The sequence below is a fragment of the Schistocerca nitens genome, chromosome 6 (genome assembly GCF_023898315.1).
Source record: "Schistocerca nitens isolate TAMUIC-IGC-003100 chromosome 6, iqSchNite1.1, whole genome shotgun sequence".
Taxonomy (NCBI): Eukaryota; Metazoa; Arthropoda; class Insecta; order Orthoptera; family Acrididae; genus Schistocerca; species Schistocerca nitens.
In genome coordinates this window covers 473,318,735-473,390,823 of record NC_064619.1, presented here as the reverse complement: position 1 = coordinate 473,390,823, position 72,089 = coordinate 473,318,735, and the positions used below count along the sequence as shown (strand labels likewise).

Here is a 72,089-nt window from a genome sequence, read left to right as displayed (position 1 = left end):
ATTGAGAATGCGTTAGGTGACGATCAGTTTGGCTTTAGGAAAAGTAAAGGGACGGGAGAGGCAATACTGACAAGGCTAAAGAAAATTCGACACTTTCATAGGATTTGTCGACCTAGAAAAAGCGTTCGATAATATAAAATGGTGCAAGCTATTCGAGGTTCTGAAAAAAGTAGGGGTAAGCTATAGGGAGAGACGGGTCATATACAATATGTACAACAACCAAGAGGGAATAATAAGAGTGGACGATCAAGAACGAAGTGCTCGTATTAAGAAGGGTGTAAGACAAGGCTGTAGCCTTTCGCCCCTACTCTTCAATCTCTACATCGAGGAAGCAATGATGGAAATAAAAGAAAGGTTCAGGAGTGGAATTAAAATACAAGGTGAAAGGGTATCAATGATACGATTCGCTGATGACATTGCTATCCTGAGTGAAAGTGAAGAAGAATCGAATGATCTGCTGAACGGAATGAACAGTCTAATGAGTACACAGTATGGTTTGAGAGTAAATCGGCGAAAGACGAAGGTAATGAGAAGTAGTAGAAATGAGAACAGCGAGAAAACATCAGGATTGATGGTCACGAAGTCAATGACGTTAAGGAATTCTGCTACCTAGGCAGTAAAATAACCAATGACGGACGGAGCAAGGAGGACATCAAAAGCAGACTCGCTATGGCAAAAAAGGCATTTCTGGCCAAGTGAAGTCTACTAATATCAAATACTGGCCTTAATTTGAGGAAGAAATTTCGGAGGATGTACGTCTGGAGTACAGCATTGTATAGTAGTGAAACTTGGACTGTGGGAAAACCGGAACAGAAGAGAATCGAAGCATTTGAGATGTGGTACTATAGGCAAATGTTGAAAATTAGGTGGACTGATAAAGTAAGGAATGAGGAGGTTCTACGCAGAATCGGAGAGGAAAGGAATATGTGGAAAACACTGATAAAGAGAAGGGATAGAATGATAGGACATCTGCTAAGACATGAGGGAATGACTTCCATGGTACTAGAGGGAGCTGTAGAGGGCAAAAACTGTAGAGGAAGACAGAGATTGGAATACGTCAAGCAAATAATTGAGGACGTAGGTTGCAAGTGCTACTCTGAGATGAAGAGGTTAGCACAGGAAAGGAATTCGTGGCGGGCCGCATCAAACCAGTCAGTAGACTGTTGCCAAAAAAAAAAAAAAAAAAAAAAAAAAAAAAAAATATATATATATATATATATATATATATATATATATATATATATATATATATGTGGCATGAAAGTCTTGCATTGTTGCAGAACGTGCTAGAGAGCTTTTTACAGGCATCAGTAACGATAAATTGGAAAAAAACATCGAATTTTACAGCTCTGAGTTAAAAGAAACTACTGAAGAGTTTTCTCGAATAAGCTTCATTTTATAGAAGATGTGTGCCAAATCAGTTGTTAAGTGCAGAACCAGTAGTTAACCTATTCAAGACAGATGTACCTTGGTATTGGCCTCTCGACTGCCAAACTGAGTTTGATAAGATCAAATTGGCAGTGATGGTTTCAAAATTGTTACAAAAAATGGCTCTGAGCACTATGGGACTTAACTTCTGAGGTCATCAGTCCCCTAGGACTTAGAACTACTTAAACCTAACTAACCTAAGGACATCACAAACATCCATGCCAGAGGCAGGATTCGAACCTGCGACCGCAGCGGTCGCACTGCTCCAGACTGTAGCGCCTAAAACCGCTCGGCCACTCCGGCCGGCTAAATTATTGCACCATCCAGCCATGTCACTTGAATTTGGATTATTAACAGATGCATCATAGATCAGATATCTATTCCAAGTAAACGATGTACCACCGTAGAACTGGAACCACTTTTAGTTATATGGTCTTTTTGAAAGTATCATTACTACCTAACATGAATGCATATGTAAGTCTCTTGTGACCATCAGGCACTAAATTTCCAGCAAAATTACGAACTACTACATGCGACATGTGCAAGATGGTCTTAAATTTTACTCGAATATGATTTTGCGACAGTTTACGCTTTGTCAGGGTCAAGAGAACGATGCTCATGGCAGAATCTACAGAGCAACAAATGTGAAATAAAAATCAGAAGGATTCTGTATTATATATAGCATACAAAGAATTGTTATTCCATCAATGGCATCCAAATTCAAGCAGTTGTTTGTCTGTATTCCAGCGAAATAAGAAAATTGATTGAAATGGTACACACACATCACGCCAGGGGGCACTGTGGAGTGATAAAATATGCACATAATGTTCGTGGTTATTGTCATGTTCCGAATCAAATGACGAAGGTACAGAAATTGTAAAGAACTTGTTGTTTTTGTCAGAAGATCAAACCCCCTAATCAGAGCGGTAAAGAGTTATTACACTCGATTTTACCTGAGAAACCACTACACATCGTATATCCAGAATTTTACGGTACACTCCCCCGAACTAGAGGGAGTGTGGAATACGTAGTAGCTTTGTTTGATCTTATCACTAAGTACATGAAGATGTAGCTCAAAAAAATTGCAATGAGGAAAGAGATAAACAAAAAGCTAGTTGAAGATTTCATTGCTTATATGCGTGAACTACCTGAATTGTTATCTAATAATCCCATCAACTTTACTAGATATCACGTGGGAAATTTTTTGAACTACATGGAACTAAGCTTATTCCGACTTATACGACCACCCAAAAGCAAATATTAGGAAATTGATGTTTTGTGAATTGCACCAGATTACACAGACGTATCATCAGAATGTTTCCCTATCTAGGGGTAATGTCTTTGCTAGTAATTAACACACCTCAGTCCCAGGTTTAAATCCTGTCACTGCTTGTATTAAACCAAAATTATCAGCAGTGGCTGATTCTGCTTACGGCCTTGTCAAAGAGGGCAGAGGGGCGGACTGAGATTTAGGGCACTCTCTTGCCCCTGCAGTGGGAAACTGCCCCAAAAAGGCAGAAGAATCAGTGATGCTCAACGGAATGAGGGTGCAAAAGGCAATGGGAGCAACTGCATTAAGACACATAATGTGCTCGATCGGACATGTACCCAATAACTGAAAAAGTGTCATGATGATCAAACCATTGGCAAAAGTTTCTGGAATAGTCCCCCGTTAGGATTTCCAGGAAGAGACAGCACAAGGGGAGGTGACCACGAGAACAAGAATGAATAACCTAAGAAAGGTTACCATTCTTCGAGTCGGGGCGTGGAATGTCAGAACACAGTACAGAAGCTAGAAAATCTGAAAAGGGAAATGTTAAGGCTCAATCTATATATAGTGATCAGTGAACTAAAATGGAAGAAAGACAAGGAGTTCTGATCAGATAGAACAGGGTAATGTCAACAATGCCAGAAAATAGTGTAACGTATGGTTCGTTATGAATATAAGGGTAGAGCAGAGAATGAGTTATTGCGAACATTTCAGTGATAGGTTTGTACTCATCACAAGCGGCAGCAAACCAATACCGACAACAGTTCAGATAAGCATGGTGATGGCACAAGCAGAAAACAAAGAGAGTGAAAAAGCATATGAGGATGCTGAACAGGTGACTCAGTAAGTAAAGGGACATGAAAATCTAATGTACTTGGGGGAACGGAATGTATTTGTAGGAAATTTGTGGTAAGATCCTATGGGACCAAGCTGCTGAGGTCATCGATCCCTAAGCTTACACACTACTTAATATAACTTACACTAACTTAGGCTAAGGACAACACACACACCCATGCCGGAGGGAGGACTCGTACAGTGATAAGGCGCCTAAGACCCCGTGGCTACCCCGTGCGGCCAGTTGTAGGAGAAGCAATAGAAGAAAGGGCTATGGGAGGACATAGGCGTGGTCGAAGGAATGAGAGAGTAGAAAGACTAATTGAGTTCTGCTGCCAATTTCAGCTAGATGTATTGAATACTCTGTTCAAGAAGCACAAGAGGGAGAGGTATACTTGGAAAATGGCGGGAGATACGATACACAATTGTCAGGCAGAGATTCCGAAAGCAGATATTGCTTTTTAAGGTGTATCCAGGAGCATAAATAGATTCAGATCATAGTTTAGTAATAATAAAGCGTAGGCTGAAGTTTAAGGGACTAGGCAGGGAGAATCAGTGCACAATAAAGTGTGATACGGAAATACTAACGAATGATAATTAAGAGTTCAATAGGCAGTTCAGCTGAAAATGAATGGCTGTCTCTATAAACAGGAATCACAGAAGTCGGAGAGGAAAACATAGGTACAAGCAAGGTAATTGCGAGGAACCGTGGGTAACAAAACATATACTTCAGCTTATCGGCGAGAAAAGGAAGTAGAAAAAAGTCCAGGGAAATCCAGGAATACAGAAATACAAATCACTTAGGAATGAAATAAATAGGCAATGCAAGGAATCTGAGTCGAAATGGCTGCAGGAAAAGTGTGAAGATATTACAAAAGGAATGTTTGTAGGAAGTACTGGCTCAGTATATGGAAAAGCCAAAACAGTCTTCGGTGAAATTAAAAGCAAAGGTAGTAACAATCATTGATCAATGGAAATTTACTGCTAAATACGGAGGATATAGTGCACAGGTAGAAAAAGTATACTGAGGGCCGCTATGAGGTGGGTAGTAACAAATAGAGAGCAACGGGAATTCCTCTGATAAATACATAGGAGAGAGTAAGTAGGTAGAAAGAATGTATTGAAGGCCTGTATGAAGAGCACGACCTGACTAATATTGTGACAGGAAAAGAAACAGGAGTCGATCAGATGGGATATGGAATCCAGTACTAAAATCAAAATTTAAAAGAGCCTTGTAAGATCTAAGATCAAATAATACAGAAGACATATATAACATTCTATCGAAATTTCTAAAATCATTCGGGGGAAAGTAACAACAAAAGGAACTTTCAGGTTGATGTCTAGAATATATCAGCCTGGCGTCATCAGAATTTCGGAAAAATATTGTCCACACAATTCTGAAGATTATAAGAACCGACAACTGCAAGAATTATCGCACAATCAACGTTACAGCTAATGTATCCCAGTTGTTGGCAAGATACAAAAGAAAGGAATCACGGATGTCACGTTAGATGACGATCAGCTTGGCGTTAGGAAAGGTAAAGGCATTAGAGAGTCAGTTACGTCGTGGTTGATAAACGAAGCAAGGCTACAAAAAAATCTAGATACGTCAACCTGGTAAAAGCGTTCGGCAACGTGAAATTGTACAAGATGATCGAACTTCTGAGAAAAATATGGGTAGACTGTGGGGTAAGACGGGTATTATGCAGTATGTACAAGAACCAGGAGGTGGTGTTGAACCTACAGTGAAGAAGCGTTGACTGAAGTAACAGAAATCAAGAATGGAATGAAAGTGCAACGTAAATGGATATCAACTATAAGATTCGCTGATGACGTTGCTATCCTCAGTGAAAGTGAAAAGTAAGTACAGGATGTGTTGAATAGAATGAACAGTCTAAAGAGTACAGATTATGGAATAAGAGTGAATGGAAGAAAGACGAAAGTAATGAGAAGTATTGGAAAGAGAAGAGCTAGAAACTTATTATCATCATAATTGGTGATCACGAAGAAAAGAAACTTAAGGAAGGCAAGGTAGGAAAATAGCCCACGACGAACAGAGAAAGGAGGACATTAAAAGCAGGCTAGCACTGGCAAAAAGGACTTTCCGGTCCAATAGAAGTCTGCTAATGTCAATCTTAGATCTTAATTTGAGAAGAAAATTCCTAACAATGTACGTTTGGAACACAGGATTGATTGGTAGTGAAACATGTACTATGGGGAAAACCGGGACAGAATCGAAGAATTCAAGATATGGTGCTACAGACTAGGACGCCCATAGTGTAATTTCCGGGGAGGGGGCCAAACTGAGGGGTGGGGGGTTTAGGGATGAATTATTTTTAGTATTTTGCATAAAGAAGTTTCATTTCCGACCCTGTTAAAACCGACTTTTAAATAATTTTCTTCAAAGGAAAACACCTGATTACGCTATATTCTTTACTTTCCCTGAGGGCTAGGAGGTGATGGAGGACCCGCCTTGGTCCCGGGAATGAGCGCTCTTTGTTACAGATGGAATGAGGTGGACTGATAAGGTAAGGGGTGTGGAAGCCCTCCGCAAAAACGGCGACGAAAGGAATACATCGAAAACACTAACCAGAAGATGGGAGGAGTTAATGGGACATCTCTTAAGATATCAGGGACTAATTTTCATGGTACTAGTGGCAGTTGCAGAGCATAAAAACTGTAGATTAAGAGAGAGATTGGATTACAACCAGCAAATAATTGAGGATGTAGGTTGCAAGTGTGCTACTCAGAGATGAAAAATTTGGCACAGGAGAGGAATTCGTCGCAGGCGGTTCGAACCGGCCAGATGGAAAATGACTAAAAAAAATCGCAACAGAGAAACTGGGCAGATAGATTACCTGCAGCCGTTTGAAAAATATGTAATGACTTTACCTAATCTTCAACGAATTGCACCCCTGCAGAGTTGATATTTAGGGGGAGACGGAGAGTAATCAGTGAGCAGACACGATTCCACAACCCCTAGGAAAGGTGACTCATGGGGAAAGAAATAACAGAAGTGTTAATCACCTGGCAACAAAAGTCCTGCCAACAGAAGAGGTGTTATGGTAACAAAACAAAGAAGATGCAAAAGTTTGAAATTGGAATCAAGTTGTTACTGAGGAACCATCCTCCATCTTCGCCGTTGAAGAAGATAAACAAGAAGTGGAAAGTGCTGTATGTAGATCTAAAATCTTAAGCATATCACATCCAGGAATTTGTTTATTAGCCTATCCTAACATTCATTCGATTAAGGGATTGCATCCCTAGAAGGGCCTCAAAAAATATTTTTCACAAGAAGTGGAAAGTGCTGTATGTAGATCTAAAATCTTAAGCATATCACATCCAGGAATTTGTTTATTAGCCTATCCTAACATTCATTCGATTAAGGGATTGCATCCCTAGAAGGGCCTCAAAAAATATTTTTCACAAGAAGTGGAAAGTGCTGTATGTAGATCTAAAATCTTAAGCATATTACATCCAGGAATTTGTTTATTAGCCTATCCTAACATTCATTCGATTAAGGGATTGCATCCCTAGAAGGGCATGAAAAAATATTTTTCCTAACAAGAGGTAATATAAATTAATTTTATATGTGTGTGAAGATGGAAGTAATTTCATAGTATGTAAGCAGCACGGTACCCTAAGTGTATACAGTTAATTCAGATGTATTGAAAGGTGGCTACACTGAATCACAGCGTCAGAGATTGCGCCAAAGAGTATGATTGCGCCGCCTCCAGTGGAGCAGTAGTTGTACAGAGGATGCCGTGGGCAGTGCTTGTTGAGAGGGTGTCGATAGCAGTACTAGTTGAGGGTATGTTGTGTGCAGTTGTTCTGTTGGGCGAGACAGCAGATGCTGTTCGATTGGGGATGTTGCAATGATCACACTGTATTTTTCGTCAATATATATGAAGGTAACAAAAAAATTTTTTATTTCAAATTTCCGAAATAACAATGCCTTTTGGTCACAGGTTCAGTCAACAAAGCATCTGGCTTTTGTTCATGTATTAGACTGTAATTATGGTTTCTATGTGCAATTATAGTATTTCTGGTTTTTTAATTACTTCATTGTAAATGGTGTTTAAAATATCTTGTCGTATTGAAGAAGAACTGTGCCAGATGTGTACGTTGAATCACACTTCCACACACAGAACAGTTACACTTGTGCTTTGTTGTTTCGTAGCTTTTATATTTGCTGGGGAATTAATTAATCAGTTGTGTTAACGGAAATTTCCTTTCATTCTTTATAGTTTTTCTATGCAGTCAGATTGCGTCCTAATACTACTCAGGGCCAACAGGTTACGAGACTTCGTAACCGGACACACAGCTACTAAAATTATTTTTGTTGTATTATAATTAAGCCCCCATGCGCATGGCGACCGCTGCTTCGGATCGTCCCTTGGAATTCTTTTGATAGTAAAAATAGCAGACAGGATTGTTGTAGTGATTTGTAGTTAAGTAATTGTAGTCTATATTGCACGTATAGATTTTGTAATTGAACATTTGTAGTTGTCTTGTCATTCTTCTGATGGTATTTTTCTGGAATTTAATTTTTTGATGAGTCGTATACGGGTTTGACAATTTTGTGCAATTGTGAAGGCTTTAATTGTTCGTTAGGCGTGTTTGTCGGGAAGCATTTCGTGTGAATGGTATTGTTGGTGATAAAGTATTATATTGTTTGTAATTTTTGTATAGTGACGAGTTTTGTATGTTTTGTAAATGATTACGCGATCGATGAAAAAGGGAAAAATAATCGATAGTCAGAATGACGAAATTGTTAACATGGCGAACTCGCCAACACAGGAGAACTGTATGATGAATAATGAAGTAGAAAATAATTTAATAAGCAGGGAAAATAGTCCGGAACCAGTTCAAAATTTTTCACAATCAAAAAAATTTTCAAAATACGAAATTTACGACTGAAGATTATGGAACAGTATCGAACACAGATAGCTTTACAGCTATGACAAAGGAAGTTCGTTTTAGGGGGAAATGTTAGGGGCGAAAAGAATTTTGAACCAGTTAATATGGAGCAGTTGATGGGTGCTATATTAAATTTGGGATCACAGATGGGATCTTTGGCAACACAGTTAGACTCGCAAATAGGAACAATTAAAACTGAGATGGGAACAATGGAAACACGGTTAGACTCACTGGGATCACAGTTAGGATCTGAATTAAAAACACAGATGGGAACTTTGGCAACACGGTTAGAAACTGATATGGGAACAATGGAAACACGGTTAGACTCACGAATAGGGACATGTTTTAAAAACGTGAAAGATGAATTAAGAAAGAAATTAGAGAAGAGGTACAACCGATTTTGAATGCTCACAATAATAGATTAATTTCAATAGAAATCAGACAAAAGGAACAGGATAGAGAACAAGAAGAAAGAGATCGCGTGATAGTATATAAATTTTCAGAGTTAAATTTACAACGTGCACACGATAAGGAAGAATCGAGGAATCCGTACCAAATGACAGAATAAATAACCTAACACAACAATATGAACAGTTAACTACTAAATGTGTCAATGCTGAAACCTGAGTCGCGACACTTACGGAATACGTAAATAAACAGAAAGAACAAATGTGTGACTTTTCGGAAAGAGTTGAGATTTCAGATAAATTGACAAATCTTAGTTTAAATGGGGACAGAGATTCAGATGATAGAACTCCATTGCCATTTGCACAAACCGAATAGTACGAGAACATAAATAAACATGTTGAAAATCCAGGAAAATTTAATGAACGCGTTAAAAGGGAATTTGTGGCGTTACGAAAGCAAGTTAAACAAATTGAAAGCGAAATCGTAGGAAAAGACAGTAGAAGAAATTTGGAATCACCAATAGCAGCGGGTTTTGAAGTAAATAATTTATTTCATTTACGAGATGCAATAAGAGAGAGCCAGGCGCGCAAACTTGACAATAATCGACATTCGGACTGGGGCAGACGCGGTAGGTCTTTGTCGCCACGAGGAGAAAACTTTAACTATAAACACTTTTTAACTGTTCGGGAATTTAAGAGTTTTCGCAATTCTAAGAATGACATATATCCATGTTCATGATTAGATCAATTTATGCACGCATTTCCACCAAATTGTCCACTAAGTCACAAACTGGAATTTATGTGTGGATATTTAGAAAACGAACCGGCGACGCCGATGCGCGCACTTATTAGACATTGTAATAATTTAAATGATTTTTATCATGCATTTCTATCGGCATATTGGTCCGAAAACATGCAAGACAGAGTCAAACATAGTCTTATTATGCAGCGTAATTTTAAACAGTCTGAGTTCCGCACGCCAGCAGAATACATTGAAGACATGATTCGAAAGAATCAGTTCCTTTCCAACCCTTACAGCACGACTGAATTAATTCGCATTTGTTTAACTAAGCTGCCACAATTGATAAGACAAATTGCTTTAGCCTGAAGATGTAAAGACGACATTGAGACTTTTAAGACATTGCTACAAGAACTTGAGTATAACAACGATGACGGGACTTCTTGTAATTTTTTCAGTAACGGTAGTCACAATAGATTTTCAGAGAAAAGGGATAATGATCGGAACGGACGTTATAGCGGTAATTTTGAGAAAGACAGACGAAACAGACAGGACAATAGATACGAGCCTTATGACAATAACAGACGTTCTAACTGAAATTACACAGACAATTATAATAACGGAAATTCCTACCGGAATGATCAATCATACGGAAACAATAATCGGTATTATCAAGACAGAAATTATTCATACAATAATAGAAATTCTTACTACAGAAACAACCAGGGTAGTAGATATAACTGTGGTGTCACCGCCAGACACCACACTTGCTAGGTGGTAGCTTAAGTCGGCCGCGGTCCATTAGTACATGTCGGACCCGCGTGTCGCCACTGTCAGGATCGCAGACCGAGCGCCACCACAAGGCAGGTCTCGAGAGACGTACTAGCACTCGCCCCAGTTGTACGACGACTTTGCTAGCGACTACACTGACGAAACCTTTCTCTCATTTGCCGAGAGACAGTTAGAATAGCCTTCAGCTAAGTTAATGGCTACGACCTAGCAAGGCGCCATTTGTACCATTGCATGTATCTCAAGATAGTCTCACTTGTATCGTCAAGAATGCTGTATACCAAAGGACGATATAAAAGTTAAGTGTTCTAGTAGCTACGTTCTTTTCTTTATCACATTGATCACGTATCCTATTCCAGACTTCGCGCCAGTCGGCGTGTGTGTACGTGTGCCCTTTCGGCTTCTTCACTGTGGACTGGTTGCCCTAACGGTCCACTACAATAACAATAATTTCAGAAGTGACATTCGAAATTACACAAGAAGTAGTCATGCAGATTGACAGGAAAATATAAATTTTAATAACAGACACAACCAAGAATTTACATGTAACAGACAGGAGGGACCCAATTGGCAATCCCCAACGTCACAGAAATTCAGAGAGACAAGTGCAAATCGTAGAAACTGATCCTGGAAATGACGCGAATAATCAAAGATGTGACGCAAACAATCGGCAATGGCTTGTAGCTTCGGCTTCTGGCAGCAATATAGACGGTTCAGAAAGTAATGACACTACGACTTTACACTACGTACGCCTGGAAGGCATGAGAGACATTTTGCTAGACGAAAAGGAAAATAATGTAGACGTATTTTTACATACTGTTATTGAAGTATTTGTGGGTAAGAATAAGTTCACTGCGGTTTCAGATTCTGGGAGCCCATTGAATGTTATTAGTGAATCAGTTTTTCGTATATGTGTAAGAACTATTGCTTGTCCTGTGTTACCTGTTCCTAAAACTACAATTCGAGGAGCTATTTCTGGAAAAAGTGTGGAAGTCAAACAACAGACCAACTTAAATTTCATTTGTCAAGGATATGAATTTTCTGCTAATTTTATTATTGTTCCATTACTCAGTACACAAATTATATTAGGTATGGAGTTTCTTAACACACATAAGGCAATTTTAAACTTTAAAGAAGGAAGTGTGAACTTGACTGTTGCCGGAATGCCGAGATGTTTGAAATTTTTTGAATGTGTAACGAAATCTGAATCAGACATTAAATGTTTAAGGTTTCTTACTTCTGATGTTTTCGCTGAGAATTATGACGACAATGTGTTCATTCATGACAACGACAATGGGTACAGAGACGGGATGGATGATATAATTAATAGCGAAGAATTAATTAATGAAAAGGTTAACAAAGCTGAAGTGCCAGATGACGTTGCAAGAGAAGAACTGCACCAAATTTTTACTTCACAAGCTACAGTATTTAGTCATCACACAGGAACTATACAAGGCTTACAATATTTATTTAAAGTAAAAGAACACACACCATTTCGAGGAAAAACGTACGCTATTCCTTTGGCTTATAGAGACAAGGTTAAGAGTGAACTTCAATGCATGTTAGATCAAGGCATTATTGAGCCAGCAGTCAGTCCTTATACCAGCCCATTACATGTCGTTCTTAAAAAGGATGGGTCAATTCGTTTGTTTCTGGATTCCAGACAGATAAATAATATCATCATTCCTGAAACTGACCGTCCACAAAATTTAGATGTACTTCTTCAACATTTCCATGGAATAAGTTTTATCCACAATTGATATGCGCGCAAGTTTTTGGCAAATAGAACTCCACCCTTATTGTGGAAAATACACTGCCTTTTTAGCCTTTGGTAACTGTTATCAATTTCGGAAATTACCGTTTGGACTTACTGTATCTTCTGCAGCATTCATTCGTAGTTTAAACGAAATTTTACCTGTTTATCTTCGTGAAAACATTACTTCATATGTTGACGATATTCTTATTGCTAAACGTTCTTGGAGTGAGCATAACAAAACTTTGGATTCATTATTACGTATTTTTGCAAGAGTTGGCATTACAGTGAACTTGGAAAAATCTGAATTTGGTCGTTCTCAGGTGAAATTTCTTGGTCATATTATTTCTACAAAAGGTATTCTTCCTGATCCAGAGAAACTAGGCGCTATTCGTAATTATGCTGTTCCTACTACAAAACGTGATGTTCGTAGTTTCCTTGGTGTCTGTAATTTTCTTAGACGCTTTGTTCAATTGGACAATTTGGCCACACCTCGTTTATGTGAACTATCTGGAAACAATTCGAATTGGTGTTGAGATGAGGAAGCTCAATCAGAATTTGAACAACTTCGTGATGCTTTAGTTGCTGCTCCACTTCTTTCACATCCCGATTTATCTAAAGATTTTTGTTTGGCGACGGACTCATCATGCAAAGGCCTAGGTGCACACTTATTCCAAGAGATAGATGAAAACGGCGTTGTAGTACAGAAAACTATTGCATTTGGAAGTCGTGTTCTCTCTAAATCAGAAAAGAATTATTCGATTACGGAACTTGAAGCCTTGGCTGTTGTTTGGGCTTTCACAAAATTTCGCATATTTTTGTATGGCAGACATACTAACCTTTACACCAATCACCGAGCTCTCGAATGTCTTATGTCAACAAAGATTGTCACGATGGGCACTGTATCTACTGGAATTTGATTTTAGTATTGTTTACATACAGGGTTCCTCAAATATTATTGCTGATGCTTTATCACGTGCATCTATGGGTTTGAAACAAAGTGCTGAGGACGACTGCAAAGAAAACAATTATTGTTTCATGTATATTCAAGGTGTTGCGTTTGAAAATTTTATTTCGTCTTCGCTCCAGGACATCGCTAAGGAGCAAAACAAGGATCCAATCTGGAAGAACATTAAGGAGAAGTTGAGGAGAAAGGAAAGCGTAGCTATTAGACATTATTATTTAGTTCGCAATGATATTCTTTTTAAACGAAAATCGGTCGACAACTGTGTTTGGTTAGTTTGCATTCCTGATGAGTGGGTTAGTAAATTGATTTGGTACCCACATTTCAGTTATGCACAGTTTGGTCCCAGAAAATGCTTTCATAAATTACGGGAAAATTGCTACTTCAGTAATATGGAAAAACGTATTCGATCTGTTCTTGCCAGATGCAAATTATGTCAAAAGGCTAAGCCGCCAACTATTTCTCACAGAGCACCGTTGTTTCCAATCATTCCAGCGAAATTAAAGGAGATGGCTGGAGTCGATTTGTTAGGTCCAGTGGTTCGTTCTACTAATGGTTTTGCGTACATTTTGGTAGCAGTGGAATTGACATCAAAGTATGTGTTTTTTACACCTTTACGCAAAGCAACAGCTCGTTCAGTATCTGATGCTTTCATCAAACATTTTCTTAAAGGCGTGGGTCGTGATGATAAAGTTATATCAGATAATGGATCACAGTTTCGCTCTAAAATTAGGCTTCGTACTCTACAGCGTCGTAAGATTAAACCAGTTTTCATTTCACTTGTTCACCCTCAATCTAACGCTTCAGAGAGATGGATGAAGGAAATCAATAAATTGTGTCGACTTTATTGTCATCAGAATCACAGAACGTGGGATCAGTATCTTCATATTTTTCAAAACATTCTGAATGAACTCCCTAATGATTCAACTTCTTTACCGCCTATATTGATGTTAAAAAATAAAGCACCGACAAATCGCATTTCTGAAATCGTTCGTTTTCCGCCTTCACGGATACTGCGGCATTCTGAAGTTGTCAACTTGGCTCTACAAAATATTGCATCTGCGGCTGCTAGAAGAGAGAAAGCAGCTAAACGTCCAGGTCGTTTAAAAACCTTGTCAGTTGGTCAAAAGGTGTTAATTAGGTCTCACCGTTTGTCTCACAAAGGAAAAGGCTTGTGTCGCAAATTTTTTCTGCTTTATAACGGTCCATATAGAGTTCGCAAAATTATTCGTGATAACACAGTCGAAGTAGAAACTCTTAAATCTCGGCGCTCTAAGGGAATACATCATACATCGAACGTTAAAATTTTTGTGGAATGATATACTTTTGAGAAACTAACAGTTATACGTAAACACGCAGAGAATTCAAGGATACCGCGCCGAGTTCCGGCGGCGGCACATACTCAAAGCAACTTCCAAGTCTGCGCGCCGCACATGGCAGTCGTTGACCGCAAACAATTACTTCCTACGTCACGCGTACCTACAGCTGATCGAACACTCAGTGCGAATGCACTGACAGCCGTAAACAAATACACAGTCTAATTTCTCTTATTAAAATCAGTATAAAACTATAGTGACTTGATAAATTATGTTATTAACGTTCAGTTTTTTTCAGGATACAGTTGTATAAAATATTTAAGAACTTCAGGTAAATTCTGTGTGTGTCCGACGTTAAGAGGACTTGCTATCGAGAAAATTTCAGGAAGAATGTAATTTTGAAGAAAAAAGTAATAAACTAAAAAGGTAACTATTAATTGAGTTTATTTTTCAAGTAACATATTTCCACTTAGGTACGTACTTAAGACGTAATTTGCTGCTCGCGATCACGTGATTGGTACATGGTGTTAACTGATTTTGACAATGATTGATTAATGAACAGGGTTGTTACTTACGTATATTACGCATCGCTTGGCTGCACTGCTTTTTCACTGATGTCACAATTTTTTTTATTATGTGCCTGCTGTGCTTATTTATTCAAATTATAATTGTCTCCTGATTAGTTGTGCTGATATGGTTATGTATGTACGTTATACTTTGTGATTTATCTGCTTGCGCCTTCATGTTTACTTATTAAGATTACATATGAACATATATTTGCTTATGCTGATACGATGCTAATGACATGTCTATTATGTAACATATGTTTGCTGCTTTGCGTATGGATTGCATATTTACACATTTCTGTTTTGTTTTCATAACTACTCTTTAATTTGGTATATAGAAATGCTGATATACGGTCTACGAACATAGAGTTTAGGTCACACTATGGTATTAATTTTAGATGGTTCGCTTGGCAGAGACTCGTTATAGGAATTGTGCTACATCCACTTGTTAACATTCTGTTCTCTACTGGTATATTTACTCGCTATTGCATGTTTTGCTTACGCTCAGTGCCTTATATTTTAAGATAAGAGAATGAACTGCTATAATTCTACGAACGACATTGGTACAAGAAACTTCATTGAAATCACATGAGCTGGAGGTTTTATGGAAGCTGTATAAATTTATGCTAATAGGAAGGAAGCTAACGGCATGACATACCAACACTAGGTTTAGACCATTAACAGTTATTACACTGCATTTTTCGTGAGCAATTGAAACAGCAAGTGACACTTGACACAAGAAATACTCCACATGTTTGCTTCTGTTTTGCCATGATTCTTGAAGTGGTGTAGACACTGTGAAATATTACGATCATTCACTTACTGAAAGTTATTCAAACTAAAGGCTGTTAGAGGTCATGTATGCATTTCTTTATTTAATGATGGACAAGGTAACCAAAATGTATTTTATAATTCATAATTAGTAGAAGATTTGGGTCACATGGATTACACAGAGGTTGTGTGTGGACATTGTGTCTTCGGATTGTATGGGATGATGAATTGATGTTTGCACTAGGATTTTATCTGTACTTGTTCGAGGAGACTGACTAGAGGAAAGAGTTGTTATGGTAGTGAAATGATATTGGTGATAAGGTTTATATGTATCGACGTATTGAAGAGGTATTATTGAGGTATTGAGATTGTGTGAAGTTGATGATTATTGGAGTTTTGGTGGACAAGAGGTAAGGTAAATGATACTGTTGATAAGGTTTATATGTACCGACGTAAGAGGTATTATTGAAGTATTAAGATTATGTGGTGCCGATGATTATTGGAGTTTTGGTGGATAAGAGGTAAAGTAAGTTAGAAACATTTTTTTTTTTTTTGTTAGTTTATATGGAACAAGGAGGATGAAGATGGCAGATTGGAACACTCAAGTGGAAGGAAGATTGTCTGCACACACAATTCGTTAAATCAATAAGCAGTATATACTTTTTTTTGGAGAGAGGAAGTATTTGCATATCTTGGCACACTGACAGTTGTTCAGCAACTGTACATTTGATTTGGCTTGGCAAACATTGGTCTTGACATGATGACTATGACGACTAACCCTATTATTGACTGTTATACACTGCTGCCACTACTACTTGATACACATGTTGAACATCAAATTTTTGACAGAATTGCATTTACACAGTTAACACTATTCAATTAGAAAGACGAGTGAGTGTTTTTTGTGTGTTTTCCTTTCCTAATCCCAAATAATTGGTACCGACCTATCATCCTAAATATTATTTTACTTGTTTTTGTGTCTTGCACTGACACCCATAAATGTTATAGGTTTACTGATATTTGTGTATTTGTAATGGTTAATATGACAATTGTCTGATATCATTTGTGTTTATTATAATTTATATGTATATTGTAAGAGCATTGATAATAATTTTGTAAAAGCAATTGTGTGTGCATTCAAACTGTTGTTCGTGCTTGCACCTATCATCATTGATGGGTGCCACGTTTAATTTCTGCTGATAAACTCTGATGAACTGTTTGATTAGTGATAGTGAATATTCTGGACTGTTACCTGCATTTGTTCAACATTGCTGGGTGCCACTGATGGAACTGCTTCTACTGAGATAATGTCACTTGTGGCTGTCTTCACCTGTCAACATTTCTGGGTGCCACTGATGGAACTGCTTCTACTGAGATAATGTGACTTGTTGGTGTCTGTGCCTGCTCGCCATTTCTGGGTGCCACTGTTGGAGCAGTTTAAATACTGCTGATGAAATGTTATGAGACTGCTATTTGCACCTGTTGACCATTCCTGGGTGCTACTGTTGGAACTGTCAACTACTCTGAGAAGTGCTACTTGATTATTGAACTATTGAAAAGATTTTATGTGAATATTTGTGTAAACTGATTTTTTTGTTTATTTACTGTTTATGAAATGTTATGAGACTCTTACCTACACCTATTCGTCATTGCTGGTGCTATTGATTGAATGATACTTGTGTAAACTATTATGTAAAATCACATGTATGCAAGCATTTGTATTCCTTACTGTATTTTATATATTAGGTTATTGAAGGGTCAGTGTAAAGCCAAAATTTATTTAATTATGTGATATTTACTTATTAATATTATCTTTTTTTGTCTGTATTTTTTTGGACGAATTTGGTGGTATTTTCACCACCAATGCTGGCAAAAATACCATCAAATTCTAGCCTGTGGAGGAAGGGCATATGAAAGGAGGCTACACTGAGTCACAGCGCCAGAGATTGTGCCAAAGAGTACGATTGCGCCACCCCCACTGGAGCAGTAGTTGTTCAGAGGTTGCTGTGGGCGGTGCTTGTTGAGAGGATGTCGATAGCAGTACTAGTTGAGGGTATGTCGTGTGCAGTTATTCTGTTGGGCGAGACAGCAGATGCTGTTCGATTGGGGGTGTTGCAATGATCACACTGTATTTTTCGTCAATATATATGAAGATAACAAAAAAAAATTTTTATTTCAAATTTCCTAAATAACAATGCCTCTTGGTCACAGGTTCAGTAAACAAAGCATCTGGCCGGTGTTCATGTATTAGACTGTAATTATGGTTTCTATGTGCAATTATAGTATTTCTGGTTTTTTAATTACTTCATTGTAAATGGTGTTTAAAATATCTTGTCGTATTGAAGAAGAACTGTGCCAGATGTGTACGTTGAATCACACTTCCACACACAGAACAGTTACACTTGTGCTTTGTTGTTTCGTAGCTTTTATAGTTGCTGGGGACTTAATTAATCAATTGTGTTAACGGAAATTTCCTTTCATTCTTTATTGTTTTTCTATGCAGTCAGATTGCGCACTAATACTACTCAGGGCCAACCGGTTACGAGACTTCGTAACCGGACACAAAGTTACTAAAATTATTTTTATTGTATGATAATTAAGCCCCCATGCAGTATTGATAGTGTATCTAATGAAGGATACTTTTCAGATGTATTATACTGTATATATATGCTCATGTGTAAATGACTGAAAATATACTTTACTTTCAAGCAATATATGATATAAGATTTGTAGTCTGTGTATATATTTGTGAAACCCATTTACTATGTTATCAGGTGTTTAAGTATGGTTTGTTCTTAAAATAGCTGAATTTTGTAAATGTTGTAGAAATTGTAGATAAAATAAATCCACGGACCTAGTCTCAACTTGTAGAATTATAAACATGTCCTCTTAGGTACGTATCTGATAAGAACGATCGACTTGAATTTTGGAAGAGTACTTAAGTGATTATTTTTTCAGGTTAACCAGATTTGTTGAATATCCATTGTGGTTTCTTGTGAAGTATTTTCGCACTAGGGAGGTATTATTGTATAAAACGTACGGCTTTGGTACTCGTCAATGGGCCACTGGGACCAGTACAGATGTGCTAATGCTCTTATGATTCCTGTTCCAATTATTGTGCTCACAGCTTCGGGAGACATGCAAGAGTATGAACCGGTATTTCATCGCACAGATAGTGTTGCCAAAAAACTCGTAGGAAGATAATTACGATAATTCCTTGCAGTGTCAACTAATGTCGTATTTGTGTGGCTGAATTCTTGAGGGACTGGGTTCAGCCAAATTTAAGTGTATTTTGTTGAAGTCATAAGACTGACAGATTCACTTAACTGATTGCATAAGCAAGCACATGCACTGTTGCAGTAACATACTGAAACAATGATGCACGAAGTGTAATGAGATCCACGCACTTGAAATGGCTTATGACTTGATCTGAACTCATCGTGCCGGCCGGAGTGGCCGATCGGTTCTAGGCGCTACAGTCTGGAACCGCGAGACCGCTTCGGTCGCGGGTTGGAAGCCTGCCTCGGGCATGGATGTGTGTGATGTCCTTAGGTTAGTTAGGTTTAAGTAGTTCTAAGTTCTAGGGGACTGATGACCTCAAAAGTTACGTCCCATAGTGCTCAGAGCCATTTGAATCATTTTGAACTCGTCGTATAGACGTGTGTAATTATATACCACCCATGAATAATAAGCAAAAGTGTCTGTGAAGGTACCGAGCGAGAACCTCGTCAACAGATATAGACCTGACGCTGCAGGCAACTGGGCGCTGTCAGCGTTGCTCCATATTTACTAAATATAATACGGAACATGGTGTAATGCTCTAACAAGGAAAAGGGGAAAGCTCGATGACTGTGCCTTAGAGGAGAAAGAAAGCCATGGGGTCAACGACACAATTACCTAAGGTTGACTGAACGTGTAATAAGTGTAGCAATGTTGAAAGAGTCTACTGGGGCACACCTGTATGTGGCATCCGAATACGATGATAATAATAATAATAATGTAACTAAAATGAAACTAGTATACTATGAACGATGTATGTGTGTGCAGTGGTGGCTTTACATATAAGCCGACCGGGGCGTAGAGGATAGAGGCGACACTTTAAGGGGGGCGGCATTTTTTGCTCTTTACTCATTTTAACCTCTTGCGTTTTAAAATAACTGCACTTACAAACGACCAAAGCTTTTAATATTGTTGAACTACTTGGTAGTTTAAATAAGCCTTAACAACGAAATTCGACAATACAAGCTTGGAAATATGCGTAGTTTACTTGGTGACTGAATGGAAATTTAACATTCGGTTTCTGTTCGTTATCATCTTCATGATTGTTCAAAATATTTTGAAGTAAGCTGTCAGGACGGCTATCTACCATACAGTGTTTGAAACGTTATTATTCCGAGAATGTTGTCGGCTTCTACTTAACCCTACCATATTTTCCCGTGAAAATACCGGGACCCCTGAAAAGCTGTGAAAAATTAATTAGCAGTTTCTGAAATACTGAAACATGTGTGGGCCTCAGTATGTAAAACCCGACTCTACTTAAATTTCCTGTAGAAATTACGCTGAAGTATCAAATCAACCTTCCAATACTGTAATTAACGGAAAAGCCCTGTGATCTTCAGTATCTGAGCTTCGTTTTAATGACACTCATTTAACAGTTGGTTATGGTTTACATTTTTCAACACCTGTTTATACGAAAAGAACATAAGCAGAGTATCTAATAATGTGTGAAATACACTTCACAACAGTTTAAAAATTTCATTTATTTATTTACTTAGTTACTTTTTTTGGCGAAAAAAGAAGAAGAAACCAACTTTCGTAAGTCTCATTTATTGTGCAGCAACCTGCACGATATCGAAGTTCCCACTCTGTGCAATCGAATAGTACGTGGCATTGCAGATTTTATATCAAACTTCTAATCTAGGCTTTTTTTCTTCAAGAAAAGGGTATTTTTTAATGTTGGAACGAAAGGTGCGTATGCATGTAGACATAACAGTGTTCATACAAATGACAACACACCACATTAACTGCCAACAAGACAGTTTAAATAAACTTTGTAGTCTGTCTTATCTGCCCACAGATAACAGATAAAATACTATAACAGATAAAATATTATAAGTATAAATGGGATAAGAGTCCATCCAGTACACCTCACTGTAAGAAATTGCAAAAATTATTTGCTTTTTAAATTAGAAAGAGTGTCAAAAATATTCAGAACATACTCTCCTGGAAATGGAAAAAAGAACACATTGACACCGGTGCGTCAGGCCCACCATACTTGCTCCGGACACTGCGAGAGGGCTGTACAAGCAATGATCACACGCACGGCACAGCGGACACACCAGGAACCGCGGTGTTGGCCGTCGAATGGCGCTAGCTGCGCAATATTTGTGCACCGCCGCCGTCAGTGTCAGCCAGTTTGCCGTGGCATACGGAGCTCCATCGCAGTCTTTAACACTGGTAGCATGCCGCGACAGCGTGGACGTGAACCGTATGTGCAGTTGACGGACTTTGAGCGAGGGCGTATAGTGGGCATGCGGGAGGCCGGGTGGACGTACCGCCGAATTGCTCAACACGTGGGGCGTGAGGTCTCCACAGTACATCGATGTTGTCGCCAGTGGTCGGCGGAAGGTGCACGTGCCCGTCGACCTGGGACCGGACCGCAGCGACGCACGGATGCACGCCAAGACCGTAGGATCCTACGCAGTGCCGTAGGGGACCGCACCGCCACTTCCCAGCAAATTAGGGACACTGTTGCTCCTGGGGTATCGGCGAGGACCATTCGCAACCGTCTCCATGAAGCTGGGCTACGGTCCCGCACACCGTTAGGCCGTCTTCCGCTCACGCCCCAACATCGTGCAGCCCGCCTCCAGTGGTGTCGCGACAGGCGTGAATGGAGGGACGAATGGAGACGTGTCGTCTTCAGCGATGAGAGTCGCTTCTGCCTTGGTGCCAATGATGGTCGTATGCGTGTTTGGCGCCGTGCAGGTGAGCGCCACAATCAGGACTGCATACGACCGAGGCACACAGAGCCAACACCCGGCATCATGGTGTGCGGAGCGATCTCCTACACTGGCCGTACACCACTGGTGATCGTCGAGGGGACACTGAATAGTGCACGGTACATCGAAACCGTCATCGAACCCATTGTTCTACCATTCCTAGACCGGCAAGGGAAGTTGCTGTTCCAACAGGACAATGCATGTCCGCATGTATCCCGTGCCACCCAACGTGCTCTAGAAGGTGTAAGTCAACTACCCTGGCCAGCAAGATCTCCGGATCTGTCCCCCATTGAGCATGTTTGGGACTGGATGAAGCGTCGTCTCACGCGGTCTGCACGTCCAGCACGAACGCTGGTCCAACTGAGGCGCCAGGTGGAAATGGCATGGCAAGCCGTTCCACAGGACTACATCCAGCATCTCTACGATCGTCTCCATGGGAGAATAGCAGCCTGCATTGCTGCGAAAGGTGGATATACACTGTACTAGTGCCGACATTGTGCATGCTCTGTTGCCTGTGTCTATGTGCCTGTGGTTCTGTCAGTGTGATCATGTGATGTATCTGACCCCAGGAATGTGTCAATAAAGTTTCCCCTTCCTGGGACAATGAATTCACGGTGTTCTTATTTGAATTTCCAGGAGTGTATTTGCGTCCCAACTCAAATCCGGCGACGCGGGAAACAGAAGCCAAAAAGGGGACTGTCCCGTTTTCTTTACGAGACGAATTCTAGCCGGCAGGTGTGCTTCTGCTGTTCACTAACAACAGAGCAACTGGGGACAATAAAATTAAATTATTCTGCATTGTCGTTCTTTCATAGCACAGTTACGTCGAGTAATCCGAGTTGGTAATTTCATCGCTCCGTGTTTAAAATAAAAAGTTTTGTGCTCATGTGCGGTGTAGTACGATGGGAACTGGATACAGTCTTTCTTTCTTTCCTTTTACAATTTTTTTTCTTATGTTTTGACTGTTGGTTGACTATTTTGTAAGTGCCTTAACATGAAGAACAGTAGAAAAAGCAATCGTGCAACATCAAGTGGGGCGGCATTTCGGATATTATCGAAGGCAAGGCGAGAACGAGAATCCAATGTTCTAAAGACGCTTGGCAGAGTAGATATATTTTTCGCAAAAAAAGTTGCTGGTTCGACTTCGAGTTCAAGTAGTACAGATGGTATTTCTGGCACTGCAGCTTTTGTAAAACAAGTAAATACAGACGAAACAAAAGTTAAAAATGAAGAAAAGCAAATTGTTCCTGATTTCGAGTTTCACGAAAAACTAAGTGTCGAGTCAGACATTACAAAAAGGAATAATATCGTTAGTAATGATCCTACTGAATGTTGAGTCAATGAATCAACAATCGACGTTCCCTTACAGTGGCATTAATCAAAATTCTAACAGTGATTTTTATAATTCAAGAAGATCAGTAGACGATAAAAACCGAAGTTTGAACAAAAAAGTATTTTACCTAAACTTTGAAATGGTGAATTAACTTTGTGTGATTTTCTATTATATTCCTGTAGCACCGATGCAGTTTTTTGTGCACCATGTAAATTGTTCGGAGGTAAGGCCGCGATTGTTACTAATGGTATTGCAGATTGGAAAAATATTTCTAATATTTTATCTCATCATGAGAGTTCACTTGAACACGAAAATTCTGAGTTATCACTCTTAACAAGAAGAAAGTCACTTGGACCAATAGACAACCATTTCGAGTCCTATACTGAGACAGAAAAAATGTACTGGCGCAGTGTGCTGGAACGGGTGTTTGCAGTAGTGAAGAACCTAACAAGTCGTGGACTTCCCCTACGTGGACACGTTGAAAGATTTCATTCATTAAATAATGGCCAATTATTGATGTCTCTTGAACTTATAGCCAAGTTTGATCCTTTTCTCACAGAGCACATTGAACGATAACGAAATCCAGGACAGGGCCATACAAATATCCTTCTTCAACAATCTGTGATGAAACAATGGAGATTCTTTCTGAACAAATAAAAAGAATTATCATAAATGAAATAATTTTTTTTCTATAATAGTAGACTCTACTGGGGACATTTCACATATTTATCAATTATCTTTCATATTAACATACGTGAACGATAATGGTGAACCTGTGAATTTTGTAGACGGTATATGCAAGGGACGATGAAAAAGTTTCCGTTTGAGGCCGTTGCTGCAGCGAAAATGCAACGAAACGCGCGCCTTATTACAAAATGCGTCCAAACTGGACCAACGTGCTATGATTCTTTTCACGGTTGTTGAAGGACACACACCGGCAGACATCGAACGGAAAATGAAGAATGTGTACGGGGCAGCACGTTTTTTGTACAAAAAATTCACCAGCTATTTCGCTAAATGTACAAAAATTATGATATACGTATTTCTGTATTTCTGACAGAGAAATCGAATGCCAATTGTCGTAGCTGTAGCTTCAAAACGTCATTAATAGCGACGTATTTTCAAAAAACCTTCACACCCTTAGGGATGGAATTTCGAAAAATTCCTTCTTAAATCACAGTATAACATCAACACCCTCTGCACATTTCATGTTTCCATCCTTAGTGGTGTGGGCTGGGCGATGTCGAGTCAGTAAGTCAGTCAGTCGTGTCGTTGCCTTTTACAGGTAGAGATGTAGAGTATTTAACCGCCCCGTAGAAGTGAATAAGAGTGCCTGAGTGTTTGTTCAACCTGTAACGAACGCATCCACATCTGTTAACGCGGTTATTGTCATACTGAAAGAGAGTCGTGTCCGCAGCACAGTGACCGTGAAGGTTGTAGAAATAGACATCTTTGTTCATATTTAATTCGGCAAGCATCTGTGGCCATTGTATTGAGGCATAATTTGAGTCGTTAGGCCGCCTCAAATTCCTCTCCGAACTTCTCCAATATCTGACTTTTCGATCCTTCTGCTGGGATCTTGTTCAGGATTCCACTGATGTCCCTAGATGGTTAGACACTCAGACTACAACTGATGCGGCAAATTTATAATTTAGTTGGCTCCCAGCAACAGAAGTTGGCTTCAACCCCAGTGTTGTTCTCAATAGCATATCGTAGTAACACACTGCACCAGATGGTGGCAGTTCCGTAAGGTAGAGATTTATTTGTTATTATTTATGCTTTGAAAACGTAAAACATACTAATTTCTTAAAAATTACACTAAATAAATGAAATAAATAAAATCTTCAAACCAGCTTTACTATTATTTGTTCGCAGATTCGACTGGAGCTGCATAAACACGACGTGTGTCACTTGCTGTGATGTAAGTCTCGTTATAAGAAGTGTAAAAACGAAAAACTCGGAGCTCTTTCGTGAAAAGGTACAGTCACGCAACGATACTTATCATGACAAGGTCACGGACGGCACTTACGAATTGACATAGGTTTTTCAGTGTGACGAGTGCAAGTGCCACTTCCTGCGTTCCCCCTGCTGAGTCACGTGTGCAGACTCACGCCAGGCTCTATAAGAGGAGGTGTCCTCTGTGTACGGCAGGGAGTACTGCTCGTGCTCAAGACTCAGACTCACCAGCCATGGCCGGAAAGCTAGTCCTGTGCTGCCTCTTGGGGCTGTTTGTTCTCTGCATAGAGGCTGCACCGCAGGACAAGCTGGACAGCTTCAACGTGGACGAAGTGCTCAACAACGAACGTCTCTTGAAATCCTACATCCAGTGTATGCTCGATGCGGACGAGGGCAGGTGCACCAACGAGGGGAAAGAAATCAAAAGTGAGTACTGAAGCTCTTTCATATCTCTTTCAGGTGACGCGTAGTAACTAAACAGCTACAGTGCTAGTAATACAGAGACTGGCAACACTTGTCACCGATTACTAATAGATCTAAATCTTGAGTGCTACACTTGTTTAGTTTACTTGGAGGGTAAATGTTGCAATCTTTTGAAAAATGGTGGAAGTCGTAATTACACTGACTGGCAATTGCTAAGGAATGGAGACATTGTTTGACAGGTACAATAACAGGCAATGACGGACGATACGAAACACAGTACATACATAATAGGTGTTGAGTGGTATATTTATAAGGAAGAATGGTACAGATTTCACCACGTAGAAAAGCAGGATAACAGACATAAATAACGTTCATGATTCACACGGGTTAGATTCTCAATATGGTCGATATTTGACTCTCAGTTAGGAATATGGCCTCCTGAGACACTGAAAATTTTGTACCTGTTATTGATGCTGGCTACCCAACTGATGAGGAGTACTTGGAGTACACTGTCCCATTCCTCTCTCAACGCGGTTTTCGTTTCTTGCATGGTATGTGGATGGGGTGTTCGTTGAGAGAAACGTCTGCCAAGAGCATGCCAGGTATGCCCTATAGGTTTAGGTTCAGGGGTTACGAAGACCAATCCATAAATTCAGCATCTTCTCTTTCAGTGTGTCCGACAGCTAAGTGTCCTGTATGGGCGGGCATTGTCGTCCATACACAGAAAGTCGGGGCCTGCCGCAACCGTAAATAGACGGGCGTAATCCAGAATAATTTCCCTGCAGTACGACTGTGCTAAAATGAAATTTTTCTGGTACCCTGCCAGAAGAGCTGAACACCCTGTAAAGTTCTTAGCAGCGTGTCCATTAATTCAGCCGACATCTCTGGGCACACCTGCTTTTCGAGCGTCCTGGACTTGGGCGGACGAACACCTTGTTTGCATTCCCCTTCACATCCACTACATTGTACTTTGCCACAATACTTCCAGCAAATATGTCTTCCGCTAGTCTTCCCTATTACTGGTTTTACCTAAGTGTCTGCATCCTTAGTATTACGACTAAATACTTGAAACATATGTAGAGTTCAAATTGTTTACCACAAATCTTATACTAAGATACCATCTGATTCTCTCTTTTGTTTAGTCGTTACACTGCATTTATCCATAATTGAAGAGTACTGCCATTCATTAGACCAAGAAGAAATCTTTCCAAATATTACGCATTTCTTTACGGTTGTCCAGAGAAGATACTTTCCTGTAGGCAACAATAAGATTAGCGAATAACCTAATAGTGTTGCTGACCGTGTCCGATCCGTCGACTAAACATTAGAGCTCCTACAATGCTTCTTTGTGGTACATCCGACTTTCCTTCCGTTCTGTTAAACAACTACCGTCTATTACAACATACTGGCTTCCTTGCGTCTAATATTCCTCAAATCAATCAAGTATCAACGAAGATTTATGATAGAATCTCGCTTAGTCATCGACTATGTCGTGTAGTGTCGAAAGGCCTTCGGACATCTAGGAATCGTAAACAAGACGTTCGCCTTCATGTCATGTACGAACAAAGCAAGCTGTTCTGAAAACATGTTGATTCCTAGAGAAAAACCTGTCTTCTTCTAGGAACGCCGTAGTATTTGAATTAACTATACGCTGTTTGGTTAAAATGACTATGAGCACTATGGGAGTAAACATCTCAGGTCATCAGTCCCCTAGAACTTAGAACCACCTAAACCTAACTAACCTAACGACAACACACTCATCCATGTCCGAGGCAGGATTCAAACCTGCGACCGTAGCAGTCGCGCGGTTCAGGACGGAAGCGCCTAGAACCGCTCGGCCACCGCGACCAGCATAAGCTGTTTAATCCCACTACAAACGCATGCCAGCGACATTGGCTGGTAATTCTGAGCATCCGATCTTTGACACTTTTCTAAACAGGAGTGAGCTATGCTCTTTCCCAGTCACTGCGCAGCGGTTCGCGACAAATATGGGACTATTCCGCAGCGTGCTCGGTGTTCAGTGTAAATCTTAACTCGTAGCCTCCACTCTTAAGTGAAGAATCGCAATTCTCCTCGCCCCACCCCCTCGACTTTCTCCCCCCCCCCTCCCCCTCTCTCTCTTTTCAGACATCACTCCCTCTGACAGATTTGATGAGGCCCACAAATAATTCCTCTCTTGCGCTCATCTCTTCATCTCAGTGTAGCTCTTGGACCCTACGTCCTCAATTATTTGTTCGATACATTAACGTTTCTAACAAAGTTATTGACATCTTGTGGATCACTTTATGATGAAACTTTTTCATCAAAACTCCTGATTTCTGTGTAGTATCTTAAACAGTGGTTGAACTCAAAACCGTTATTAGCCAATTCCACTTGCTGTAAATTACATTTAATGTGTCAAATGGCCAATATTTTACCGCCCTACCTATCAAATGACTAAACTATAGTCTGCAATCCCATTGAAATTTCTTAGGCGTATACTGCAGTTCATGTATGGTTTTTCATAGAATTCAGAACATCTATGACCTACGTTCACTCTGTTTAATGGGGATTTTGAATATTTCGGTATGTAATTGCCATCACATTGTTTTCAATCGAGGTTCGTAAACGCATTTTCTTGCCTTCAGTACTTGCTTCCGGATCTGTGTCTTTTGTTTTAGAGACAACAATCCTTTCAATTGCCCTCTTTCCTCTGTTTCTAGTTTCTTTCACTTTTACGTTTAATAGATGGAGTGATGTGAGTTCTGTACACTACTGTAACATTGGATACAACTGCTATACACGCGCTCAAACGAAATGAGGCGGTTGGTACTTTTGTACAAGATAACTGGGAACAGTCAATTTGTCTATGTTAGAGATCAGGAGCGTTCAGTAAATTTGTTGGTGGCTCTGAGGTCTTCAAGAGTTTTATGTAAAAATGTTACTGCGTAAGCCTGAGAACAAGGTTACGTGCAGGAATATCTGCATTGAGCGAAATGAAACGAAAAGGCAGATTTGGCCTCGGTGACGGGATAGCATTCATCGGCTTATGCGTGTGGGTAGAGGCGGTGATGTGTAGCGTTAGCTGCAAGCTGTACGTAGCAGGTAGAAAGTGGATGCAAACGGAGAGGAAGGGTGTCCATTCCTGCTACTAATGGTCTCAAAAACATCCCGACGTCGAATGACAGGCACCGGTAGAGTGAAAACTAATGCCTCCCATGTAAGTGACTCTGCTCTGAGATTTATACAAGGTACTTTATTCCTCTCACTGCCAGTAATGTCATTCGTCTATTCTCCGGTACAAATCTCCGCAGCCGTAATTCACCCGTCATCTATGTCCTGTGGTGCATCACAGTTGCCTCGGATAGCGCCGTTTTCCCATGTATGGTACACTTTACTTACAGTGGCACCCGATAATTTTACAAACTTAACCATTTCAGAAATTCTTCCAGCCCTGACTCAAAAGTCAATGATCACGCCCTTTTGGACGTCGATAAATCCAACCGTTTCCGCATTACGGCAACGAATGCACAGTTTTCCGCGTCCCTCGAGACACTTTGCATATCCACCTTATTGCACATGACGTCGGACATAGACTTTAGCCACTTTAATGTGACTATAACGTGTGTAGTAAGTTCGCACGTTATTGTACTTCACACTAGCTCAGAGATATTACAATCACCCTTTGTGAATACCGTTTTTTTCAGTCTGTACTTTAAATAAATGCAAATATTTCGTATAACCAAGCAACTTTCCACATTTTTTAACTGGGAGCACTTTTATCAACACTGAGTGCTTATCATTCATATTATGCGACTGACAAATTGTCCAAAGAATGATTTACGTTTCAACTTCTTTTTGCTGAATTTCGTATTTGGAGATGGTCCAACTTACTGGTCAACACTATTGCCATCCTTCATATTCCGTTACATGTTGTGCAGATACATACCCACAACACCAGCAGTTTGTGATCAAACGATTTGAAATGGATAGGACGGTATAGTCTGGCTATAATCCCACGAATTTGTATACACAACTCTCTCGGTGTTTTCTGGACTGAGTGAGACAAGCGATCTGGGTATAGAAGCGGTCACAGTATGTCCGAGACAGCTGCTTCCCAGCTTCACACACACACACACACACACACACACACACATACACACACACACGCACCCATACACAGACGCAGACATATAAAACCCATGTGTGGCTACTGTACACGCTGACATTATTTCTCATGCTACATCTCGTCGACTTACCCGAACAATCTGGCTAGTCTATATCAGTAACTAGCTACATATGAGACGGGGCCTGAGGCTGTTCCCCAGAATGAATCGTATATTTGCCAGGGAATTTCATAGCAATGTGTTTTCCAAAAATTCAACCCATTACTCTACCTTCATGTGATAGTAAGACACTTATTGCATTCTATAATTTCATTTGGGATGTTACTAAAGAACTGTGACAAGTAGGCTCTACTCATTTTGGTAGGAATGTGATAACACAGCCAGTTACCAGGTATTGCCAAAAATTTGCTTGATGTGAATTCGGGTTAGATGTTGACGAACTGATTGGCATACGTCCCAGTAATTTGAATAAGCAAAATTATCATTGTTAAAAGATTCCATTTAATCACGGGTGTGTAATCTATTGAGACTCATTTCTAAAAGAGGCCTCTAATTCCATGATCAACTTCCGGAATTTTAATACTAGTCAGAAATGTATTCACTCTTCATTAATTTAGTATGTGATCTTTTAGAAAATTGTTTTTATGCTGCTCTTTCCTATTGATATAGCAAAGCGATAATTACACTAACTCAGAACGAATGTTCTTCACGTGTAAATCTCGTTCAATATGTACGCTCTAGTTAAGATGCTGCATTCAAGGTGCCATTAATGTGGAATGCAGACTGCGTAATATATTCAAACAGTAGCAGAATTTCACAAGTACAGGTTATAATTACATTGAAAATAGCGTTACATACGTGTTAAATGAATTTTCAAAAGATGTAACTTTTTGATAGAGATGTAATAAGATTATGTCACGATCTTTATCTTTAAACTGCACCTGCCGGACTCTCAGTGTTTATGCTACCATGGAAAATTATTTGTAGCACTTAGTTAAGCAATTAGCTGTGTCAAATGAAATATATGTTGTATGGCGTGAAGTGTTTGCTATTACGCAGTAGGCTTAACAGTGGTATTACGCAATAGCTGCGGTATACAGTATTTACTAAAATCTCTGAATGTTATTTTTGTAACGTCTATAAACGCCAGCGAGTGGAATACAGGGGCTACCATCCATGACGAGGAATTGCCAGTTCCTACAATTGGCCAACAACGTAGGTAATACTTTCGGAAGCGGAAAATTTGATTAGACTGATTCGCTGCGGCCAGAATCTACGCACTCTTAGCAAAGTGCAGAGCAGGACACGTATTACGAGACATTTCACAACGCAGATTTACTCCACATATTTATTTGTAGACTTGTATGAATTGTCTCCGCACTCATACACGATTAAATGTCTCAAACTATGGGTTCCGAGGATGTGTTTCATTTCAGGTACTGGGTAAGAATTGTCACTACTTCTGTACTAGTCGACATAAAAGTTTTTGGGTATGGTACCGCGTCATATTGTATAAAATTACTGCTGGAGAAAACCTAAGTTTCGGCCACGGTTGCAGCGGGCTTCTTCTGGGTCTACTGGTGCGTTCTAGCTATGCAGTGTCCCTTGTATTTTGTTATTACTGTTCACTGCGCATGTCATTAAGTCATAATTTTAAAAACATAGTTCATTTCATTGGTCTGTACTACAAAAAAACTTAAGGAAAGAAGTAACATGATGTGTTATTGGCAAGTAACAAAGCTGGATGAAACTTGGACCAAACATGGAAAGAACAGCTACAGTATAGTACAGCACGGCACAGAAGGTAACTAAACGAAATACGCAGTGAGACGAACAGAAATGACACTTTTATTCAAAGACTATAGTTTCACTGAAGTCACTGCGATTGATGACCATCTCCGAGACATCAGAAGCGGCAGCCTTCTTCAAACCAATTGCGAAAAACTGCACCCCGGAGGGAGACATGGCGCATTGTAAAAATTCTGAAGTCCATGAATGTCTACAAATGGTCTCCAAGCAGACGAAGATAAACATTTCCAGTCATTGATCGGTTCAAATGAAAAAAAAAAAAAAACAGTTAAATTGAATGATTTTACCGCCCAGATCACACGACAGGAATCCCATCGAAGATTTATGGGACATAATCGAAAGAACAGTTCGTGCATAAAATCCTTCACTGGCATCACTTTCCTAATTATGAACGGCTGTAGAGGCAGCACGTCTCAGTATTTCTGCAGGGGACTTCCAACGACTTGTTGAGTGCACGCCACGTTGAGTTGCTGCACTACTCCGGACAAAAGGGGGTGCGATACAATATTAGGAAGTATCCCATTTCTTTTGTCACTTCGGAGAATGTCTTTTCTGGAAAGGACTGTACGTGATGTACGAGTGCAGGTTGTGACACATTGTTCACATTCCAGCATAGAGCCGATAGTGGTTCAAGTCTGCAATTGCTAATGCATTTCCTGCTCTTCTCATGTTACTGCAATTTTGCTTCACAATTAGTGTTTGGCGAGGTCGTTGGTAAATGAAGTATTGAAGAATAAGCAAACAGAGCTTGGATGGCGTTTACAGGTACAGCTGCCCATGCAGCTTCAACACGATACCACAGTTCATCAAGAGTAGTGACTGGCGTATTGTGACGAGCCGGTTGCTCGGCGACCATTTACCAGACGTTTTCAATTGGTGAGAGATCTGGAGAATGTGCTGGCCAGGGCAGCAGTCGAACATTTTCTGTAACCATAAAGACCTGTACAGGACCTGCAACATTAGGTCGTGCATTATCCTGCTGAAATGTAGGGTTTCGCAGGGATCGAATGAAGGGTAGAGCCACAGGTCGTAACACATCTCAAATGTAACGTCCACTGTTCAAAGTGCCGTCAATGCGAACAAGAGGTGACCGAGAAGTGTAACCAATAACACCCCATATTATCACGCCACGTGATACGCCAGTATGACAATGACGAACACAGGCTAACAATGGGCGGACGAACATCTTGTTTGCATTCCCCTTCACATCCACTACATTGCACTTTGCCAGAATACTTCCAGCAAATATGTCTTCCGCTAGTCTTCCCTATTACTGGTTTTACCTAACTGTCTGCGTCCTTAGTATTAAGACTAAATACTTTAAACATATGTAGAGTTCAAATTGTTTACCACAAATCTGATGGTTAGATACTATCGGATTCTCTCTCTTGTTTAGTCGTTATATTGCATTTATCCATAATTGAAGAGTACTGCCATTCGTTAGACCAAGAAGAAATCTTTCCAAATATTATGCATTTCTTTACGGTTGTCCAGAGAAGATACTTTCCTGTAGGCAACAATACGATTAGCGAATAACCTAATAGTGTTGCTGACCGTGTCCGATTCGTCGACTAAACATTAGAGCTCCTACAATGCTTCTTTGTGGTACATCCGACTTTCCTCCCGTTCTGTTAAACAACTACCGTCTATTACAACATACTGGATTCCTTGCGTCTAATATTCCTCAAATCAATCAAATATCAACGAAGATTTATGATAGAATCTCGCTTAGTCATCGACTATGTCGTGTAGTGTCGAAAGGCCTTCGGACATCTAGGAAACGTATGCAAGACGTTCGCCTTCATGTCATGTAGGAACAAAGCAAGCTGTTCTGAAAACCTGCTGATTCCTAGAGAAAAACCTGTCTTGTTGTATTAACGCCGTAGTATTTGAATTAACTGTACGCTGTTTGGTTAAAATGACTATGAGCACTATGGGAGTAAACATCTCAGGTCATCAGTCCCCTAGAACTTAGAACTACCTAAACCTAACTAACCTAACGACAACACACTCATCAATGTCCGAGGCAGGTTTCAAACCTGCGACCGTAGCAGTCACGCGGTTCCGGACGGAAGCGTCTAGAACCGCTCGGCCACCGCGACCAGCATAAGCTGTTTAATCCCGCTACAAACGCATGCCAGAGACATTGGCTGGTAATTCTGAGCATCCGATCTTTGACACTTTTCTAAACAGGAGTGAGCTATGCCCTTTCCCAGTCACTGCGCAGCGGTTCGCGACAAATATGGGACTACTCCGCAGCGTGCTCGGTGTTCAGTGTAAATCTTAACTCGTAGCCTCCACTCTTAAGTGAAGAATCGCAATTCTCCTCGCCCCACCCCCTCGACTTTCTCCCCCCCCCTACCCCTCTCTCTCTCTTTTCAGACATCACTCCCTCTGACAGATTTGATGAGGCCCACAAATAATTCCTCTCTTGCGCTCATCTCTTCATCTCAGTGTAGCTCTTGGACCCTACGTCCTCAATTATTTGTTCGATACATCAACTTTTCTAATACAGCTATTGACATCTTGTGGATCACTTTATGATGAAACTTTTTCATCAAAACTCCTGATTTCTGTGTAGTATCTTAAACAGTGGTTGAACTCAAAACCATTATTAGCCAATTCCACTAAGAGGTAAATTACATTTAATATGTCAAATAACCAATATTTTACCGCCCTACCTATCAAATGACTAAACTATAGTCTGCAATCCCATTGAAATTTCTTAGGCGTATACTGCAGTTCATGTATGGTTTTTCATAGAATTCAGAACATCCATGACCTACGTTCACTCTGTTTAATGGGGATTTTGAATATTTCGGTATGTAATTGCCATTACATTGTTTTCAATCGAGGTTCGTAAACGCATTTTCTTGCCTTCAGTACTTGCTTCCGGATCTGTGTCTTTTGTTTTAGAGACAACAATCTGCAATTGCTAATGCATTTCCTGCTCTTCTAATGTTACTGGAATTTTGCTTCACAATTAGAGTTTGGCGAGGTCGTTGGTATATGAAGTATTGAAGCATAGGTAAACAGAGCTTGGATGGCGTTTACAGGTACAGCTGCCCATTCAGCTTCAACACGATACCACAGTTCATCAAGAGTAGTGACTGGCGTATTGTGACGAGCCAGTTGCTCGGCGACCATTTACCAGACGTTTTCAATTGGTGAGAGATCTGGAGAATGTGCTGGCCAGGGCAGCAGTCGAACATTTTCTGTAACCATAAAGACGTGTACCGGACCTGCAACATGCGGTCGTGCATTATCCTGCTGAAATGTAGGGTTTCGCGGGGATCGAATGAAGGGTAGAGTCGCGGGTCGTAACACATCTGAAATGTAGCGTCTACTGTTCAAAGTGCTGTCAATGCGAACAAGATGTGATCGAGAAGTGTAATCAATAACATCCCATACCATTAGGCCAGGTGATACGCTAATATGACAATGACGAACACAGGCTAACAATGTGTGTTCACCGCGATGTCGCCAAACACGTATGCGACCATCATGATACTGTAAACAGAACCTGAATTCATCCTAAAAAGTGACATTTTGCCATTCGTGCATCCAGGTTCGTCGTTGAGTACACAATCGCAGGCGCTCCCGTCTGTGATGCAGCGTCAAGGGTAACCGCAGCCAAGGCCTCAGAGCTGATAGTCCATGCTGCCGCAAACATCGTCGAACTGTTCGTGCAGATGGTTGTTGTCTTGCAAACGTCCCCATCTGTTGACTCAGGGATGGATACGTGGCTGCACGACCCGCTACAGCCATGCGGATAACATGCCTATCATCTCGACTGCTAGTGATACGAGGCCGTTGGGATCCAGCCCGGCGTTTCGTATTACCCTCCTGAACCCACCGATTCAATATTCTGCTAACAGTCATTGGATCTCGACCAACGCGAGCAGCAATGTCGCGATACGATAAACGGCAATCACGATAGGCTGCAATTCGACCTTTATCAAAGTCGGAAACGTGATGGTACGCATTTCTCCTCCTTAGACGAGTCATCAGAACAACGTTTCACCAGGAAACGCCAGTCAACTGCTGTTTGTGTATGAGAAATCGGTTAGAAACTTTCCTCATGTCAGCACGTTGTAGGCGTCGCCACCGGCGCGAACCTTGTGTGAATGCTCTGAAAACCTAATCATTTGCATATCACAGCATCTTCTTCCTGTCGGTTAAATTTCGCGTCTATAGCACTTCATCTTCGGTGTGTAGCAATTTTAATGGCCAGTAGTGTAGTTATTTGGCCCGTAGTTTTCTCTATGGTTTTGGTTAGCACTCCAACTATTCAGAGTAATGACCATTATTTTACTTCCATAATTGTATATTCTTTTTCTGCGAATGTCGTGCATTTTTCGGCTGCTTTTACTGTCTGCAGCCTTATGAGCGTTTGATCAGCACATTACTCGTTTCTTCTTACATGCTCTATTGTTTTACCTAGTAATTAAAAGAGTTGCTTGTGTCTTGCAGTTCCTGTACATATATATTCCGTAAGATACGGTGTGGTGCATGGCAGAGAGTTCTGTGTGCCACTACTAGTCATTTCCTTTCTTCCTCCGCTCATAAATGGAACGAGACAGAACGACTGCCTATATGCCTCCGTAGGAGCCCGAATTTCTGTTATCTTGTCTTCTGGGCCCTTACACGTAATGGACGCTGACGGCAGTAGAATCGTTCTGCAGTCGTCTGTAAATGCCACTTCTTTAATCATTCTGAACACGGTTACCCTGGACTCCCATTTCACTTCACGAATGAGCTCTGTCGTACTTACTTGTCGACCGAACATATTGGTAACAACTCTAGCAACCCGCCCCTTTAATCCGCCTTGTTGGGAATGCCAAGCACTCAATTAGTTGTCAAGAAGACTGCATACGAGTTCTACACAAGGCCTTCTTTATAGATGGGCTACATATCAGAAAATTCTCCCAATAAATCAAATCTGGCCATTCACCTCCCCTGTTACCGTCCTTATGAGCTAATTCCACTTCATATGGCTTTGCTACGCAGCGCCTAGATATTTTATAGATGTAACTTAATCAAACAGCACACTACTAATACTGTATTCGAAAATTACATCGTTCTTTTTCTTAGTCTTCTGCAATAAGTTACACTTTTCTGCATTTAGGGGAAGCTGCCGTTCATCAAATCAAATACGAGGGCAGTTCAATAAGTAATGCAACACATTTTTTTTCTGAAACAGGGGTTGTTTTATTCAGCATTGAAATACACCAGGTTATTCCCCAATCTTTTAGCTACACAACACTATTTTTCAACGTAATCTCCATTCAATGCTACGGCCTTACGCCACCTTGAAATGAGGGCCTGTATGCCTGCACGGTACCATTCCACTGGTCGATGTCGGAGCCAACGTAGTGCTGCATCAATAACTTCTTCATCATCCGCGTAGTACCTCCCACGGATTGCGTCCTTCATTGGGCCAAACATATGGAAATCCGACGGTGCGAGATCGGGGCTGTAGGGTGCATGAGGAAGAACAGTCCACTGAAGTTTTGTGAGCTCCTCTCAGGTGCGAAGACTTGTGTGAGGTCTTGCGTTGTCATGAAGAAGGAGAAGTTCGTTCGGATTTTTGTGCCTACGAACACGCTGAAGTCGTTTCTTCAATTTCTGAAGAGTAGCACAATACACTTCTGAGTTGATCGTTTGACCATGGGGAAGGACATCGAACAGAATAACAGCTTCAGCGTCCCAGAAGACTGTAACCATGACTTTACCGGCTGAGGGTATGGCTTTAAACTTTTTCTTGGTAAGGGAGTGGGTGTGGCGCCACTCCATTGATTGCCGTTTTGTTTCAGGTTCGAAGTGATGAACCCATGTTTCATCGCCTGTAACAATCTTTGACAAGAAATTGTCACCCTCAGCCACATGACGAGCAAGCAGCTCTTTATGGTGTTCGGTTAGACAACGAGGGACCCAGCGGGAACAAACCTTTGAATATCCCAACTGGTGAACAATTGTGACAGCACTACCAACAGAGATGTCAAGTTGAGCACTGAGTTGTTTGATGGTGATCCGTCGATCAACTCGAACGAGTGTGTTCGTACGCTCCGCCATTGCAGGAGTTACAGCTGTGCACGGCCGGCCCGCACGCGGGAGATCAGACAGTCTTGCTTGACCTTGCGGATATGATGACACACGCTTTGCCCAACGACTCACCGTGCTTTTGTCCACTGTCAGATCACCGTAGACATTCTGCAAGCGCCTATGAATATCTGAGATGCCCTGGTTTTCCGCCAAAAGAAGCTCGATCACTGCCCGTTGTTTGCAACGCACATCCGTTACAGACGCCATTTTAACAGCTCCGTACAGCGCTGCCACCTGTCGGAAGTCAATGAAACTATACGTGACGAAGCGGTAATGTTTGAAAATATTCCACAAGAAATTTCCGGTTTTTTCAACCAAAATTGACCGAGAAAAAAAATGTGTTGCATTACTTATTGAACTGCCCTCGTAAAAGCATTGTCTAAGCAGTGGAGGATACAGAAAAACTTCAAGGAGGGGGCGCTAAAGATATCTTGAGCTACCTCTGCTTTTACTGTAATAAAAAATAATCAAGTCACACCCAAATTTTTATTTAAACTGATTACGCACATATATAAGACAATGCCATCTTATGGCATAAAAAAGTTGCAATTGCGGTTCTCTTCCATAAATGATGAATTCTATGCGGCTGTTCTTCCTGGAAAATTGGTTAATTATATCGTCAGTAGAAGAATCAATGTCAGTGTGAGTGTTCAACGGAGCTAATCCATTAAGTCGATCGTCCTTCGTTCTCGACCTCGAAGGTTCACTGCACAAGGAAACAGTAGAATACTCGCGACTTTTCTCGTACAAATGCCAGACGTTATAACGTATCCAGATCACTAGAAAGGCCGTGACTTTTCTGTAGGTAGGTGCTGGTTATCTATGTGCCAGACAGAAACGTATAAAATACAGTGACGCGGACGCCCGTGCTACATAGGAAAGTACGAATACTCGATCACTCTATTCAGTCGAGTCGACTGACGAAAGAAACGAACGAATAGCGTGCGTGCTGACTCCGGGGGGGGGGGGGGGGGGGGAGGGTGGCGCCCCCAATCTGTATCCGCCACTATGTCTAAGTCATCCTGTATCATACTTTTCTGTACACTCGAGCTTCATAAGCAAACATTCGCAGACTGCTGCTCGTCCTATTCGACAGATCATTTATGTATCAACAGGATGAAGTAGAAATGCCGCACCTGGCCATTGGCTTGCTACCTCTCATCACAGTTCAAGACGGCAGTGTATCGAGCAAAACCTAGTGCGCCCAAAAGCGAGGTTCTGGCAACACTGTAACTGCATGTAGCGTGGCCAAGAACAGGCGGCACGAATACTGCGCTGTGGTGGGGCTGTACCATTAGCTCAGTGAGGCGAGGCAATGATCGAGTCACGTTCAAACCAAACTCGTTTTTCAGTTAAAGCATCAAACTGTATTCAATTTACATCTCCACAATGCAGTATCCTGCGTATTTCTTTCTGCTACTGTTACCTTTATTTAAACTGTTAGAGATAACATGGACTTCTTATGGACGTAAATGATCACTTTGTTCCGTCCATAAAACTAAGCCAACAGAAAATAATGGCGGATGTTGTGACTTTGTCTGTATCCGGTGAGGTACAAAAACACAAAAGGTACGTCGCACTAAAGTACGCTTGATACTACGCACAATAATTCCATTCCGCACATTAGAAGTCCAGAATTGTCATCACAGAGCCGGTACGGCCACTTATGACCAAGGTTCACTTTACAGAAGGTTTTCTAAGCGACCACCTTGCATTTGCAGACACTTCACCACTCTCTGGGTCAAAATTTTCTGGAGCCTACGCAACACATCATCACCTATAGCTGTCGAATCGGAATGCCCGTAAGCTGTTAGATAGTGTGCATCGGTGGAGTACTACAAACATATTTCTTTAAGTGTACCCAGAACCTGGAAACGCTTCATTTCAATGGTTACGCACAATCACTCAAAAGCATGGCAGTGCACCATCCTGCTGAAACCATAGCATTTGCCGAACACCAAGTGGATCGTTTTCTAATATGTCAGGTAAAGTATCGCAAAGAAACACACGATACAGAAGCGCTTGAAAGCCACGCTCATAGGTGATATGAAAATACCTTCACCAGTGAAGTTGGATTCGTCAGTCCGTTTCGCGTTGTTTCTCTAATGTTCATTACTTTCCAACTGGTGCTAAAGCAATACACAAAACTGCACTCGTCAAAAGACACTTCTGGCAGCTGGAATTAAGTTAACGTGTTATGATATGGATGAAATTCTTCACCGTGAAACACTTAACCAACTAGTTTAGAGATATTTGGAAGTGCCTCGGAATATCACGGGTACTTCACCGAGGCCGCTGTTGAACTGTTTCAAGAACCGCATCTTTTGTGGAGAACGTCTAGTCCTTGGACGACCACTGTCCATTAGTTCAGAACGAATATTATGGTTTTTCAGAAGGCGATGCTCCAGGCGACGGAAAATATTCTTATCGGGATGATACCTATGAGGATATATGCACGTGCAGCAGCACCCCGCCCCGAAAGCATATCACCATTTTCATCGTTTGTGTACTCCATTGGGATGCCATCCTACATGATCTTGACAAGGCCAGCTATGGCTGCGGTCTGCGCAGCTGGTAGGCAGATGCCTGCAGTTTAATGAGTCCTATTGTCGTGTGATAGGCTGTTGTGGTCTGACAAAATCATGTCCTGCTTATAAACGAGAACTCGAAAATGGATTCTGTTGTGTTGGCAGAACAGCCAACACCGTGTTACTAGAGGAGGCCGAAATGCACGCGTTTTAGCTCACGCAGGCTGGCGTGAGGGGGGAAGAACTATACTGACATGAGGTCTGGAACATGACCAGGAATTAGAATTCAGAAAGCGGACGTAATTAGTTAAATACTTAACTTTAATCCATTAATGATGAATGTCGCTCTTGACGGTACATGAGTCACAATATTATCTGTTCAGAAGACATAGTAACTGAATATGGCGCCTTGCTAGGCCGTAGAAAATGACGTAGCTGAAGGCTATGCTAAACTGTCGTCTCTGCAAATGAGAGCGTATGTAGTCAGTGAACCATCGCTAGCAAAGTCGGTTGTACAACTGGGGCGAGTGCTAGGCAGTCTCTCTAGACTAGACCCGCTGTGTGGCGACGCTCGGTCTGCAATCACTGATAGCGGCGACACGCGGGTCCAACGAATACTAACGGACCGCGGCCGATTTAAAGACTACCACCCAGCAAGTGTGGTGTCTGGCGTTGGCACCACGGACTCCAAAATAATAAGTAAATAAATAACGAACCTGACGAGGATTTGAACAATAGCTCGGTGGTGGAGGTGGGTTTGATGTCCCAGCAGAGTACTCAGTGAGCAACAACACCTGGTACGCTAGTGCGGAGTGATACACGTTGCTCTATGCGTTGCGCGATATGGATGTCTTGTCCGCTCCTCGTTTATGTACTTATTACCTCAGAATGCACCCAATATGATTTTTCTAGCTAATCTTTGCTCTTGAATCTGGATGAGGAATAGCATGTGGACCTCGAAATGCACCATTTTTTCTTCGCGCTGTACAAAAAAAGACCCCACTTGTCACACTTCCCTGCGGCACTCCAGGAGACACCACTGTCTCAGATGAACACGGGGAACCTACTCCAGATTCTCGGACCTTAGTCTGTAGAGGGACACTGTGTAAAACGCTTTCCCGTAATCTAGGAATATGGAATCGGACTGTTGGCTCTTCTTCCATGGTTCTCTGTTTCGATGATGTTTAAAGTAGAGACAAAAATTCTGTACATGTAACTGTGAAATGTGTAGCCGTTACTACAACTAACGCAAGGATGCATTTAAATCATACATTTTCGTAATAGTGTAGCAATCCCACAACCTCAACTGACTGCCAGTCACTTTAAAGCGTTTGGTCTTCTTGCAGAGAGACTGCCAAAATTTGTGGCCAACGGGTGCCTGGACTGCACGCCGAGCCAGCTGGAGAGAGCTATCAAGACCCTGAAGCACGTGACGGAGAAGCACCCTGAAGAGTGGGCCAAGCTGAAGGCCAAGTTCGACCCCACTGGGGAGTACGCCACGAAGCACGCAGAGACCTGGAAGCAGCGCGGCATCACCTTCTGAGCCGACCCAGGCGCTGCACACACCATTCAGCTGACACGGAGCAGTCGGCCATGATACGTCGCCCACATGAATACTGTCCCAGAGATTCACAATTTGAAAATTCATAATTTTCACTACAATGATTTTTCTCCATCCACACTGTGTCTTGAAGTGATGCGAAATCACTCTTACTCTGTTAACATGTGGAACTACAAATAAACGGTTCTTCAACTCTTCGTTTGTTCTGATTAACACTGAATGAGTAAAAATTTTCCCCACACTTTCTCCTTTTCTTACAGACGCACACACACACACACACACACACACACACACACACACACACACACACACACACACACATACACACACACTTTTGAACAGAACCTATCGAACTACCTGGAGTAGTTTATTATCGTAACTATAATTATACTGTGTTCCAGAAGTTTTGTTCTACTATGAACAGTTCAGAGCATATTCTTAAGTTACGCTATGTTTTCCAGATCTCCGGTGCTAGAAGTTTTGTTGCTTTTTCGGAACGGTACGACCAGCCACCATTGGCAAACATAAGGAAAGGATGCATTTGACTGATAAGGGAAACGTATGACAAGGCTCTAACTTCGTGTGTCACTAACCCTTATGGCTTCTACGCGAAATCGTCTTAAGTATTTAGGAGTATCTCATTCAGTTTACTACATAAAAGCTGGTTGGAATGATCTGATAGTATCGTGTATCTTATTATGTGTATTAAAAAGCAAACAGTAACATGTAGTAGAGATCTTTTAGCATTTATCGCGCCTGTAAATGGACACCTACCGAGCTGTGTGTTACTTACAGGCAGTGAGCAGAGAGTTGCATTCCAATATACGAAAGAAGCCGATGCGAACAGGTAGCTGACTTTCATTACGTATTACCAGGACTTGGCATGTGTTCAATGCCCCCTTTCCTTCATAAGTACACAGCAGACACATTAACACCTGAAATGTAAGTGGAAGTCAATAACTTTTTGTGTACTAAATTAAATTTCCAAAGACTTTGGGTTGCGCATTACTTTTGGCTTCCTGTTTTCTAGAAAAAAATGCGAATTTGTGTTGATAATTATTACTTTACATCCTGCTATCCCCGTGTGTGTGTGTGTGTCTTTCGGTATGTTTAAGTTATTATGGAAACCTTCTTTATTATTATTATTATTATTTTCACGACGGAATTTTTAAACATTATATAAAGAATACATCAGGTGTTGGAAATATGATACAAATCATTCCACATTTGCAGAATACTTGAAACACCATCTTACCAATACAGGACATGATATGAAAATCATTAGCACCAAGAGACACTACAAAGACATTACAAAAGGTCTGGCACAATAGCAGAGAACAAATACGTGATAAACGAACAGACATACACTAGTGCAAACTCTCTCTGCTTAACTTAATAAAAGAAATGAAAATGTAATAACAACACAGACACACAATGGGAAGCGGGAGAGGGGGGGGGGGGAACTCCGGAAAAGGGAAAAAATGAAGTTAAATAAACTAAAATAAAAGATTTGCATTCCATATGATACTGAAATCACAACCTGGACCGTGGTGGGATACCAAATTCATTATCGTCCACGGTACGGCCCGGCAACTAGGAGTAATGGTCAGCGGCACCATTTTTTTTTCATAGCAGTACCTCTTTAGTTGTCGTCCGTGTTATCCTTAAAGCACAACAGTACAGCTACGATATTCTATGCCCCGTTTTGTTGTCCTTTATGGCATGAAATAATGGGCTTAAATTTCAGCAAGATAACGCCCGGACCCATCGAGGTGGCGCAGTGGTTAGCAGCGAGGACTCGTATTCTGGAGGACGACGGCTCAAACCAGCGTCCGGCCATCCTGAATTAGATTTTCCCTAAATCGCTTCAGGCAAGTGCAAGGATGGTTCCTTTGACAGGACACGGCCGACTTTCTTCCCCATCCTCCCCTAAACCGATGCGACCGATAACCTCGCTGTTTGGTCCACTCCCCCTGAAACAACCAGCCAACCTCCCCCCCCCCCACCCCGCCCCATCTCCCCCGATAACGCTTCACCCAAAACACTTCGCCGCACGGGTGTTAGGGGTGCATTACAGCCACAGACTTTTTTTTGTAGAAGTTTGTTATGCCGTTACAGATATGCTGTTATGTCACTGTCTAATCCAAACTCTAGGGGTGAAACTGGATAGTGACTGTGACTAATACGTCTAGCGAACCAGAAAACTGTGACTTGATACTAACATCGGTCGTTGACGACAATTTTTACATGCACTTCTTATCACCCCCTGTGGTTAGGATACATAACCCTTACAATATTATTATACAAGTAATTTTATAGATACTGAGTCACATATAAACAAAATTTGATTGAAATTGCTCCAGACGTTCCTAAGTTAAACTTCTATGCCACCTCCGTTTTACCCTAATCCTTATAGCCAATAGGTGATTCTTATCACCGCAGAAACCTTCATGGTTTCACACACAACAACTCATGACATTTTAATCACAATCGTATGATTAGTACAGCATCGCGCAGAAGACGAACAAATGAATATTCACTTTTTGTCTATTAGACTGACTGCAGTTGATTTTTGGTCAGTGTTGTGCTTCAGGACGGTATGAAGACGACTTACGTGATTAATAGGATTCACAATGTTTGTCATACACGATATATCTTAGACACATATGAACATCGGAAGCTAGAGACAGTTAAAGTTTTTGTTGCAATTAAAACACATCAACATAATCTGAAGCGCCTGAGAAACTGGCATAGGCATGCGTATTTAAATACAGATATATGTAAACAGTTAGAATATGGCGCTACTGTCAACAGGGCCTATATAAGGCACCAAGCGTCTGCCGCAGTTGTTACATCGGTTACTGCTGCTATTGTGGCAGGTGATCAAAATTTAAGTGAATTTGAACGTGGTGTTGTATTTGGCGCACGAGCGATGGGCCACAGCATCTCCGAGGTAGCGATGAAGTGGGCATTTTCCCGTACGACCATTTTACGAGTGTACCGTGAATATCAGGAATCCGGTAAAACATCAAATCTCCTGCATCGCTGAGGCTGGAGAAAGATCCTGCAAGAACGGGTCCAATGACGACTGAAGAGAATCGTCCATTCTGACAGAAGTGTAGCCCTCCCGCAAATTGTTGCAGATTTCAATGCTGGGCCGTAAGTGAGTGTCAGCATGCGAACCATTCAACGAAATACCATCGATATGGGCCTTCGGAGCCGAAGGACCACTCCTCTACCCTTGATGACTGCACGACACAGAGCTTTAGGCCTGTCCTGGGACCATCAACATCGTTATTGGACTGTTGGTGACTGTAAACATGTTACCTGGTCGGACGAGTCTAGTTTCAAATTGCATCGAGCGGATGGACGTGCACTGGTTTGAGACAGCCTCCTGAATCGATGGACCCTGCATGTGAGCAGGGGACTGTTCAAGGTGGTGGAGGCTCTGTAATTGTGGGGGCGTGTTCAGTTGCAGTGATATGCGACCCCTATTACGTCTAGATACGACTCTGGCAGGTGACATGTACGTAAGCATCCCGTCAGAACACCTGCATCCATTCATGTCCATTGTGCATTCCGACGGACTTGGTAAATTCCCGCAGAACAATGCGACACCCCACACCTACAGAATTGCTACAGTGTAATGCCAGGAACACTCTTCTGAGTTTGAACACTTCCGCTGGCCACCAAACTCCCCAGTCATGAACATTACTGAGCATAGCTAGAGTGCAATGCAATGTACTGTTCAGAAGACATCTCCACCCCCTCGTATTCTTACAGATTCATGGAGAGCTCTGCAGGGTTCCTGATGTTAGTTCTCCGCAGCACTACTTCAGACATTAGTCGAGTCCATGCCACGTCGTATTCCGGCCCTTCTGCGTGCTCGCGAGGGACCTACGTGATATTAGATACGCGAGATATCCGATTCAATGAAAAGAACTAATCAGCCACTGTAGAGTGCTTTATAACCTAAAGTTATTGAATTATGTTACATGTGTACTTATTTCTTATTGCTCTTTACTGACCGCCATTCAGTTTAGGGTATTTTCATTTTCCATTTTAGCGTAATTGTTATGTCTGGCCCCAATTGTATTTAACTTGTTTGTATATTTAGCGACCTCCAGACATGGTAGTCAACCATCTTACCATTAAACAACATTAGAATAGTTAGGAATTTCGCTTCACACCTGTGAACACCGAATATCAATATTTTACCATCCTGTAGCTAATTTTAATAACTTTGCTATGTTATGAAGTCATACTTAGAATAAAAAATAAGAGTAGCAGTAGTGACAGTAGTTTGAATTGAAGTCACACACTTGAACCAGATGGCAAACAGACCTTTACCTTTCGCGGGCAAGTGCTCTACCATCTGAGCTGTCCAAGCACGACTCACGCCCCCTCCTCAAAGCTCTACTTCCGCCGGTACATCGTCTCCTATATTTCAAACTTCACAGAAGCTCTCCTGCAAACCTTGCCGAACTAGCACTCCTGAAGAAAGGATAAGATCAGGTAGAGCTCTTGCCCACGAAAGACAAAGGTCCCGAGTTCGAGTCTCGGTCCGGCACACAGTTTTAATCTGCCATGAAGTTTCAAGTTATGACTGATTTCTCCCAATAGCAGAACTGCACTAAAATTCATCGAAGGAGCATTACTAGTAGCTACACTATAACTTGACATTCTCACTAAGGCAATATGGTATACGATGCGATATGTTGCGACAAAGGTGACGTGACACGACGGCTACCCATGCGACACCTGTGTTCCCACAGGAGCGAAAAGACAAGCAAGAGGACAGAGCAAGCGGAAACAGCCTAGCGTGTGGTGCACTGCTGCCAGCCTCGTTGAAGACAACTTACAAATATGTCACGTATTTACTCGAGACTAGAAGAGGTACGGTGGTCCTTTCAGCGTTAAAAACAGTTTCGATATGTTAGATACTTTGGCATGCAGCATTATATGAAGTAAAATGCACCAAATGTAAACTGTCCACTGACTGCTGTTTTCACTGGAAACATTTCAAAATATGTGCTGCGTCTTACTTAATTTCGAAGTATCACAATAACTGTGGGCAGCAGTGAACAGAAAACCAATTGATTATGAAATTGTCGTATCAGACTACAAGATAGAAAAAATGATAAATTTTTTATTGAATAATTTACTCAAAATCGAATGAAAAATGCAGCATAGTGGAGACACGCACAATACCGAAAATAATGGTACTTCTAAATTTTTCATACAAAAGTAATAATTTTACCGAGAAATAGCTACAGATGAGTTTAAGTTTCCCTCCTTGTATAATATATAATACAGTTACATGGGGCAGCTACCACTCTGTATTGTGCTAGGTGATACGACAGAGAACCGTATAGGTGTTGTATCGCTGTTGCCCTAGTGTGGAGCATTTAAGTGGGTTCAAGTACGTTTCTATGTGCTCCGCAAATGCAGGTAGCTTCTGCGTTGTATCTTCAGTCGCATAGCGTATCGTATCACATGTCGTATAGCCTCAGTGAGATCCACGCTTAGCTGGTGGCAACTCCCGGCACGAAGTGCAGATAACTATAATGACGGAGTCCCTCCACATTTTCCCAGTCGACCACCAGGTAAAAACCGCTGCGCCTCGCCTAGATGCAATGATGAGCAGGTCGGCCTAGCAGATGCTGTACAGTTCCTCTCCGGCCCAAGTATGCGCCGCCGCGGTGCGTGTCCCTCTGCGTCGGGGTGCAGGAGGTGGAGAGGGCAGTGCAGGGGCAATCGCACCCTTTATTGGAATGATCAGTGGTATCGGTCACCATTACCATCAGGCAACTTAAATCCCATACTGAGACCAGCGGAATAGTCCCGTGCAAATCACGATACAGTGAGCTCGTTAAATAGTAGTTTTATACTGAAATGACAAAAGTCATTGGATACGTTCTAACAACTTGTCCGATCCCCCTTTGCTCTGTATATTGCAGCAGTTCGACATGTTATGGACTCAAAAAGCAGTTGGAAATTTCCTGCAGAAATACTGAGCCATGCTGCCTCTATAGAATTCCATAATTGCGAAAGTATTGCCGGTGCAGGATGTTTTACACGAAATAACCTCTCGATTATGTCCCATAAATCTTCGATGGGATTCATGTCGGATGATCTGGATGGCCAAATCATTTCTGTGATCCGGTGACAGTACCATCGTGTTTGGGACCAAGAAGTCAATGGATGGCCGCAAATGTCTGAAAGTAGTGGGGCACGGTCATTTACAGTCAGTGATGCTTTCATTTCGACCAAAGACCCAGTCCATACCGTTTTAACACAGTCCACACCATTACGGAGCCACTATCAGTATATACAGCGCCATGCTGACGACTTGGGTATATGGCTTGGTGGGGTCTAATCCACATTCGAATCCTACCATCAGCTCTGGGGCTCATCTGCCCAGACCACGGTTTTCCAGTCGTCTAGCGTACAACCGATATTGTCACGAGCTCAGGAGAGGCGCTGCAGGCGATGTGGTGCTGTTAACAAAGGCACGTCGGTCGCCTGCTGCCACATCCCATTTACGCCAATTTCGCCGCACTGCCCAAAAGGATACGTTCATCGTACGTCCCACATTGATATCTACGGCTATTTCATGCAGAACTGCTTGTCTACCAGCACTGACAACTCTACACAAACGCTGCTGCCCCCAGTCGTTAAGGGAAGGCAGTTGGCCACTGCGTTGTCGGTGGTGAGAGATATCGTTTGAAATTTGGTATTCTCAGCACAGTCTTGACATTGTGTATCTCGGAATACTGAATTCACTATCGATTTCAGAAATGGAATTCCCCATGCGTCTAGCTCCAACTACAATTCTGCGTTCAAAGTCTTAATTCCCGTGGAGCGCTTCCCATTGGAAACGGTCTGATGTGAATCATCTGAGTACAAATGACAGCACTGCCCCTTTATACTTCGTATACGCGACACTAGTGCCATCTGTATATGTGCATGTTGCTATCCCACGACTTTTGTCACCTCAATGTATTTGGGATCCTCCATACAGTCTTCTTTGGGTGTTTAAAGACCATCTCGATTTGAAGAACCACATTTCAGATATGTCACTTAGGACAAGACGATCAGGCTTTATGAGCAGTGAAACACTGCCGCATGTGCAATGCTTGGGGTGTGCTGATTGCAGATCAGTGTGAGTAGGTCATAGGGATGCTGGACGAAGGACGAAGTGCGACAAGTGTAGTCCAGTAGTTTGGAATTGTTCACAGCACTTATTCACGTTCATGGAGAGCACTCTTAGCTGCAGGCTCTGCTGCCTGAAGGAGATGTGGTGGCCGACGCGGTCGAGTACAGAGCAGATGACCTCTACACTGTGCAACAGGCAAGTAGGCAACAAAATTCAAACAGCGGGTGCAATTTCTACCTTAACCAGGAGCATTGTCGAACATGATTGTCTTGCTGGTCACAGTTCAAATGGTGCCCAGGTGATCCCAGAAAATTATGTGGTAGGATTAGACCAGATTCGGGTAAACAACATTTACTACATGTAAAACATTTATTACAAGAGCAAATTTCCAAACTCACATCAAGCAAACTCATTACAGGTTGCAAGATTCCAGTTTCACATTAAGCAAACTTCTAGCAGACACTCAACGGCTATTGCGTTTAACAAATTTAAAACAGAGTGAATCGAAAAATATTTATAACAATTTAAGAACAAGCCCACAGGGTGCTTGAATAAAACTTGAAATGGGAATAACAAATGTTCAAATCTATGTGAATTCTTAAGGGACCAAACTGCTGAGGTCATCGGCCCCTGAGTCTAAACACTAATTAACCTAACTTAAACTAACTTACGCTAAGGACAACACAGACATCCATGCCCGAGAGAAATAACAGAATTTAGTGTCATTATGAGTTCTGCTTACTTACGAAAATGAGTAAAAGGTCAGTACCAACCTGCGACGTAATTATTCTGATAGAGACGAGCAGCTGACTTTCTAGAATCTTAGACTACAATTCAGATCTATAGATGGGACCCCAACTAATACACTACTGGCCATTAAAATTGCTACACCACGAAGATGTGCTACAGACGCGAAATTTAACCGATAGGAAGAAGTTGCTGTGATATGCAAATGATCATCTTTTCAGAGCATTCACACAAGGTTGGCGACGGTGGCGACACCTACAACGTGCTGACATGAGGAAAGTTTCCAACCGATTTCTCTTACACAAACAGCAGTTGACCAGCGTTGCCTGGTGAAACGTTGTTCTGATGCCTAATGTAAGGGGGAGAAACGCGTACTATCACGTTTCCGCCTTTGATAAAGATCGGATTATGGACTATCACGATTGCGGTTTATCGTATCGCGACATTGCTTCTTGCGTTGGTCGAGATCCAATAACTGTTAGCAGAATATGGAATCGGTGGGTTCAGGAGGGTAATACAGAACGCCGTGCTGGATCCCAACGGCCTCGTATCACTAGCAGTCGAGATGACAGACATCTTATCCGCATGGCTGTAACGGATCGTGCAGCCACGTCTCGATCCCACAGATGGGGACATTTGCAAGAAAACAACCATCTGCACGAACAGTTCGACGACGTTTGCAGCAGCATGGACTATCAGCTCGGAGACCATGACTGCGGTTATCCTTGGTGCTTCATCACAGACAAGAGTGCCTGTGATGGTGTACTCAACGACGAACCTGGGTGCACGAATGGCAAAACGTCATTTTTTCGGATGAATCCAGGTTCTGTTTACAGCATCATGATGGTCGCATCCGTGTTTGGTGACGTCACGGTGAACGCACATTGGAAGCTTGTATTCGTTATCGCCATACTGGCGTATCACACGGCTTGATGTTTTGGGGTGCCATTGGTTACACCTCTCGGTCACCTCTTGTTCTCATTGACGGCACTTTGAACAGTGGACGTTACATTTCAGATGTGTTACGACCCGTGGCTCTTCCCTTCATTCGACCCCTGCGAAACCCTACATTTCAGCATGCTGCAGGTCCTGTAAATGCCTTTCTGGGTACAGAAAGTATTCGACTGCTGCCCTGGCCAGCACATTCTCCAGATCTCTCACCAATTGAAAACGTCTGTTCGATGGTGGCCGAGCAATTGGCTTGTGACAATACGCCAGCCACTACTCCTGATGAACTGTGGTATCGTGTTGAAGCTGCATGGGCAGCTGTACCTTAGGACGCCATCCAAGCCTTGTTTGACTCAATGCCCAGGCGTACCAAGGCCGTTATTACGGCCAGAGGTGATTGTTCTGGGTACTGATTTCTCAGGATCTATGCACCCAAATTGCGTGAAAATGTAATCAGATTTCAGTTCAGGTGTAATATATTTGTCCAATGAATACCTGTTTATCATCTGCATTTCTTCTTGGTGTAGCAATTTTAATGGCCAGTAGTGTATAAAACCAAGAGCATGATGGGTAATCAAGACAATCACCTATAAATGCATCACCATTAATATAGCACCTCTAGACCTAAAAACACCTTTAATTAAGAACTTGTATAGTGCAAGATAACAAAACTTCAAGAAAACGTTCAAGACAAATCACAGCTCTTCAAAATTTTAAACCCTACTAGTGCCAGTAATAGAATTTCCGGAAATTTAACAGCGTGGGTGACGATAGATTTCCCTCCTCCAGAACATATCTTAATCCAAGATCAAAGCGCCTAATGAATCATACTCTCCAAAACACCAACTCACCATATATTAGTTCATGAAAGGTGAATCCCCAGATGAGAGGACAATGACTTAAATATACGAATGAAATAAATTTTGGCGGTCAGGGAATGCATAAGACCAAGATCGCTACAGTAGCGCACACTGGATGAAAGTTGGAGAATCCCTGTGTCAGCAGGCGTTGTACCAAATCCCACCAGTGAATGTCACCCAACCTGGCCGCACGCAGTGCATCACTGAAAACTGAGCTGAGCTCGACTTAGTGCCACAAACCACACTCCCACTGACATCAGCTGCCAGCCCACACTCGATGGCACAGCCGTCCCCGCTGATTGGAAGGCACTCTCTGTGACCAGTTGTTCTGTAGTGTGTATGACAGGAGATTTCAAAGAAGGAAGCCGCTATGGCTCAACCTCCGACACCAAAACAATAAAGCCCACCCTCTGGGGTCCAAATCTCTCCTGACATGAATTCAAGGTGACTTGCCTTTGTGCAAATTGTGGACAGGCTGGTTCACAGGGCTCAGAACTCCACAATTTGATATGGACCCAGGAGACGAGGCGTTAACTTGCAAGGTGTCAAACAAATAACACACCTTACATTGCATTTCTGAAACAATTCCAGTGAAATCGATGTGTCACACGGCATAGTTACATGAAAGTGTGTGAATGTTATTGGTATGCAGATCGAACAAACAAACCTACATCTCGTGAATATAAACCACTAACACTCACACTAGTAATTGCATGTAAGTAATTTCCCCAACCCAAGCTACGAGATGTAATTCTGAGGAAAGGAGAATTTTACGACAGCGACGCCCATCCCATGTAGGCCGACAGCTTCCCAGCAGGACAGCTATTGGACACAAGACACTACACCCACAGCGTAGGCCGTCGACAAACGCCATCGCTTGTCCTTGCTTCTAATGGCAACCTTTCGGAAAGCCTTTCTACAGAAACGCGGCCGGAGATGGAAGATAAACGTCCGGAGAAACCCAACATCAAAACATGGGTGACTCACTATAGCCACCAGTTTCAAATCTCGCATGAAAGAAAAAGCTGTTTGTCTCACTATTACGCAGCGAAAGTTAACCTCTGCCCTACGAAAGAAACGACACATGAGTTAGGATACAAAAACTCTAGTGCGTGGGGTTATGACAAGCAGGAATGATCTGATTGGCCACAAAGAAAATGCGTGGATACCAGCTTTGATATAGGCAACTTGCAGACACTGGCTTCTTCTCTTGCAGAAAATCGTTGAGTGTTTGAGCAAGGCGACTTGCGCTGAGCTGAGACAATTGCGAAAGTCAATACGTGAACACTTGTTCACAGGCTCGTCTTAACTCGTAAGGAGTTAAACTGCAAAGTCTCCTAGTATGGAGAATCGAATTGAGCACTGACAGTTAATGCTTGCAAGCGGTTTGAGGGCAACGACATATGCACTACTCCTGCCATATAGCATGTACCATGCCAATTAACTTAGCTAGGGAACAACTAGGGGTCTCGGCTTCACTGAAGACGTAGGAAATGAATCCAACTGGTGTTTAACAGTCGAGAGACATTTAGAATAGATTCTCGGGTTCACGGCGTGCGCCGCCACTGCTACCGCCGACTAAAGGTAATGACACGCGTTACCCCAGCAACTGATATTCAATTGACGCTCAGAACTGCAGTCGTCTCCATCTCTTCCAATTTTTGCACATTCAACCACGACCTGTAGATAAACATGTTCAAGAATGTTGGGCTTCATTGGAAGAGAAACGCGAGATATCCGATTCAATGAAAAGAACTAATCAGCCACTGTAGAGTGCTTTATAACCTAAAGTTATTGAATTATGTTACATGTGTACTTATTTCTTATTGCTCTTTACTGACCGCCATTCAGTTTAGGGTATATTCATTTTCCATTTTAGCGTAATTGTTATGTCTGGCCCCAATTGTATTTAACTTGTTTGTATATTTATCGACCCCCAGACATGGTAGTCAACCATCTTACCATTAAACAACCTTAGAATAGTTAGGAATTTCGCTTCACACCTGTGAACACCGAATATCAATATTTTACCATCCTGTAGCTAATTTTAATAACTTTGCTATGTTATGAAGTCATACTTAGAATAAAAAATAAATCTTAATAATAAATATCTCAGATTTACAGTTTTCCTAATGTATAGTTACGCCTGAACCGGTACACTAATTTCTAGCGACAACGTTTCCTTTACAGGAAGGGTAGTGGAACCGACATTGAGATCGTTATCCAGTCTGGAACCGTGCGGCCGCTACGGTCGCAGGTTCGAATCCTGCCTCGGGCATGGATGTGTGTGATGTCCTTAGGTTAGTTAGGTTTAAGTAGTTCTACGTTCTAGGGGACTGATGACCTTAGAAGTTAAGTCCCATAGTGCTCAGAGCCATTCGAACCAAGATCGTTATCTGATTACACCACTGTCCATATTGCTGCACTCTTCTCAACTCAGCATGCGTGAGGTGGTATCTTCCTATCTCGCAGGCTGTAGGTTCAGCATCAAATTCCTAAAACACTCACAGTGTGTCCTTGCGCAACTGTGGTAGGAAGATAGATCAAAACCAGCCTCAAACATGTTATAATCTCCCCAGCGAAACCTAACCCTCTTTCGATGGAACACTGATTGTGCACGAACACACACTCCCCAGCGTTAACCTTGATTGCAATGGTGTCCCAACTTATGTGCAAGCGGGATGTTCCGTCTAGACCTCCTTCAGTTCTATTCTATGACTTCTGAAGTGAACTGCTCTGCGAGAAGATTGTTAATGGACCAAATATCAGCAAGGGTAGGGAGATTGCCTTGTGCCGTGCAATATTGAGCTCAAAGTTGAGCCAGGAAAAATCCGGCTTCCTCTCAGATTTGTTGCGAAATACAATGAGAGTTGCCTTTACGCTACCGTTCACCCGTTCCGCAAAATACGGCTGCGGATCATAAGGTGTAGCGATGATGCTCTGGACGGCATTTTCAAAACAGAACCACTTAAATATCTTGGAAATGAAAGCATGTGCGTTATTATTAACGAGAGTGGTGGGAGGCCCCAAAATTAAAAAAATTCCCAAACAATTGATGAATAGATAAAGGTGCCATTACCACACTGTTCGCACCAACCGACGAAAATGGGAAAAAGCATCCACGGCAACTAAGATATTCATGTTTACAGGGTGGTAAAAGTGAGCAGCCCTGTGTAATCGTTAAAAATTATACCCATAGGATGGCCGTCCCTGGCTGCCTGCAAAAACCACTTACGGAAATTAGGGTGGGGCTTAGCACTCTTACACCTTTCCCAGTCCCCCAGCTGTCTGAATATCTTTATAAAGGGCTGGCAAAATAACGTATTACTTGATCTTAACAATAGTTTTGTAATTTCCCAAGGGTCTGCAGACCACGGCGTTGCGGAAATAAAATATGGACACTACCAAGTCCTTGGTTTTGTGCTCGCTGCGTCGACAGTAGAAAATCAGTCCCCAATGCAGATTATACCAGGACACCTGTTCTCCACGCAATCATCTTAATATCGGCAATCGCAGAGTCCTCTTCCTGTTTGCTCTTTAAACTCGCAAACAGCTACTTAGCCCCGATCAACACCCCAGTATACCAATCACCAGAGGAAGCCACCTGCTCACCGCAATCGGGTCCCTCGCTATGGAACATCCGACTAAAGCCATCCGACACTGGACTGCCAAGCCCCTAATATGCCTGATTAAAGCGGAAGGCGGAAATACGGACAGCACACCGAGCAATTCATCCATTTATTCTGGAATGCGCCAGAACGCCACTAAGGACCTGATTATCGGTTTCTAAGAGAAACTGGCTGTGTTCCAGATAAAAATTGAGTTTTTCAGTAAGAAAGAAGACCATCAAGGATTTCTGTTCGTACAGAATATTTCATCTCAGGTGACGACAATTTCCTCGATGCATGTGTTATTGGACGTCGCTCATCATTTTGCTCTTTCAAGAAGACTGCCGCTACCCAGGAATTAGACGCATCCGTTTGGCCCAAAAACGGAAACTCAAAAGTTGGGAATAGCCAAAACGGGTCGAATGCTAAGGGCAGCCTTGATCGCTTCAAAAGATGCCTGATGACTTTCGTTCCACCTAAAAACGACACCCCCTCTTCCACGTATCATTAAGAGGACCGCCTAACAATGCAAAATTGTGCACAAATTTTCGAAAAAAGTTGGCCATGCCAATGAACCTAGCGACACCTTTCTGATTATTAGTCATGGGGAATTTGCGCACATCCTGGTTACTCCTAATACTATCGGCAGAAATTACATTCCCAGAAAAGGAACTCTGATGACGTGTTGAAATGATTTTAGATGCCTTCACTGTCAGTCCCGCCTCTCGAAGCCATACCAGAACTGCCTCTAGTTGTTGAAGATTCTCCGAAACGGTCGTGCTACAACTGACTACGATATCCAAATAATTATGGATACATTTGAACTTAAGGTAACCCAAAACACAATCTAGAAGACGGAACAAGACGGCACCTCCCGTTGACAAACCAAAGGGGACGGTATTGATTTCGTATGGATTCCAATGAGAACAAAAGCCGATAATGTGCTTGGAATCCTGGGTTAAAGGAATTTGACAGTATACCTTGTTGAGATCAAAAACAGTAAAAAACTGAACCGCAAGAAACCAGATGAGACAATTATGTAACGCAGGGAGCAGTACAGAATGTAGGCCCACTCTTTTATTGACAATCCTATAATGAGCCACTGGACGAAACTCTGCTCTTGTGCCCTTAGGTATCAGAAATGTGGGTGAAGGGTAGATTGACATGGAATTCCTAAGGACCCATTCGCACAACATGGCATCAATCCAACGTAAACTCCTCCTGGCACCTCAACAGTAAGGCGGCTCTTATATTCAGTTTTACTAGTAACCTTGTAACCCCCCCACGCAAAATTTGTTCACCGCAACCTCTCAACAGAAAATGTTAACATAAATAATATTCACGTTAAGTGTATCCTCCCCACAAAATTAAAATGAATATTATTTGGTTAATGATTCTAATTTAAGTGTAGCCTCACAGAACAAAATTGGTTCCCATTTACAACCTCCCTACAGAAATTCATTCACATTCAATGTACCCACAAAATTCTTTTCTCATCCAATGTAAGCTCGAAACAGAAAAATTCCTAAACCTCGTAATAAAAAAATTAATTCAGTAACCTGGTAAATTTTGGACGACAGCAGTGCTGCGTCATGGCCCTGTAAGGTCATTCTGAATAAAAAGCAAAAATTCTTGCCTCAATAAAAACGGCGAATATATCTGCTCTTACCTGAAGTTTTTCCTGCACAGCTCTGTGCAATGCTGGCCGATAGATTTGTCATTTATGAAAGGAAACAACTGATTTTTCTTTTGCAACAATAGGAATGATCATGGATTGAAGAAATTAGTAAATTCTTTATATTGAAATGAATGTTTGTTAGAAATTACTTTATATCACGAAGATTATTATTAGGACATTTTTTAAAAGATTTACATGGGAGTTCACATAACATTACTAGATATGCGCGAGGCTGCTTTTTACCTTATACAATAATACTCAGGCTCCGGCATCGCTGCACCGCGACCAGCCCAGCCAACACGATACACTATACCACACCAGAGCAGACTGCAGACTAGCGCATACTAGCAACTACTGCTACAGCTACACAGCTCGTACTAAGTCAACACTGCTCTCTGGTCAGCGATTCTCCCATACCCCGCATATCGCAGGCAGCGCATGAGCAATACATCGAAATTACATCTGCTCGGACCTCTTACATAAAATTACATCTGCATTACATCTGCTCGGACCTCTTACATAAAATTACATCTGCTCGGACCTCTTACATAACCCTCCACTGGGGGGGGGTGGGGGGGTGGGGGGGGGGTGGGAAAACTCGGCAGCGATGGCGAGCCAATTGGACCCGCCATGAGCAACAAATTTTTCTTAATTGACTAAGTTTACAGTCACAGAGTATATACATATATATAAGTGCAGAACATGAAATGAAATAGAGTGCACATGCACTGAGTACAGAACATATCAGGAAATGACAAAATGTATACGCAATGAGTACAAAACATATTAACAAATGACATAAAGTGCACACGCACTGTACATATTTCTACCATTTTACAAGAACTAGTATACGGAATGAGTACAAAACATATTAACAAACGACGTAAAGCGCATACGCACTGTAGTACAGAACATATCAAGCAATGACAAAATGTATACGCAATGAGTGCAAATACATTAACAAATGACACAAAGTGCACACGCACCGTATATATTTCTACCATTTTACGAGAACTAGGGTAGGAAAGGGAAGGACTGCATCACGGCTGCAGCACAGTAGGCTGCAAGCAGCCGCACTGAAAGTCCACATCCTTGTACAGAAGCACAACACCAAGTGAGACAATCCGAAGCTCTCCCCCCCGAAGCATCAATCAGCGCAGCCAAGACACTGAAATGTCGTATCAACATTCAATGTTATCATTTTGGAAGTACACTAGGCACACCAAACAGCGGGACCAGAACAACATCTCCATCGTTCAAGGTGGCGGACAGCATGTCGTGTCAACACCACATACTTTTTTACCATCGTAGAATTAGTGCAAAAACCAAGCATAGTGCTCCATGACCATGAGGATGGACAGGACAAACGGACATCGCAGTAACTCCCGGTAATTAGGTCAGAAGGCAAAGGACATCAAGTCCCATGCCAGTCATCACTGAGAACCACAGCAGTCCATCAACCGACTTGAGTAATTGGTGGCACTCATTGCCTAGTTACTAAACATTCCCGTACTATGAATGAAGTATTACAGAATATTTTTCATAAGTCATCTGATTACAGTGAACATTGGCACTCATTGGCCAGTTACTAAACTTTTTATGCATTTTTCAGAAGTGATCATTCAAAGCAAGAGTTAATTAATGGCATACCATTTACATAATTCATCTAGTTATAGTAATCATTGGCATTCATTGGCCAGTTACAAACCATCAGAAGTCATCATTCAAAACAAGAGTTAATTAATAGCATAGCATTAACATAATTCATCTAGTTATAGTAATCATTTGTACTCATTGGCCAGTTACAAACCATCAGAAGTCATCATTCAAAACAGGAGCTAATGAGTGTAGATCAAGCTCCTGTTATTCATCTATAGTAGTATGTAAGTGACATAAGACAAATTTAAAATATAAGAAACAGCGACATTCATTGGCCAGTTACTAAATATATAGCAAGTATTGAATATTACAAAACATTTTTCATCAATCAAGTGACATACAACATATTTAAAATAATTATTTGCACTCATTGGCCAATTACAAAGTATTCATATCGTTTTATAAAACATTATTCAGTATTATTCAGAAGTCATCAATCAAGTGACATAACAAAAATATTATTTACAGAAATTATTGGCATAGCATTTATACATTATTACAAAACATCATTCAGTATTACTCAGAACTCATCATTCAAGTGATATAGGACACATTTAAAATGTAACACACTGTAACAATTACTCAAGGTCTGTGGTTAGAAAACATCATTCAGTATTACTCAGAACTCATCATTCAAGTGACATAAGACATATTTAAAATGCAACACACTGTAACTATTACTCAAGGTCTGTGGTTAGAAAACATCATTCAGTAGTTCGCAGAACTCTCTTAAACTGGTAGCATTATTTGGGACTGGTAATACATTTTTTTGTGCTAGCAATGCATTGCGTTGGGATCGATAATTAATTGCTGGGGCATGAAAATATTTGCTTTTGACTTATTGCTGTAAATAACGATTAGTAACGTCATTCGTCATGAGTCAGCTGTAGCAAGGTTATGAAACAAGTAAAGTATATGTGATCACATTCATGAATGACACACACATATGGGTAAAAAAAAATGCAAGTACTAGAACAGGTTTAATAATTAACTGCTTATACTACACTAATTTCATGAACAGCTTCTCCTAGAAAAAATACAAAATATATAAACTTCATCATTATTCTCATCTGCAAGGAAAAACTTCATTATTCATATTACCATAACTTCATTACTATCATCACCTGCAAAGAAAAATTTCATTATTCAAATTAGCATATTCTTCATATAACTATTCATCACCATTCATTATCATCTGCAAAAAAGACACTTCATTATTCATTATTCATATTACCATTTACTTCATACAACCATTCACAGTATAGAGTTTCTTATTTCTAGCACATTTCATCACTAAAACTAAGATGTGTAGTTCTGTCTGACAGCCTGTATCAATCGCCTCGTATTCTGAAAGAAAAAATTAGTTAAGACTGCTATCATACGATGTGTATAGTATATTCTTGTTAATGCTTGTTAATTCTGATCCATTTTCTCTTCGTGACGAGGTATTGCATCTTCTTTCGTTCATTCCGAAGGTGAAATTCCCATTTCATAGTAATCCACTGTGGTTTGTTTAATTTATTTCTTTTACACGTTATTGCTTTCTGAAAATGATGAATAAGTATTAATATCTTGCATTTAAATCATATACCCATTAAATAAAAACTGGTTTCTAGTGATATAATTAAGCATACAGCATAGCATGACAGAAAACGAATTATGTTAAAAACATAGAGTGTTCAGGTGCAAAAATGTACACAGAGTATCATAATGTAGCAGCAAAAAAAATGTAAAATAGTCACGATGTTGAGATATCATAAGGCAAAATGTCAAAGTCAACTGGTGTTGGTTACATCTTAAAGATTTCGTAGTGCATACAAACAAAACAGGAAAACAATCATACATACACGAAAAATGGAAAATGTGCACGGTCTGATATATAACGACAAGAAAAGCGACCTGCTAACCTTACCTTGCGGGGCACTTGCCAAGAAAAAATACGATAATCATCAGTAAGTATTCATATAAATATAATTGCATAAGTGGTCATAAAATATGTAAGTTTATCTGGAAAAATGTGCACGGTCTGATGTGTAACGACAAGAAAAGCGACCTGCTAACCTTACCTTGCCGGGCACTTGCCAAGAAAAAAATACGATAATCATCAGTAAGTATTCATATAAATATAATTGCATAAGTGGTCATATAAAAATCAGGATATGGCATTACAGTGTGATAAATCATAAAGTATGTTCATTCAATAAAGGGTTTAATATTGGAGACACGGTAATTGCCTTTACTTTTTCTGGTTCTCAGAGTTTCGACGTGTACTGCATTGGGGTGAGGAATGCTGCGAATACGATATGGACCTGCGTATGGAAGCTCAAATTTACTGCATCTACTTTTTCCTCTGTTGGATAAATAGTGTGTACGTACTAATATCTTCTGTCCAATGTGAAAGTCACGGCGTATACAAACCTGTTTTTGCTGTCTTCTCCGGCGCTCTGCGGCACGTTTGATGTTGTTGAGTGCAATGTCAATTATTTCATGGTGTCGTAGTCGACGAGATGTAGGAAAGGATACTAATTCTTTAATATTATTAGGTGATTCAACATTTTTCAGTATAACAGTCGGAGATAGCATAGTAGATTCTTTTGGTATGGAATTAATTACATCCTGGAATGACAGTATGTGTGTATCCCAATCAATATGTTTTTTATGGCAGTATATTCTACATAGTTTACCAATTTCTTTCATTAGTCGTTCACAAGGGTTCGAAGAAGCGTGATACCTGGATGTATAGATCGGAGAAATGTTTCTTGCTCGTAACATACGTGTCCATATAGCAGATCGAAACTGTGGTCCATTGTCGGAAATTACTTTCAATACATGTCCTACATGAAATAGAAAATGTTTTACAAATGCATTCGAACCAGATTTAGCAGTATCTTTGCGTAACGGAGTGAAGGTAACAAATTTTGAAGTGAGTTCAACAGAGACAAAGATGTAGCAAAAACCTCTATTAGTTCTGGGAATCGGACCAAAAATATCTACAGCGGCCATGTGTCTCAATTTAACAGGTACAATGGGATGTAATGGAGGAATATGTGAAGTCGTATCTGACTTAGCTTTCTGGCAGATTTTACATGACGCTAAAACTCGTCGAATACGTTTCTCCATATTGGCAAAATAACAGTTCTGTCTCAGTATAAGAAAACATTTTCTGGCTCCATAATGTGCGTAACTTAAATGAGTATACCAAATTAATTTGTTAACAAGCTCGTCAGGAATACATGGTAACCAATTGTTGCTGTCAGGGTGAGAGCGGCGAAACAGAATGTTATTGCGTACAGTGTAACGGTTTCAAATGGTAACATTATTCCTATCTTGCCAAAGGTGTTTAATTTCTTTCCATACGTTGTCTTTACTCTGTTCTTGTGCTATGTCTCGTAATGACGACGAAATGAAATTTTCAAATGCAACTTGTTGAATATTCATGACGCTGATATTTGCTTTGCAGAAGTTAGTTGCGATGTCTTGCTGATTGTTGCTGAGAGAACGGGATAGTGCGTCTGCTACAATATTTTGTGTACCGGGAATGTGAACAATTGTAAAATTAAATTCCTGTAAATAAAGCTTCCATCTGCTTAACCTGTCGTGTGTAAATTTAGCGGAAAGTAAAATCTGTATAGCTCTATGATCTGTGTAAACGGTGGTATGTCTTCCATAAAGAAAATGCCGAAATCTCGTAAATGCCCATACAACACATAATGTTTCAAGTTCTGTGACAGAATAAGTGCGTTCAGCAGGTGATAGAATGCGACTCGCAAAGGCGATGTTTTCAATTACTGTAGTACCATCTTCTTCAATTTCCTGAAAAATGTGTACGCCTAAAGCGGTGTTAGAACTGTCGGTGGCAATGGAAAAATTTCTAGTAAGATCTGGATGCGATAAAAGTGGTGCATTCAACAAAGCTTGTTTTAGATTGACAAATTCAGAATGTGCTTGGCTATCCCAGGACCAAATAGTGTTTTTACCCGTCAACTGACAGAATCTAAGGGTGTCTAAAGCAGAGTAATGAATAAATTTACGAAAGAAGTTAATTAATCCCAGAGAGCTGCGTAGTTGTTTATTCGTCGTAGGAACAGTAATGTCACGTATAGCTTGAAGTTTTTCCGGGTCAGGCGCAATGCCTTCTGCTAAAATTACATATCCAAGAAAGTTTATAGAAGTTTTTCCAAAGTGCGATTTACTGAGATTAACTGTGAGTCCTTGTGCACAAAAAGTTCGTAACAGTTGTTCAAGAATCAGATTGTGTTCAGACCAGTTAGCTTCTGCAATAAGAATGTCGTCTACATACTTTGTGATTCTGTCGTTTATGCAAAAGTGTGTATCGGATGTCGTCAAAACTAATAACATTTTCGTGAACAAGATTCTGTGTGTCAAAAGTATGGCTTACGTTGCTGGAAGATGCAACCTGTACTGTATCTAGTCAAATTCTTTCTGACGTGCTGTTATTTGCGGGAGGATGCTGTGTCATTTCGACTATTTGTCTGTTCTGTTATTTCTTCCTGACGTGTTACGTTCGGGATGATACCTACTGTCTGGTTCATTCATGATAATCTGTTGTTGCGGATGATTTTGCTGCTGGTAAGACCGACTGTTATTAAACGTACGCTGAAAATTGTGCTCATTACTTTTACGTCTGTCATGATAGTCATTTCTATACGGTGCATTGCGATATGAGTTGAAATGGTGTGTTTTCCGTACGTACTGATTTCCTTGTTGCTGTGCGTTACTATTTGGTGTGGCCGACGCTATACGTGTACGCGGCGAAACATTAAAGCTTGGTTGACCTTGCAGACTGCATTGTTGGTTTGGTATGCTAACCGGTTGGTTTTGTTGCTGTTGTGGGGAAAAACCTCTATTGTTACCAAAATGCGTTCGCTGTTGCTGATAATTTTACACATACTGACGATTAAATTTTTGTCTGGTATTAAAGTTCTCGTGGTTGTCATTTCTGGAGCGTCTAATGAAAATTGTCACTTTCGGTAAAACTTGTCATATCAGGTTTCTTTACTCATTCTTAATCCTAGATAGACCGATAGTTGAAGAGCTGTTTTGATAGATATAAAGGATAGTAGAAGAGAAGGCAGCAGTGCAGAAAACTAAAGATGAAATAGCACTACTACGGCTCGGGGCTCTGTGCATGCTACGGCACATATTCATCGAAGTGTAATGAATCCCCTGAGGTCTGTTACGCGCTGCAAATAAATTTTAGTTTCTGCGTTACAGGCAATGCCGCTGAAAATTCAAAGGCAAATTGTTGTATCCAGTCCAATTCTAGTTTCTGCATTACGGGCAATGCTGATGAAAATACAAAAGCAAACTGTCGTATCCAGACCAAAGCGTGAATCTGTGTTCTGTCATTTTTAAATACTTTAAATTTTCTCACGGATAGAAAGTGCTTGTAATCAAAATTATCGTCTCTGTATGTCTGAACAGGTTCAGGATTGTATGAGAATCTATTTGTCTGTGACTGTTCGGAATCTAACTCACGTACTCTCTGTAAATTACCTAAATTATACTGGCTGTGTGAGTCTGACAAATGTTCGGAAAGTGGCGTATGCTGTGATGTATTAAAGGCTGAAACATTTTTCACCTCCATCACCTCTTGCTGTAAAGATGACAATTTTCTACGTAATGTATTATTGGACGAACCTATCTCACTGATCGTCTGCTGTAAATTTTGGAATTCGGGTGTTTGATTAAATGAAACGGGTGACGTATCGTCTGATTTGGTGTCATTATTACTTTCGATAACGTCAACACAGCTGGCCAATTCATCACATTTTTCAGTCAGTGCTTCTACCTGATCATCGTTTTTAGTATCACAAGCATTAATTTGTTTTTGTATTTCACGTGTGGTTTTGTTCAATTTATTAACGTCTGCTTTGATGGCATCCGGAACCTCTAATACTTCCAACTTTTCAAGTCTGTTGGTCATTGTCTGAAAGTCTAATGTGTGTGTGTCTTTTTTTGTTTTAAGATCGGAAATTTCATCATGCAATTCGGTGTCCAACTGTTTGATTTCGTCTGATACTGTAGCAATATTGTTGTCTACTTATGTTTTTGCTTTCGTAAACAATTTACGCTTATCTTCGTGTCTCTGTGCAGTAATTGTTTCCATGACTTGTTGCTTTACTTTATTCTGTTCCTGTATAAATTTATGGTAACGCGTTTCACTGTTTTGTAGGTGGTGATTAAAACGTTCGTCAATTTGGCTGTTCTGTTGGTCAAATTTCGCGTCTACTTTTGCATCCAGTGTGCGTGAAAGTTCTGCTGACATTAATCTAAACTCGTCGCGTAACTGTGTTGCGTTTTCAGAGCATTGTTTAGCGACTGCACTAATTTCATCTCTAAGTAACTTCGTTGTAGCTGCTTGCGTATTCATTAATTCTTGAGCAACAGATCTAATTTCTTCACTACTGCTCCTAGCACAAGCCTTAATTTCCTCGTGTAATTGTTCTTTAGTATCATGACATTGTGCGGCAACGGCTGTAATCTGTTCACTAAGCTGTTTGGAATTGTTGTCTAGTTTTTCATTAAATTGTTTGTTCGACTCATTAAGGTTGTCATGTTTTTCATTAAGATTATCGTATTTTTATTCAATTGTTTAAGATTTTCATTAACTTGTTTGAAGTTGTTGTCTTGTCTTTCATTTTGTTGTAGCAATACTGCCATAATTTGATCCAAGCCAACATTAGCGACTCTAATTTCTATGCTGTGTAATGGTGTATGTGCATTTGTCACGTTTTGTGTAATCATTTGGTAATTTTCTGATTCTTGAAAAGGTTTGCCAATTGGATGTGCACTGTTAGTCACTACACCGGAATCAAATAAATCTGACATATTTGTGACTACATTGTTCATCTTCGTGAGAAAAATTTATCTGTTCACAATTCAAATTTTGCAAACCGGGTGTGTCAAACTGGGCAGCGTTCATTGAATCGGAATGTGCCACATCATCAATTGTTAAACTTACTGTGGACATAATTGAATTTGTTTGCCCATCATTAGAATTAAAATCATTACTAGTGATCGGCAGGCACTGATTATCTGTAATTAGAGGATTATCACTATTACACTGAGTGTAACAAGAATTATCGGTCAAATTATTAGAGATGGCTATTTCACTCATTGCATATCGCGATGTACTGTTAAGAGTTTTTTGCGGCATTTTTCACAAATAAAAATTATGCAAAAAATGAAACAAAGACAAAGTGAAATGGAACAAATACAATTACAACAAAGAGCAATAAATTGCCGATGATCTTTGAAAGAAAAAGTGACAAATTAGTAAATGCGTTGCGCCAGATGCAAACTACATTTAAGTAAATAAGAGCAGATATATAACTACTTCGCAGAGATTCACAAAGAAATACGATCCTGGCAGGGTCGCCAAGTGTAACCTCCCCACGCAAAATTTGTTCACCGCAACCTCTCAACAGAAAACGTTAACATAAATAATATTCACGTTAAGTGTATCCTCCCCACAAAACTAAAATGAATATTATTTGGTTAATGATTCTAATATGTGTAACCTCACAGAACAAAATTGGTTCCCATTTACAACCTCCCTACAGAAATTCATTCACATTCAATGTACCCACAAAATTCTTTTCTCATCTAATGTAAGCTCGAAACAGAAAAATTCCTAAACCTCGTAATAAAAAAATAAATTCAGTAACCTGGTAAATTTTGGACGACAGCAGTGCTGCGTCATGGCCCTGTGAGATCATTCTCAATATACAGCAAAAATTCTTACCTCAATAAAAACGGCGAATACACTCCTGGAAATGGAAAAAAGAACACATTGACACCGGTGTGTCAGACCCACCATACTTGCTCCGGACACTGCGAGAGGGCTGTACAAGCAATGATCACACGCACGGCACAGCGGACACACCAGGAACCGCGGTGTTGGCCGTCGAATGGCGCTAGCTGCGCAGCATTTGTGCACCGCCGCCGTCAGTGTCAGCCAGTTTGCCGTGGCATACGGAACTCCATCGCAGTCTTTAACACTGGTAGCATGCCGCGACAGCGTGGACGTGAACCGTATGTGCAGTTGACGGACTTTGAGCGAGGGCGTATAGTGGGCATGCGGGAGGCCGGGTGGACGTACCGCCGAATTGCTCAACACGTGGGGCGTGAGGTCTCCACAGTACATCGATGTTGTCGCCAGTGGTCGGCGGAAGGTGCACGTGCCCGTCGACCTGGGACCGGACCGCAGTGACGCACGGATGCACGCCAAGACTGTAGGATCCTACGCAGTGCCGTAGGGGACTGCACCGCCACTTCCCAGCATATTAGGGACACTGTTGCTCCTGGGGTATCGGCGGGGACCATTCGCCACCGTCTCCATGAAGCTGGGCTACGGTCCCGCACACCGTTAGGCCGTCTTCCGCTCACGCCCCAACATCGTGCAGCCCGCCTCCAGTGGTGTCGCGACAGGCGTGAATGGAGGGACGAATGGAGACGTGTCGTCTTCAGCGATGAGAGTCGCTTCTTCCTTGGTGCCAATGATGGTCGTATGCGTGTTTGGCGCCGTGCAGGTGAGCGCCACAATCAGGACTGCATACGACCGAGGCACACAGGGCCAACACCTGGCATCATGGTGTGGGGAGCGATCTCCTACACTGGCCGTACACCACTGGTGATCGTCGAGGGGACACTGAATAGTGCACGGTACATCCAAACCGTCATCGAACCCATCGTTCTACCATTCCTAGACCGGCAAGGGAACTTGCTGTTCCAACAGGACAATGCACGTCCGCATGTATCCCGTGCCACCCAACGTGCTCTAGAAGGTGTAAGTCAACTACCCTGGCCAGCAAGGTCTCCGGACCTGTGCCCCATTGAGCATGTTTGGGACTGGATGAAGCGTCGTCTCACGCGGTCTGCACGTCCAGCACGAACGCTGGTCCAACTGAGGCGCCAGGTGGAAATGGCATGGCAAGCCGTTCCACAGGACTACATCCAGCATCTCTACGATCGTCTCCGTGGGAGATTAGCAGCCTGCATTGCTGCGAAAGTTGGATATACACTGTACTAGTGCCGACATTGTGCATGCTCTGTTGCCTGTGTCTATGTGCCTGTGGTTCTGTCAGTGTGATCATGTGATGTATCTGACCCCAGGAATGTGTCAATAAAGTTTCCCCTTCCTGGGACAATGAATTCACTGTGTTCTTATTTCAATTTCCAGGAGTGTATATCTGCTCTTACCTAAAATTTTTCCGGCACAGCTCTGTGCAATGCTGGCCGATAGATTTGTCATTTATGAAAGGAAGCAACTTATTTTTCTTTTGCAACAATAGGAATGATCATGGATTGAAGAAATTAGTAAATTCCTTAAATTGAAATGAATGTTTGTTAGAAATTACTTTATATCACGAAGATTATTATTAGGACATGTTTTAAAAGATTTACATGGGAGTTCAGATAACATTACTAGATATGCGCGAGGCTGCTTTTTACCTTATCCCTTTAGTGACCAAATTATTTCCAGAAGTTGCAGACTTTTTATGAGACCTTTATTGGGCTATGAAACCATTCATAAAATCATAGTTTAAATCTTGAAAGTGAGAGTTTAGCCTACGAGTATAAAAAAAATTTGTGGGAACTATTGTTCCCACTGAACTCTGGAGTAACTTCACTTGCTAATTTTTTTAAAAAAATGTATATCCTGTATTTTTAGTACAAAAAGCATGTTAAACATTACATTTATAGTTTTATTAGTTCATATTGTCCTTTGAGTTCACTAAGGTGATCTACTATGGAACTATGAGAAGCATGGTGCTACACACAAAGGTACACGACTGTTGCTACACATTATTTTTGTTATCTTTTCTTTGTTCTTGGTGCTACATTGGCGGCATCTTCTATTTGTTGTATGTTTTGTAGGTAAATGAGTTCCAACTTTCTTCAGATGAACTTCATCTTGTACTCCAGACACACTTCTTTTTGGTGTTTGAAAATGAACGGGCCTTCCTCTTCGCCTATCTTCTACATCTTCTGGTAAAGCGTACAAAATTCTGAAAACCTCATCTGGCGTCAGTCCACACATTCTAAACAATAAGAAACAAACAATAACTTCGATTCCGATTGCATAGCCGTATGCATTGCACTCCACACAGGTTCAGTGGGAAAAATAGTTCCCACTAACTTACTTTGTATCATTTACATAATTTTCAGTCAAATCATGCAAATATACACGAATACTATCTCCCTCGTAAATATAAAAGTAGATAAATACAACACAAGTCGTTTCACACGCAAAAGGAAAGCACACTGTACAAAAAACGCTGTAGCGGTCGAAACAGTGGCTCGTTTTCACGCGGAAACAGCGCTTCTTTATTGATTGACTAACAAGGTAGAAATACAACCGCTTTCGCACACCTGTTGACAATCTAGTTTTACTTAGCATACTCTGATTGAGATGACAGCACAAGTTAGAAGTGGGAAAACGGGTTACCACTGAACTTACAGCGAAAACAAATAAGTGGGAACTATAGTTCCCACTGGTCACTAAAGGGTTATACAATAATACTCAGGCTCCGGCATCGCTGCGCCGCGACCGGCCCAGCCAACACGATACACTATTCCAGACCAGAACAGACTGCAGACAAGCGCAGACTAGCAACTACTGCTACAGCTACACAGCTCGTACTCAGTCAACACTGCTCTCTGGTCAGCGATTCTCCTATACCCCGCATATCTCAGGCAGCGCATGAGCAATACATCGGAATTACATCTGCTCGGACCTCTTACATAAAATTACATCTGCATTACATCTACTCGGACCTCTTTCTTAAAATTACATCTGCTCGGACCTCTTACAACCTCCAATTTCTCTGTCAACACCTCTCGAAAGCGACTAAGGACTTCCAAAAGCAGGTTTGCCTCAACCAGACCCAAATGACTGACATCGAATCTTGAGAAAGCCGGTACCGCAAAACAAATTCCCAATGAACTTAGCTTTGACAGGAGGCCAAGGCCAACCTCTCAGTAGGGCGAAACTTGAAACAACCCTATCATCAGACCAGTGCTGCGTATGAAATAACAAGCCAAAATCGAGTTCACCGATAAATTCTTAACCACCATCAAGTTAATTGACCAGGAAAAGTTCGAAACAATTTTGCTCGCTACTCCCCAGTCAGAAGCAACCTGTGCCCGTTAACAACCCGACGTCCCTGGAAGGAGGAGCACAAGGAAGGCTTTCGTAAAGGCCTTGTCGCTACTGCTGTTGAGGCCGAGTTGCCACTGTTCTTACGGCAGGCGAAGTTGGTAAGTACATGAATTGGCTTCTGGTGCAGGAAATCGCTAGAAAATTTCTTCCTGCCACTACTACACAGCTATGCCCAAGGGTCAGGTAACAGAATAGGAGAACTAAGGTTCTATAACACTCCAACAAATTAGTAACAAAGTCACACAAGCTAGTTAAACGGTTTACTTATCTTTGTGACTAGTTGGAAAAGGAAGTACGCAACGTTGCTTGTAACATAACACAAAAAAGCCCTCAACAGCTAAGACAAAATAATCGTAGGTGCACTTTACAGTACGATAACAAATGCAATTTATAACAACTATCTGTTCACTTATAAGAGTTCACTACACTATTTTCCCTGTCTAAGTCAGCCCTGACCGATCACATAAAACCAAGTGGGCGAGAGCTGCTCTTCTTTTTCCTTGTAGGCTGCTGTTCTTTGTCGTCCACTCATTGGCGGGTTGTACTCGGCCGGCAACTGGCACAGGCAAAGTCGATATCTTCATCCTGAGGCGCGCGGAATTTTGCCGAGCGGTCTAGGGCGCTGCAGTCATGGACTGTGCGGCTGGTCCCGGCGGAGGTTCGAGTCCTCCCTCGGGCATGGGTGTGTGTGTTTGTCCTTAGGATAATTTAGGTTAAGTAGTGTGTAAGCTTAGCGACTGATCACCTTAGCAGTCACGTCCCATAAGATTTCACACACAATTGACCAGTTTTTGACTTCATCCTCAGCGCCGCCCGTGGCGGTGGTGAAACTCGCGCCATCGGCGAGTCTCTATGACACTGTAACCAGTTCGTATCCTTGCGCCTGTGGTGCTTTTGCCTGGGCTGTGACTTGTTCGCACGACATAGCAAAGGCAACTTACAAATAGCCACAATTCCCAACTACTACCGGTAGTCAAGGAGGGAAAAAGAGCTACGTAAATTAATAAATGCACACACACCCTTTTGAGTAAATTGAGCAAAAAGATGAAGAAGCGGCTCCCTCATCACAGCCTGGGGGGAGATAACTTTGTGGTAAACCACATTGCCTATACCCCTCTCCTGTCTTGATGGCATCATCCTTTCGGCCTTTCACTCCGTCGAACAGGAAACAGATGCACGAAATGCCCCTCTTTGTTGCACCGGAAACACGCCTTACGATTGTACTTTCAAAAGAAAGCAGTTTAAAACGAGAATGAGGTTTCCACTCTGCAGCGGAGTGTGCGCTGATATGAAACTTCCTGGCAGATTAAAACTGTGTGCCCGACCGAGACTCGAACTCGGGACCTTTGCCTTTCGCGGGCAAGTGCTCTACCATCTGAGCTACCGAAGCACGACTCACGCCCGGTACTTACAGCTTTACTTCTGCCAGTACCTCGTCTCAGGAGAGCTTCTGTAAAGTTTGGAAGGTAGGAGACGGGGTACTGGCAGAAGTAAAACTGTGAGTACCGGCCGTGAGTCGTGCTTCGGTAGCTCAGTTGGTAGAGCACTTGCCCGCGAAAGGCAAAGGTCCCGAGTTCGAGTCTCGGTCGGGCACACAGTTTTAATCTGCCAGGAAGTTTCAGTTTAAAACGTTTTGAAATCCACGCAGGCGCCCTGGTAATTACTCTTGTAACCCCTCCCCTCCCTGAGGTTTATTCCTTGAAACTCAGTGCTTCAATAGCGGAAACCAAAGCATCTAATTCAAGAAAGGTACAAGATTTACTGACGAATGTGTTGTAGAAATGGTAGACCAGTCTCATGCCTTACACTATGTTGTCAGTTTACTGCAGCTCCATCACCTGTAACTCCATGGCTGAGGCCACAATCAGAATTTCCTCAAAATACATGACCAAGGTTTCTTCAGAGGTCTGAATCACCCAAAAACGCTTCTGCTAACATTTAGCCTTAATAAAAGGTGATAATTTCAACTAGATAAAACGTGTTCGCAGACTTTTCAGAGCCCCATGTTTCAGCAGAACTTCAGAGAATATGCGGCTCAATATGACATGCGTTAATAGATACAACAAAAAAGGCACAATACTATCTGAAATTCTGAAGGCATCTCGTGGAATTAAAATCTGCCTTTCAGCCACAAGATGATTTGTACCTGGCTCAAACTTTTGACAGAAAGTTCCTCAATCCCTTGAAGGAAAGTCATCATCGGGTCAGGCAATTTACAGAAGGAATCCCTAGGTCGGCCCTTAGCTGCACATATGGCATCACTACTACTTCCAAAAAATAACTGTTCAGAAGAGTCCTGTCCCCTCCTTATTGCTCTCAAGCCCTCCAATCCGAGGGAGCTTACATTAATTTGCAACTCCCATGTCTGCGCAAGCAAGTGCTGGGCTAATTTACTCTGCCCAGCAATAATCTCAAACTGCTGAACATCACTTAAACGGTTATCCCATTTAACAAGCTGCACCTGAAGCCCATAGTTTGGTTAGGGGTTTGTTGTCTAATTTCTTAAAATTGAGCATTCTGACGTAAGGCTGATATACCAGCGGGACCATCAGCTAATTCAGTACCTACCTTGCCAATGCTGTCAGTAGTGATAGTCATTGGGCTGTCCAAACCCACTCACAAACGGGTCACTAATTCTGTAATGCTTCCATGAAACAGAAGGCGG

The 72,089-nt window shown here is 41.5% G+C and overlaps 1 protein-coding gene across 1 annotated transcript; it reads left to right on the top strand.

Moving 5' to 3' along the window:
* The first annotated feature begins 25,222 nt into the window (after nucleotides 1-25,222).
* Nucleotides 25,223-41,772, top strand: LOC126263040 (ejaculatory bulb-specific protein 3-like). Its single transcript, XM_049960013.1, has 2 exons — nucleotides 25,223-25,471; nucleotides 41,363-41,772. Exons 1-2 carry the CDS (start codon nucleotides 25,279-25,281, stop codon nucleotides 41,557-41,559), a joined length of 390 nt encoding a protein of 129 aa, XP_049815970.1. The 5' UTR covers nucleotides 25,223-25,278; the 3' UTR covers nucleotides 41,560-41,772.
* Nucleotides 41,773-72,089: the final 30,317 nt, after the last annotated feature.

What these genes read in the sequence shown, in the direction of transcription:
- LOC126263040 (XM_049960013.1), top strand. Translation starts at nt 25,279, where the DNA reads ATGGCCGGAAAGCTAGTCCTGTGCTGCCTCTTGGGGCTGTTTGTTCTC. An exon ending in CGAGGGGAAAGAAATCAAAA is followed by an intron (nt 25,472 to 41,362) that starts GTGAGTACTGAA and finishes GTCTTCTTGCAG; the next exon opens with AGAGACTGCCAAAATTTGTG.